Source organism: Arvicola amphibius, chromosome 14 (assembly GCF_903992535.2).
Source record: "Arvicola amphibius chromosome 14, mArvAmp1.2, whole genome shotgun sequence".
Taxonomy (NCBI): domain Eukaryota; kingdom Metazoa; phylum Chordata; class Mammalia; order Rodentia; family Cricetidae; genus Arvicola; species Arvicola amphibius.
The window spans coordinates 27,395,503-27,467,591 of NC_052060.1; the positions used below are offsets into that span (position 1 = coordinate 27,395,503).

The 72,089-nt window shown below is 40.1% G+C and overlaps 1 long non-coding RNA gene across 1 annotated transcript; it reads left to right on the plus strand.

Annotated features, from left to right (window-relative positions):
- The first annotated feature begins 13,072 nt into the window (after positions 1 to 13,072).
- On the plus strand, positions 13,073 to 16,323 carry LOC119800973. The gene is made up of 2 exons (XR_005283129.1): positions 13,073 to 15,595; positions 15,916 to 16,323. It is a non-coding gene; the product is annotated as an uncharacterized LOC119800973 (long non-coding RNA).
- The last annotated feature ends 55,766 nt before the right edge of the window (positions 16,324 to 72,089 follow it).

Genomic DNA, 72,089 nt, shown 5'->3' on the forward strand with positions numbered 1-72,089 from the left:
GCTTGTAAAGCTAGTCGCCTTGTGCCATATCTGATAGGCGACAGATCCCCGGTTTCTACGAGACTGCTCTGGTAGCCCTGTGCTTTTCTTAAGGCCACCTCTTTGCTGGAATCCATTTCCCCTTTGTCATTCTTGACAGTGCATTATAAAGAACGAATTTTTAGTTTCTGTATTTGGGAGAAAATATTAGCTGACTGAAAATATTTTCTAAATCCCCTACCTTCTGGCAGGCTCACTCGATAACATCCTAAATTTACAGTGGCCTCCCTGCTCCATCAGGAAGACAAAGGGCCTGTTTGGGGAGTGAGAGCATTTCTCATGCCTGAATGAATAGCGAGCAGGAGATGTGATTCCAGCTAGCATCTAAGCACGTATGCACTAACCAACTGCACCAAAGAGATCAAGTCTGTGAATCAGCACATGGCAGGGAGATGGCATTGCTGTGACACCCACAGGGGCATTTTAACTTACTTAGGAGCTTGACAAACTAGTTCAGTGTTCTTCATACACTTCCTAAACATTCGTGTCTTTTGAAAGACTAAATTTTAGAGGTCTTAAAAATTGTAACAGAATATGAGATGCAAGAGGAATTTTATAAGGATAGCCTATTTTGGGCTTTCATTTGTGACATAGGAGCCTAGGTCTTCAGAAGTTAAACAACACACTTGTTCCATTGCCAAGCAGCAGAATGACTGGCTGGTAGCAGAACAAAGAAGACTGGCAGAATGGATAAAGTAGGGATGTGGAAAATATCTGTGCAAAGGACACAAACATACACTTTTCCCCTCAACCTCTCCAGCATAAGTTGTCATCAGTGTTTTTGATCTTGGCCATTCTTACAGGTGTAAGATGGAATCTGAGAGTTGTTTGGATTTGTAGCCTACAAACCACAATACCAGAGAACTTAGACAACAATGAGGACCCTAAGAGAGACTTACATAGATCTAATCTACATGGGAAGTAGAAAAAGACAAGATCTCCTGAGTAAATTGGGAGCATGGGGACCTTGGTGGAGGGTTGTAGGGGGAAGGGGAAATGCAAGGAGGGGAGCAGAGAAAATGTAGAGCTCAATAAAAATCAATAAAAAAATAAAAAATAAATTTAGTAGATCACCCCACAGTTTGAGGTTGAAAGTAGAGATCCTAAATTTCCAGAAAGCCTTTGAAGATGAGTGTGAGCGTGCTTCATGTGGCGTAGGTCGTTCAGAATGTATCATGGTGGCATGGCAGGCCCACGGCTAGAAGCTCAGTGGCTCAGCTTGTGAAAGCAGAATTCATCGCGCTGTATTATTTGTTCGAAGTGCTTTAATTTCAAGTTACAGAATCTGTCAATTCTGTGTAAATAAACCTCACCCAAGCAGAACCCATCTTTATTACCCACCTCTCACTCTGTCTCTAAAAACTGAAATGGCCACAAAGTTGGAGTTGTGAATTGTTTCTCTTCTTTCTTGTTGTTTTCACTTTAATTTTTTTTCTCATTTTCTTTTATTAAAGATTTCCATCTCCTCCCCCTTTCCTCCCCTCCCTTCCACCCATACCCCCACTCCACCCCTCTCCAAGACAAAGAGCCAGCAGGGTTCCCTTCACTATGTTAAGTCCAAGGTCCTCCCAGCTCCCCCTAAGTCCAGGAAGGTGAGCAACCAAACTGACAAGGCTCACAGTGAGCCCATCCATGCTGTAGAGTTCACGTTCATTGCCGTTGCCCTTGGTTTCTCAGTCCTCCTCCACCGTCAGCCACATTCAGAGTCCGGTTTGGTCCGCTTTCCATCAGTCCCATTCCAACTGGACTTGGTGGTCTCGTGTTAGATCTGTCCCACAGTCTCAATGGGTAAACACACTCCTCACTTTAATTTTTAAAAGTAAAAGTTGGCAGTGATGTTGAAATGTATTGGCCGACTTCAGTACAAAAACAAAATCTACAGATGGACTTGGACCATTTCACTTTTATTCTTATTCTACGGGGCTGGACTGCTGCTTAAGTAGGAGGTGTGGAAATTAATTATTCTCCTTCCAAGTGTTCCATGCTCTCATGGCTCCTGTCATATTTCAGCACTTGGCTCAGTTTCATAAGCAGCATTCTGCCCGAGTGTCTCATTCCGTGGACCTCCCACCTTTTAATAGAAGGACTGGATCATTTTGCCCTGTGACTCACTGATGCGCTTTTCAATATTGAGAACCAGCCGTGTCAGTTTCTCAACAACTCATTTGTATAGTAGAGGAGCTGACAGAAATGTAGGTAAGTAGATTGGTAGTAGGAGCAAGTTAAGACGCCCTGGAGATGATAGGTAGAAAAACAAGGAGGGAAATCAAGAAGAGTAAATTTTGTTTTCCAATGGCAAAAATTAAACAAAATAATGCCCATGCTAAATTAAAAATGGGGGAATGGTGGAGTTCAAAAATGAAAAAAAAAGTAACATACATATTTCAAGACAAAATGACCATAAAAATCATTTTAGCTCAACCTCCAATCTACAAGGAAGGTCATTAGTTTGAGGGTGGTTTGTTTTGAGAAATCATCTCAAATCCTCGATGGTAGTTTGAAGTGATTATGGTGATGAAGCTCACAGCCCATCCTGGATACTGTTGCTACACCAAGTAGAAAAAGAGTTCCATCATCTCTGTAAGGGAGACCCGGTACCCAAGGCCTCACATGTCTGCTCTTCCATCCAGAACTCACACCATGTCACCATGTCATGCTACAATTTAGCATCACGTTATGGCCTCCCAGCAAAAGGTCTGAACTCTAATACACATGCAGGAAATGTCTTTAAATCGGTTTCTCATATTCATTAAGCATGTTCTTGCATCTCTCTGACCCTTGTGAAAGTTACTCGAGACCTCTGCTGAAATTCCCTTTCCTCAGAGGCAGTCAGCTTACACCAACATCCCTTTTCATCAAAACAAGCTTTACGGTGTCTTGTTTCCTAAGTCTCTCCATATTATTTGCGCACTCTTGGTGCTCTCCACATAATCTATACCCATTTTCCATCTTTCATAACTTTCTATTATAATACATATATTTTCTGGAAACTTCCATCAATATAAGCACTTTGATCACGCAGCATGAATAGCATGTTTTTAGTATAGGACTCTGGTAGAATGAAGGTATGTTTATGAGAAACATCGAGGTACACACGTGTGTCTAACTGATCACACTTTCATTAACTCTTCTTTTTATTTCCACTTTTATGCTCATGGCTACCACTCCGAGGATGTTTTCTACATTTCTACCATCACTTCTCTTTTTACCAGATGAGTATGCAATTCCTAACAGTGAAATAATTCCCAGAAACTCTTTAATTGCTTTCATTTTCAACTGTAACTCCCAGGGGCACACAACAAAGACTGGGTCTGTGCATCACAAAATGAAAGGGAGGATTTGCCTGTCTGAGCTTTAATTGGATCAATGTAGATAACCAACCCAAATAATTTAATTCCTGCAAAAGAAGTAAGCGAGTTTGTCTGGCATTGTAATTCATATTTATATTTTTGTGTAAGGAAACATGAAATCTGCTAAACCTGTATGGCTGCTCCAGAAAGAGTTCTCTTTAGGGACTGTTCACATAGATCATACTCTCGAACTCTGCTGAGTTTATACTTAGCATTCTCTGCTATTATCTAGCGATGAGGGGCCTTTCCTCCAGAAACATCATCACCATGAAGGTATAGAATATTTTTCAGATGAAAAGAGTTCTGTTATGATGTGGGGGCAAGAATAAGGAAAACTGAATCCAAACTGGATTTATTATTAGTTATAGCTCAACTTATAAACATGCGAGGAAAGGAACAATAATGCAGAGTTTTCTACTGAGCTTATCAGATGGGAGTATGGTGAGAATTTTCTGTAATGAAGGGTTGTAGAGATTGCTCAGTGGATCAAACACTTAGGCATAAGCATGAGGGATGGTGTTTGGATACACAGACGCTATGTCAGAAGCCTGGCAGGTGCAGTGGCCACCTGTGATCTCAGCACTCAGGACGGGGAGACATGAGATCTCACCTGGCTAGCTAGACTAGACCAGTTGCAGCTAACTACGAAACATTGTCTCAGGAAATAAAGTGAGAAGAGACCAATCATGATACCCAGCTTCCTTTTCAGGCCTCCACACACAAAACACATGTACATACACATGTGAACATGCATACGCAATGCATGTACAGCACGCATGTGGGTACACAAGGAATGACACTCCAGGCTATTTCATAACTTATTAATTTCCCCTCCCTCTCTCCCTCCCTCCCTTCCTCCCTTCCTCCCTTCCTTTCTCTTTGTAAGGCATGCTTCTGGTCAGAGAGAAGAGATTTAAGAGTTTGTACCCATTTGCCAAACTAGAGGGGAAAAAGTATCAAGAAAGTGTGGCAGTGTATAATGCAAAGCTATTTCCTCTATTTTCTAGAAGCTATTAGGATGGATATTTCTCTTGCGGTGACAAGCTGTGACACATCTTGCCAGGTGACAAAACTGCAGAGCTTAGGAGTTTTTTTGATGACAATACCTGTCCATGCTGGAGGCAGGGCAGTCAGCCTGCAAAGGTATGTGGATTGGGGGCTCTGGTCAATTTTTCATGAAAGCACTTATTTCTCCTATAATTAGTCCACAATAAAACACCAGAGGCACACATCCAGGTACTTTATACTCCTCTCTGTGTTCTTTACATAGTAATATAGAAGAAGCTCAGGAAATGGTTCAGTTGGTAAAGAGATTATCTAGCAAGCATTAGGACCAGAGTTCTTCTCCCAGAATCCGTCATTAAAAGATGTAGTGACCTGAGTTTATAACCGCAGTGCTGTGTCATTGGAGACATGGACTCCCTAAGGCTCATGGACTGGCCAGCCTAACTTAATGGGTGGATTCCAAGCCAATGGGATACCCTGTCTCAAATATATTTTGAAAAATATTTCCAAAAATGACACCCAAAGTGGACTCTGACCTACACACACACACACACACACACACACACAAATAAATGGCACTTTAGTCAGAGTCAAAGGCATTTGCTGTCTGTTTCAAATTTCACATGGGCTTTTCTTCAGAATTTTGTGTAATTCGCTCTGTGACCCAGCAGCAGCAATATACCAAGAGACAAACACTCTGGTTGTGAGACTAGATCAGGTCCAGAGTCTGACAGGACTACACTCTAGACCATAGGAGATTCTCTGAGGCTATTCAATACGTTGAAGTATAATAATCTTTTTAGACTGCTAAGGTTACAGCTTACTTACTAAAATTATTAATCATTTGCCCCATCATGCAGTTTTTTGTTTTTTTTGTTTGTTTGTTTGTTTTTTTTTGTTTTGTTTTGTTTTTTTTTTTTGTTTTTCGAGACAGGGTTTCTCTGCAGCTTTTTTTAGAGCCTGTCCTGGAACTAGCTTTTGTAGACCAGGCTGGCCTCGAACTCACAGAGATCCGCCTGCCTCTGCCTCCCGAGTGCTGGGATTAAAGGCGTGTGCAACCACCGCCCGGGTATGCAGTTTTTTCTTAACCCTTTCTTGAATAATTTTCTTATTATACCTTTAACATCCTTGTAGTCTGCCAACAGATGCCCATTGACTCCACATGTTTTACTCACTTTGTTTTTATTTTAGTTTCTCCACGGTGCCTAGAAGATTTCTGTTTGCTCAGTATTTCCTGGCACTTTTCTGAGAAACACTCTGACCCTTGATGTTTATAGTCTTTATTCTTTTATCAGAGGCACACAGTAAATATGGCCTGATTGCTCAATGACAAGATTTCACTCAGCAAATCAATCAATGGGCCAGTTAGGCTTTCCCATGAAAAGGGGGAGTGTTTACTGTAACAACTGCTAGCAATCGGCAGAATCACATCCATGGAGCATTGAAATGTTATAAGAATTTCTACAAAAAGTAGCTTTTGGTTAGGATTATTACTGTGTTAGGTTTCCTTGTTTAAAGACATTACAGTGTAATAAGTGATATGTAATTCCAGGGGAAATCATTGCTTTGTATTCTGGTGACGGGAATAGTCCCAAATATTCTGAATTCTATGTACTTCTTCAGCTTTGGGGGAGATGTCTTCCCATACAGCAAGAACATAAGGCTTTTCCTCCAGAGAAATAGCAGTACCATGTCAAACAAGAAAATGGGCTTCATTGTACCTGTGGTTTGATGTAATGATAGTTAGGCGTGGGTTCACAGAGAGAAATTCCACGTAACTCAGAGATGGTCAACATCTGCCATAAGCCATGACCCTATTCTACTGCTGCATACATAACTACAGGGAACATGTGATTGAAGGATGTCGGAGTCCAACAACCATCGCAGCTGTCACTGGGGTTTATGCTATCTGCTGGCTGATGTGCTTATCATAAAACCACAAACCTTATATCGACTCATGTTCAGGTCTTGACTGTTCCCATTATACAAGAGAGAGTCAGAAAATAAACACTTGTACCAGTTTCAGCTTAATGCTTTTTAGAATTGTGTTGGCGAGACAGCAAATCAAATATTCCTCTCCCTTTCTACTTTTCCATTAAAACAAACACACAAAAATCAAATAGAACATCAAATCATAGATCTTTGTGGTCATGCTGCTAATGCTTGGAACTTGGAAATTGGACCCAAGGAACAGATAAAATTTTCAGCTAGTAGAGATATGTAAACCAAGCATAGCTCATGGGCTAGGACAAAAAAAGAAGTAAAATAAAATAGGTAGAAATATATTCTTTTGTGCATTTTTTGATGCAAAAATTTAACCATGTTGATTCCAAGCATTAATTACTAAACTGTTGTGATTATTTTGTAATTATCAGACAGATCATCACAGATATTTTGGGTAAGGAAATTGAGAAGAGATACATACGTGATTTTCAGTCTGTTTATAGGGCTAATTATCTGTAAAGTTTTCCAACCACATGTGGTATCTCCATATCTAAAACATTCCCGATTAAGTCTCAGGCAGTGCTGTGATTCCTATTGCCATGAAGGGGTGCTATATATTTTTATGGAAATCACCCGATTTTTGTTTAACGAGAAGAGTTATATCTAGAACCACATAGTTCCTTTTTATACACTGAAGCAAACACATGTAGCCCAAGGCTCTCTTCTCATATCTTCATATTTTTCCTTTTATATTTTTTTTGAGTAATGAAGTTCAGACTTAGCCTTCTGCCTACTAGATAGGCAATGCCCTCCAACAATGGAACATCCATAGTATCTCAGATTCTCTTTTCTATGCCAGTGACTTGATTCTCATTGTTGTTTTGTTTAGGTTAAGCTAGAAAACATTTTTGATTTCTGTGGAATATCTTAAAAACAATGATCAGACATCAATTTTTCCAATACTGCTTCTTCTTACTGTGGAATCCATGCTAATGATCACTAATAAATTATCAATCACTCTACTGACTTATTTCTCTGAACTATCCTTGAGATACTAGTTTTCACATATATGCTGTCACAAAACATTTTATTTCTAAAATTTTATCATATTTAAAATTACAATGGTTTTAAAAACATTAGTTGACTTCCCTTACAGTATGAAGATTCTCCAACTTGCCTATCTTTCCCATGAGTTGTATGTTATCCATCCTGAGCCCACAATATCCAAAACAAAAAAAAAAATATCATGACAGTAAAGGATTCTATATCAAAAGGTTTTCTTCTGAGGGATAGTTAGATCTAGAATGATAGCATTATGTTAATGGGACTATTACCAAAAATTTCTTTTGCCCAATTCTGATTTGAAATATACTTTTTAAAAAGTTTGTTATGCCTGAGTTGGACATGACCTGAAAACTTCATCCCTAGGACAAACTTTCATAGTACAAAAGATACCACAGAAATTTCCAAAGAGAAAGCCAATGGACATTGAACACATTCCAGTAACCATAAGGGTACAATAGTGGCACCTATACCTTGTTGGTAAACAACAGCTCTTCAATTGAACTTACGGTTTGTTCAGCAATAAGGAAATCATGCCTCATACTAGAAATCTGCCTACTACCCCAAACTAGTTAAGTCATAGGTCTTCAAAAAGAACTTCTAACTGCCACTTAATGAAACTAGAATAGACATTCTAAATATTTATCCCTATACCCACAGATAAGTGCAGTTCCCAATCCTCATCAAGGAAGCTTCTCTTTGCAACAGACAAGACCATTAAAGAAAACCACCCTGTTCAAAATGCAGAGTTGTGGAGCCTAGTTCTAACTGATACATCTATAACACAACTCTTTCATGTAAGGCTAGGCAAGACAGGAGAGAAAAAAATGTAAGAGCCAGAGGAGCTCAATGTTCGTTATGAGCTGGGATAGTCTAAAAGTGCCAGAGAAGTTAGACCAATCACAAGTCACCTCAACATGGCTGTGTAAACACAAAGTGAACAAGGAGGACTCCAATAGACATGCTAATAGAGAAGGAGGGAAAGTCATGAAATTTCAAATCTAGACAAAGAACTACAGGTGACTAAAGAAATCTTAGAACAGAAGAAATATTCTACCTCAGTGAAAATCACAAGTAGTCACTCAAAGCCAATGGTCAGCCCTGTATATATAACAACAATTAAGAAAAAGAAACCTTGAATTTAAAAGAGAGCAAGAGGGCAAAACTTCACGGGAGGGTTTGGGTAAGGAAAGGGAAAGAGAGATGAAAGAATTATATTATAATCTAAGAAATTAAAAAAAAGTAGCAATAAAATGTTCTTACGGTTTTTGTGTATCTAGAGATGTCAAGGATTCTAGACTGCCCAGACTCATCCTCCATAGACTCTTGCTGATATGTTGCTGACAAAAGTGGTCCTCATGTTAGCTTTGCTTGCTCAAAGTTCCTGATTTCTAGGCCTTGCAGAGTGACAAAATTATCCAGATAACAACAATAAAACACCAGTTCTCTTCACTTAGCCTATATGCTATATCCTATTGTATTTCTTCTGGATTTGAGTCTCAGTGGCTGTGATAGAGGGGGCAGTTCTCAGGTCAGAAAATCATCAGTGTTTATATTTGAAGAATCCTACAGCATTAGTAGGTGAGAGAAGATGAAACCCAGATAATAGAACATGAATCATAAAAGAGGGAATAGAGATAATTGTTTTCTAGTTTGAACTCTGTCACTGAATTAATTCTTTGTTATAAAAGTAAAACTGATGGAGAAGTTCCACAGCTTCACCCTGGCTAACTGTGAAGACATCCATTGAGATATCCACACTTTGTGTCTGACTTATCAATGTACTTTTAGTTTTTTTTCTGATTCTTCACAGTCATTTTTTCAATTATATAAGAAGAGGCATAACTGATTCTATACATTTTTTCCAGGATGCTAAATTTTACATCTTCTAAAAATATCCCCATTATCCTTTTGTATGAACATTTATTCTCTTATTCTGCAGTAATTTAAGGGTCACTTAAACATCTTCCCCTAAATTTTCCCACTTAGTATCTAGGATTAAACTTCTTTTCCTATCATCTGGTTGAGCATTTGTCAACCACAGGAACCTGGATCCATAGCTCATCAGTGACATCTGCCTGGATCTTCTCTCCCTGGGCAGTGGCTCTTCCTTGCCTTCACATGGTTTCTGTACCGTATTAATGGCTTCTGGTGCAATATTCCCTTCACAGTAGTGATTTTCTTTCAGCAAGTGCTTTGTGGACTCTACAGTCGTACAGTTGATAGGCTCTTACTGCCCAATGCCTCCCTAGTTCCCAGCAAATCCATGGAAAAACAACCACAGAGGAACCAAATATTTTCTTCAAAAAGTAGTTGGATATAGAAGAGATGGCTCTGGGGTTAAGAGCAAATGCTGTTCTTGCTGATGACTCAAACCTGATTCTCAGAACCAGTGCCGGGTGATCCAACAGCCTCTTCTGGACTCTGCCAGTCCTTACACACCCATGTGCAGGTATGTCCTCATACAAATATAGTTACATTAAAATTTAAAAAAGTCTTTGAAAGATATTTGTTGAATGAACCAATGAAAACAATGTGGTTCTCTAGAAATATTACTGAAAACTCCTGTCTCCTAAACCCAGTATAACCTGTGTGTTATTGTTAGCGAATCATTTATCAAAGACCAGAAACTCTATGACCTATTAAGATTCTATTGTAGTCCTTCTGTATGGTGAATTAGAAGACACGACAGCTAGAGGCTGTGCTGGCTGGGAGACTAAATATTTACAAAACAATCCCACTAAAACTCTATCTTGGTTTTTTGATCCATGAAATGGGGCTAATACCAGCTTCATGATCGCTGCCATGGTTGGCAAGTGCAGTCTTTGTGGAAATGTTCTAAAAATCACCAAGAATGATAGAAACAAAGTTATTATCTTATTTCACAAATGCCAGTTGCTGAATTGATTATGCGTTGGTTTGTTTTTTTTCCCACACTTTACTTGGGTAAATATGTGGACAAATAAAAACAAATAGGGGAACAGTGTACTTAAACAGTATCCAGACCAAATATTTTTAGTATTCTTTATTATGCTTCTAAATATTTAATAGATTATTAGTAGATGCAAACATAGAAGACACTATTTCACATTTGCATGTTAATGAAAAAACATGAATTATACATTATTTGCAATGTAGCGTAGTGGAAACAGTATTCATTTTTCATGGCCATAAAAACTTAGATTGTCTCCTGAAACACACATCAAATCCTCGTCTGTAAGGGTGCCAGAAAGATGTGCAAGCTTTTCCAAACCATCCCCAGTGAATTAGACAGATTTGTGTGTGTTGTTTTGTAACACACTGATGTGCAAGTTCATTTTAAGCAGAAGAGCTTTAATAATGTCATTACTAATATATATTTGGTCATCACTAAAAAACGGTAGTTTAATATGAATGTTTTACTTTAATAAACTGCACAGGAAACAACCTTGCCCTGAGTCAGCAGGAAGTGGTTATACACCAGAGAACAGCCTGATTGTGTTAGATTCATCCAGAACACTGAACAGCCCAGAGACGGTCCAAGAAAAAAAACCAACAACTGGTTTTATTCAAATGATTAGGCTCAGTGCAGCTCAATAGTGAGATTCACACATTCTCCTATTATTTCTTGACCTTGTGCCAGAAACCTCCCACTTACAGTAATAATTAGAAATAGTGTTTCCAATGCATGCTTCCATCTCCCTAACAAACAGGGAAGAAAAAAAAACAGTGTCACTTAAAAACTAAGCAATTAATGAACATTTTCTTTACCTCATTTGATTAATCCAGCTTACTTCCCCTAACTCTTCACCATAATGCCCAAGCAGATTCAGCCCTTCCTCAGTTTCCAGATCACAGTGTCACCTCTGGTGCCACAGATCCTACACTTTAGAAGAGAAACTGCTTTCCATCTTTCATTAAATTCTGAGGAACTCCTTCAAGTTGCCTGGTCTGCCCTTGATTGCTGTCATTCTGAATATTGTACATTTCGGGTACAGAGATGTAGGGAACTGTACATAACTTTAATATAAAGTCATAAATGTTCAGTGTATCACTGTACCCAAATATCATTGCGACCTCCCTTTTAATGAAACCCAAGGTTGTGAGAAGTTTTGAAGTGGCTCATGAAATCTTCCCAAATGTCTCGGGCATGCGTCTGTCTCCATCACCTGTCTGAACCCCTCAACAGACTCCTGACTCCATTTTCTCTGTATAACCAGGAGGGAAAGTATGAGGGGGTTCATGTTATATTTATGTGCTGAGTGACTCCCATATCTCCGTGGTTAACTGCACTCACAGAAGCATAATGTGTGCATCCATAGAGTTTATCCTTAGTTTTGGTATCTAATGGGAAATCAAGTCGAAATAACAAGTGTGAAAAACAAATATTAGAGAAAAATTATTATAAGTGTGATGAGAATTTGCTCTTATAGAAGGAGGTCAGAGATAGAATTCCCAAGCCTATCACTTTCCACTGGCAGACTTAACTATGCCAACATGAGAATCCAGTTGGAGAACTTGAGTGCTGTCGGGAGAACAAAACCCTTACTTCAAGCATCTCTCAGATTTCCTGTTGAGAAGAAATAAACAGGGCTACACATGAACGACTCCTCTGAGCTCCTGGCCAGAGACTAACAGACCCCCATAAACCTGCTTGAAGCCATGACATGGGTTATGAACACTCTGTACCTTGGGCTTCATGAAACTTCTTGCATGACCTAGAAATTTTTTTCTAAACCCTGTTGCTCTTTCCACTTTGTTTAATGTAAGCAAACATAGATCACAAGCTTTTTATTTTAATATTTGTGTAGAAACTTTATTGTTTTATTTTTTGAGATCATAGTATAACTACATAACTCTACCTTCCATTTAATCCCTCCATCTCCTCTTATTTAGTTTCTTTTTTCAAATTTATGGATATATATCCTAAATACACTAATACAACCACTTTTTATTTGGATGTCTTTTCTATACAGTATCTTTTAATAGCCATGTTCTTTTTGAAAATTTTTATAAGGACTGCTTCTCTTGTCTCTTGCTGATTTTTACCTCTAAATTGGGTTCTACTGGGACTCCTGATAAAATAACATGCCTCTCAAGCTAATTTGCTTTCTTTTTGCAATCTTTGTTTATAAGTTCATGTATATTGATTGCTTCTGCCTATGCCAGTGTTTCTCAGCCTTCCTAATGCTGTGTCCTTTTAATACTGTTCCTCATATTGTGGTGACCACCAACCATAAAATTATTTTTATTTCTACTTCATAACTATAATTTTGCTACTCTTATAAATCATAATATAAATATCTGTGTTTTCCGTTGGTCTTAGTTGACCCCATGAAAGGGTCACTCAACCCCAAAGGGATCGTGATGCACAGGTTTAAAACCCCTGATCTATGCTGAATGATAGTTCCCAACTTTCCAGGGCTGTTACCAACTCCATTCACTATTTAATAGTTTGCACCTAGAATAAAAGGTGTCTAGCCCATGGCAGAGACCCAGGGATCCTCATCAACTGAATATGTATCCCAGTTAGCAAACTCTGATGGAAAGAGATGGTAAGGAAGACTGAAGGCGTAAGGCACAAACAATCCCACACCAGTTTGGAATTATGATTAATAGAATGGCTATTTATTTAACAGGGGGAAAACTTACAGATCACCGTCCCACACAACAGTCCTCTGCTGGAAGCGGAGCCAGAAGCCAGAGAGAGAGTGGAGGGCAGTGGCAGCTTTTTTAAAGAAAGAGAGACCACGCCCCTAATGGGCTGGTATCTCAGCAGCTATTGGCTGAAGGAGCAGAAGGAGCTCCCACAACAGAAGACACTGGTGGAGTTTAACGGCTCAGATAACTGTCTTTTTAGTAAGCCATTCCCCATGAGTCCTGTGGTTCCTGACTTCTCCCAATTAAACCTGACCACATGTCTCCATGCTAACTTTTTTCCAAGATAATATATAACAACAATAATAAACAATAACACTAATAAGTAGCAAACATATATTTTAAATACATACATTAGTTAAACCTTTACATGTTACTTTGGAGTGAGGTTTAGACAGGTTAGATGATTTTTCTACAGTATCAGTCATAAAAGAGAGCTCACGCTCAGGTTCATGTTAGGTAATTATCATGATCTCTTTGACTCTACACTGGGCTCTGCATGACAACACCTTAAAGAGAGCAATTAATGCTTCATTCACTTTCTGCTTTAGTGTCTCTTAAACTAAATACAGATGTTCTGATTGAATTTTCAGTGAAGAGCATTGGTTAAATTATTCTCACCCTTTCTCCACGAAGGAACAGATCCATCAGGACTCATCTAAGTACAAGATGACTTGGAGACTCCCTACATTTTGACAACAGCAATGGAATTACACATTTATGAATCACACCTGAAGTTGGTGTATGTGAAATGTCACATCTCTGCGATATATAGATTATTTTCATCAATTTTTTTAAGAAAGGAAGAGGCTGGGAACTAAGGGTTTAGTATCACTCCTTACCGTAACCCAGGTAGCACGTGGAAGATACGAGAACCATACTCATTAGACAATGTTCTTTAAACCAATGTACTTGGAACAAAGGAGAAGGGAAGTTTCATTACCATGAATATTAAACTCATCCGAGGATGATGTTTCATTTCCTGGTGGAACATCTGGTCTAATACAGCCTCTCAGATAAATCATTCTCCATTTTGGATGATGCTAGTTCAGCCTTTGGTCTTGCAATTATTTTTTCATATTACAATGATTTTAAAATGCATAGTCTTTAATTAATAAGCAACACATTTTTACTTGCTACAGACAAGCCACCAATCAAACAATACTTGAATGACCTTAATACATCTATCGTCATCACTTTTCTAGTGTTGTTTCTTTCTCTCTCAGTAAGAAAACCGCGAACTAAAACAATTTGGTCATAGGAAATCATGCGACTATATTCTAGTTCTCTTTTAGGCTTCCTGTTGCTGTTGAGACCTTATCACTTAGTTTTATATGGCCACATAGTTTTCTTAAGATGCAATAGGTTAAAGGAAGAATAACTTTTACAAATGAGTAAAAATAGCTATAGAAAAACTTCTCCAACGTCAAAAAATGTTTTAAAGAGACTTTAAAATAATAGTTTAAAATGGGAAATTTTAAAGAAAATCAACAAGTGGAAATAAGATAGAAATTTTTGGTTCATACATTTTAGAAATTAGCCAATGAATATAAGGTATAAATCAAGTTATATCTTCAAGAAATGACCTTTGGAGGGAAAGGAGAAAAAGTACCCCTATTTATGGATTTTGAGTTGACAGCACAACCTTCTTTCCCACTGTTTCCTTCTCCTGCTGGGTCAAGGAGTTTTAAGCATCCTTTTGTAAATCATCATCTCATATCTATTTCTTATCTTCCAGCTCAGTGCACAATACTATCTGTTACACATGGATACTAGCAATAATACACAGTTGCTCTGGCATAAGAGACTGGCAGTTTGGTGCTCATCTGTCTTCTGAGCCTTATTCTACAACATGGATGTTCCTGATTACATGGAAGCCACCATTGCCAGGAATTTAAACAGAGGCACATGGTTTCTTGCATTTCTTCTTCTGAACTTCAGTCAGGCAATGCAGCCTCATCCCTCCAGGGCCACATGGATGCAGTGATTGTTTGCCCTCCATACAGCAGCATGAATTTAAAGAGATTAGTTTTATTTTGTTTTTGCTCTGAGAGTGGGTAATTTCATGGGACTGTTGTATTGCAAGAGACTTCACAGAGTACTATTTGAGGGCTTAAATAAAATAAATTCTGAATCCTATGTGAATACTAAAAGAGGCATTAGCTGCTACTAATGGGAAAGAAGTCAGCTCCCTTTGAAAGAAAGACAGAAACTTTAAATGCTGCCACTGTCAACACGAGCTTGGAGAATCCACCCGCATGCTTTAAAAAATACAGACATGTGTATCCCATCTATGGGAGAATCTGATTCAGTTAGGCTGCAGCAGAGATGAGGCATCTGGAAATTTTCTGAGTTCCTCTGATAACTGTAGTTAGCAAGCAGATGTGGGGACAACTGATATCTGCAAAAATCTCAGAGCTCAGTTGCTCTGATACCAGCAGGTTCTGGAAGACTTGGGAAACGTCTGATCATCTCATAATGCTTTACCCTCTTCATGCTTCCTCTGACATGAAGGATTTTCAGAATAATATATAAACCTGGAATGTGGCATGGCCTTGGTAAGTATCCGGTGGTACAAAATAGAAATGAAAAAAGAAATCTCAGACAGCAGAGGCTTTGGGGGTCTATTGTTGGTTCTAACATGATTTTTTCGATGGAGGAGGCTTGTCTGACATCAAATGTATATGTTTGTGTCATCTTTACTCTGAAGTTAGCTGGCAGAAGAGGGAGGTAAACATCCCTAGTTTATGGAACTTTAAGAATTAAGGCAATGCTGTTTTTTTGGTTTTTTTTTTGTTTTTGTTTTTGTTTTTTTTTTTTTAACAAAATTTAATCTACTTTCTTTTTTCTCCCATCTCCCACAATCTCTCCGGGGAAGGAATAAATTTCTGTATAGAAAAGCACACTGAAACCATGCTCCTGTCATTGTTCCTGTGTGGGAAGTCACTGTAACCATGTTCCTGTGTGGGAAGTCACTGTAACCATGTTCCTGTGTGGGAAGTCACTGTAACCATGTTCCTGTGTGGGAAGTCCCTGTAACCAAGTTCCTGTGTGGGAAGTCACTGTAACCATGTTCCTGTGTGGAAAGTCACTGTAACCACGTTCCTGTCACTGTAACCATCTTCCTGCCACTGTGCTCTGCTACTGTATCAGAACTGCACTGTAACCATTATGCCCCAGTTTATTCTACTTCCGCTAAATCATTCTATCTTCACAAGTGCTAAGGTCTGTGATTCTACAAACAGACAAACAAACAAACCAGTAAAAACAAACTAGTTGGATAATCTTCGCAATTGTCTGTTTCTGCCCAGCAATTGTGTAGGTGTGTATGTGTGTGTGTGTGGTGTGTACATGGGTATATGTGCGTAATGGTGTGTGTGTGTGAGTGTTTATGTGTGTGTGATGGAGGACTCTCATTGGTTAATAAAGAAACTGCCTTGGCTTTTTGATAGGGCAGGATTTAGGTGGGTGGAGTAGACAGAACAGGAAGAAGGAAGTGAGGCAGATGGCTCAGGCAGATGCCTCGGGCAATTGCCCTGCCTCTCATCTCTGGGACAGTCACCATGCCTCTCCTCAGTGAGACAGATGTGATGAAGCTCCGGCCCAAAATGGACGTATGCTAGAATCTTAGAATCTTCCTGGTAAGGCACCACTTCATGGTGCTACATAGATTATTAGATATGGGTTAATCAAGATGTAAGAGGCTGGAACTAATGGGCCAGGTAGTGTTTAAATGAATACAGTTTGTGTGTTGTTATTTTGGGGCATAAGCTAGCCAGACAGCCGGGAGCCGGGCGGGATGAAAAGCAGGCCTGTGCAGCTCCTTACTACATGTGTGTGGCATGCGTGTACCTGTGGTTGTGTGAACATGTATGTACTTGTGTGTATGTATGTGTACATGTGTGTGGTATATTGTATGTGAGTATGTATATGTGTGTACATGGTATCTGTGTGTGCCTGTGCTTGTGCATACATGTGTGTACCTGTATGTATGCTGTGTGGTGTATTGTATGTGAGTGTGTATATGTGTTTGTGATTGTGTGTGTGGTGTGTGATCTGAGTGTATGGTGCATGGTGTATTGTATTTGGGTGTGTATATGTGTGTGTACATGGTGTGTGTGCATGTGTGTGTGTGGTGATTGTGTATGTGAGTATGTATATATGTTTATACCTGTGTGGCTGAGTATTTGTGCATGTGCGTGCATGCTCGTGTGTGTGTGTGTGTGTGTGTGCGTGTGCATGTGCGTGTGTGTGTGTGTGTACATGAGTATGTGTATGTTTTAGAGATCAGTACCAAAAGGGAAGGTCATAGTTGCCACAGTCTGACATAACTCCCACTTCCCCATCTCGTTTCCACTGGAGCTCCAGCAGGCCATAGCTGAAGAGGTCTCAGAAAGATTCCATCAATTCTAGAAGTGCAGCATCATCTTGGCCTTATGAACTCTGTTCCCAATGATGAAATCTGATTTGGTTTAAGGGCTGAAGGTCAAAGGCATGAGCTGGGTGACTATGCTTCTCCCTAAAATAGCCCATAGAAGACAATTTGCTTTGCTGTCCTGTCTAGTGTGACTCACAGAGAAACCAAACTGCCAGCTCTAGACAGACTTTGTGGCCAGATTTCTAATGGTGGATTTGGGGAGGAAAACACATTAATTCATATGGGGCAGCATAGAAAAATGCTTCGCTCTGTCAGAGGTTGTCTATTTGTGTATGTTTCCCGGTCTATTGTATGAATCTTTAACTCATCTTTTTTGCATGCTCATTTCCTTCAGGATATAAATACATGCAGGTTTCTCAAACCTGAAAGGAAAAACAAAAATTAAAAATTCTCAGTTCAAGCCAGAATTAAATCCTGGCTGCAGCTGCTGACCTTGGTTTCACAGTCCCCACAATGAGTGTTTGCTACCTGCATTTTATCTATTTGGTTTTATTCTGACCCCTGTAACTTCTTTTTGCTTTTGTTTTTGTTTTTTTTTTTGTTGTTGTTTGTTTGTTTTTTGTCTTTGGCTTAGTTTGGCAATGGCCTCCCTGATGATACTAAAATGCCAACTCCTCCTGTAATGGCTATTCTTGGTTGTCACCTTGATTACATCTGGAATTAATTAAACTCCAAAGGCTGGACACACATGTGTAAGAGATACTTTCTTAAATAAATTATTTGAAATGGGAAGGCAGATTTCAAATCCAGATCTTTTAGGTGGGAAGATAAATCTTTAATCACTATCTTTTGAGGTAGGAACATGTACCTTTAATCTGGGCCACACCTTCTGCTGGCAGCCTGTATGAAACACGTGGAAGAGGAACTTGCTTTCTCTTTGCAAGCTTGTTCTTACTGCTGCTAGCAAGTCCATTCTTTTACTGGCATGAGAGCCTGCTTCTTTGGGATTCTGGAATATACTGAAGACCAGGTGAGACATCCTGCCTTGTGAACTGAACAACTCCTGGATTCTTGGATTTTCCGTGGGTAGGGAGCCATTGCTGGACTAGCCTGTAATTCAATTTAATAAATAGTCCTATGTATATATACGTATATATGTATATGTACACACAGATGATAGACAGACAGACAGACAGAGAGACAGACAGACAGAGAAAGAGAGAGATAGACATTCATTCTATAAGTTCTATTCCTCAAGGAGTTCTCAACCTTTGGGTGTGACCTCAGCAGCAGCTGCATATTAGATATCTTGCCTGTCAGATATTTACATTATGATTCATAACAGTAGCAAAGTTACAGGTATGAGGCAGCAACAAAATAACCTTATGGTTAGGGGGTCACCACAACACAAAGAACTGTATTAAAGGGTAACTGCATTAGGAAGGCTGTGGATCCCACTGCCCTAAAGAACCCTGACTCATTCCCTTCCCTTGCTTGACTTCACTGACCGCTACTGCTCCTCGTTGTCCCATCCACTGCTCCTTGGTCTCATATTTCCTTCCCCTTTGGTTGCAGACACTGGGCACTCTCAGATTTCCTTCTCCCTTTCTGGCCTGTGATTTGTCTTTCTTATGTTACTTGGTTCTTATATGCTTGTTTGCAGAACCACCCCTGCTCCTCCTGATTGCTCTATAAACACTACTAGATAGGTTTACCCACCTGAGTGGGAGCAGCCCTAATTGCCTCTAGTTCCTCAAAAGCAGCTCGAGTGAGACAAATGTTTACACCTTGCCTCCTTCAGATGTAAAATTTCAGAGAAGCATGAGTAGAAGCAGATGAAGGGATCCACAGCCAAGCACCAGGCTGAACTTCGGGAGTCCTGTTCAAGAAAGGGAGAAGGGGTCAAAATCATAAAGGGGAAACCCACAGAGACAGCTTCCCTGAGCTAGTGGGAACTCACAGACTCTAGACTGAAATGACAATTGGGGAGTCTGCAAGGTACTGAACTAGGCCCTCTGTATGTGGGTGACAGTTGTATGGCTTGGCCTGTCTGTGGGGTACCTGACAGTGGAAGCAGGATCTATCCCTGGTGCATGAGCTGTTTTTTGGAGCCCATTCCCTATTGTGGGATGCCTTGCTCAGCCTTGATACAGGATGGCCGGGCTCTATTCTGCCTCAACTTGATGTACCAGGCTTTGTTGAATGCACATGGGAGGTCTTACCCTTCCTGAGGAGTGGACAGGGATAGAAGGATTGGGGGAGGGAAGTGGAAATTGTGGTTGGTTTTTAAAATGAGCAAAAAAATTAAAATAAAAAAACCCACAAGAACAAATATCAAGTAGGGCTGTTGGCAGCCTTGTATTATTATATATCTATGTATTATTATATATCTATAATAGTAAAATGCCATATATAATAATATAATATCACCATAATAATTATCATTATTATTATAAGGCTAAAAGTTATTTCTGTTTAAGGTTAATTTATTTTAACTAAGAGTCAGTTCCTTTGACTGTCATAAGTGGCTCATAGTCACTCTCCTACCATACATAGACAGGAAGAAGGAAAAGGAGCAGAAGAAAGGAGAAGGAGGAGGAGATGGTGGTAGTGGTGGAAGAAGGCAGCTAAGAAGCATTTCTGTTTTTAGGTAAATTTATTTTGGCTAGAGCAGTAACATGTGGCTAAAGATATGTAAACTTTATGGGCTCCATGTTTGTTGCCTGGGTATGACTTATACATTTTCAAAGCAAGAAAAAAAAAGGTTCTAAGATTTCAGAAGAGGCTTTGATGTCACCCAGAAAGCACAGAAGAAAGTAAATGGTGGCCCAACTGCCAATGAGATGTTGGTTTTGAATGGACTCAGTGTGATGAGCCACAGCAATGAAGTATGTTCAAGTTAGCAAGGGACAAATGTGCTGAGACCAGCATCTCACTATTTATTCTGTCTCTGCTGCTGGGCTCCAAGATGGGAAGTACTAGGAAAAGGGAGGCAAGGAGAGCCTCTTAGAGTAGAGTATATCAATTTGATTGGAAAGGCACATGGTGCCAGATTTTCTAGGTTAGGGAAGAATTAAGAAAACATGATTTTTTTTCTTTCTGTATAGTGTGTGTGTGTGTGTGTGTGTGTGTGTGTGTGTGTGTGTGTGCGTGTGTGTATGTTTGTGTCTGAAGTACAAGTGTGAGCACATGTTCTTGTGTATTTGAACGTCTATGTGCTAGAGCTCAAGCTTGTGTGTGTGCATGTACGTATGGAGACTATAGGTCACCTTCAAATATATTCCTCTGTAAGCTCACTGCCTTATTTTGAAGACAAAGACTTGAGCTAGTTGATTGGCTAGCCTGGTTAGCCAAAGATCTCTGGACATCTACCTATTTAGATACACCTGAGATTATTTTGTAATAAATTACCATTTAGTTGGTAGACTGTACAACAAAGTTTTGCATTGATAAGCCTGGGTGTGTATGATCCAGTCATTACAGGGACCGATTAAAATAAAAATTGGGGGACATAAAGTGAATTATTTTATTATTTCTTGTTCTTAGATGGTTGTACTGTCTATGGTTGAATTATATCTCCTGCCTTTCTGGTTTTTTTTTCTTTTCAGTGGCAAATAGTTGAATTTCTCATCCTCTGTAATCTCATATGACAATTCATATAAGAACGCTGGTGCAGATGTATCTTCTATTGACTATGTTTTTCTAAAGAACCATGACAGTATGAGAATTTTCTATATGTGCACACTGCTTAGAAAACCTGGCCAAATATGAGACACCTGGCAGAACTGATTAGGTGGTATCCATTAAAAAAGGAGATTGCTAGCAACAACAGTGGATGAACAATATTGGTGAAGAGGATGCTAAGTATTTAGCAGCTTATACATATTTATTTATGAAAGTGTTTAAATTATTATATATTAATTATTAACATCTTTATTATTCTTAGGTACTTCTTTGTAGACTTGAGACAGTTCTTGGATAAATTTATGTCTCTGTGACCAGTGTTTCCCTTCCAGCATTTTCTACTTTTGTTCCCAGATTCCTCCTCTTCCTAATACTTTCAATTATTTGATCTTTATTTTGTTGGCCAGATAATGAGCTAAGCTTATTCATATTTACAATAACCTAATGTGATAAGGGCTATTTGATGCCTGCAATGCAGATGAAGAAAACACAGTCAGACAGATGCAGCAACTTTGCAGAGATGACTGCAAGTTTTGGACCTGGGATTTCATTACAGATCCAGACCAAGAGCCTGTACATCACTCATTCCCTGCAGTCAGATTATCCCTTCCTTCCTTCATTCCTTCCTTCCTTCCTTCCTTTCTTTCTTTCTTTCTTTTTTTCTTCTTTCTTCTTTCTTTCTTCCTTTCTTTCTTTTTCTTCCTTTTTCTTCTTTCTTCTTTCTTTCTTTTTCTTTTCTTTTCTTTTCTTAAAGATTGAGGTTCTTTGTTATTTATTTATTCAGTTTTTTTTGAGACAGGGTTTCTCTGTGTAACCTTTTCTTTCCTGGAACTAGCTCTTGTAGACCAGAATGGCCTTGAATTCACAGATCTGCCTGCCTCTGCTCTGCTCCTCAGTGCTGGAATTAAAGGCACGCACCAACATCGCCTGAGATGATCCCTTTCCTAAAAGCACAATGGTGTATTATCACTGAGAAGCCTTTTTCTGATCCATGCTTATGAAAATCAGGCCGGAAAAGCTTTGTCAGTCTCTGACGTCAGCTTCTCCTTCTGTGGAAAGGATGGAATGGAATTCCTGTATTCACTGTGGTCTTTTCTGACTCATAGTGTGGTGTCAATTTGAGCTTTACAAGCTCAGTGTGAAACGGATCAGTGTGTATTTTTGACAGCTAGAAATCCATTTGCAAAAGATAGAACAAAATAAAACAGCAACATAACACACACACACACAAAAAATGGCATCGCCAAGGAAATGACGGAGGAGGTGCAGAGCTACACCACCTGAGGACAAAAGAAATGACTCTGGGCCACTCTATTAGAAATCAGTAAGGCAATCCACTGGCTCCTTTAAAGCTAGCTCATATGGAAACCGTTGAAAATTTATTTCTTTGTTCATCCATCTTAGACTTTTGTTCTTTATTCCTCTGGGCAGTGAGATGCCTTCCAGAGCTAAGCAAGCATGTATCTCAGTTGTCTGTAAGGCAGAGGGAAAGTGTTTTGTAGCTCACTTCTCTGAAGGTGAAGAGCCTTCAATTCAGGAAGACCACCAAATACATCAGGTGGATCTAAGAATCTATTCTGGAGAAACGGAATTGCAAAAAGTGTGGAGTCTTGTCACACTGTAGACTCTTTGTTGGTCATTTAGTTATGTGTGCATGGTTACAGATGTTATCCAAGTAACCAATGAAAAACAATCATGTATATATATATAATGAAGAAATAAGTCTCTTTGTAAAAGAGTTGCTTTCCAACAGAATTCACTGATTGAAGAACTACAGAAAAATTAGGTGTCTGGGCTCTAAGTGCTGACTTTTAGTACAGGTTAAACTAACTACTCGGCCTCTGCTCTCTCTCGCTCTCTCTCTCTCTCTCTCTCCTAAGTTGCTCTTTGATTATTTATAATAAGTAGGTGAAGAAAGATGCCTTGTTACGTTCTTCGGTTCTTCAACCTTTTGTTTGTTGATTCCAGAATTTGAATTTATCCTCTTCTGCCAGATATTTCACCTCTTGTTCAGGCAATTTTGTGAGCTCAAAAGTTCATGTTCAATGAAAGACATGGAAAGAAGGAAAGAAGAAAGTCACCTGCAGGTGGTTGTGTCAGGTAAGCTGCAGGGCCCTCCATTAAAATTCTCTCTTGTGTTGAAGCCAGACCAGCTTTGCAAGGAAGACGGTGTCGTCAGATATTTTATCTGATTTATTTTTTCTTTAGTGAAGAAAATGCAAATAACACTCAGGAAGTATATTCATTGTTTCAGAAGCCCACAAACTGCTGCAGCTGAAAAGGTTGTTTGGGCTCTGAATCAGCTTTATTTCTTGTCATTTTGCTCTTTTGAAAAAAAAAAAACTCATTCCTGGCTCATAAAGTAACGTTAGTTTTTATACATTTTACATTCAAAGTAGACTGGTAGTTCTCACAAATTAAATTAGAGATCCCACATTTAATTTACTGATGACGAACTGTAGGATTTAGCAGTTGGCTCTGATAACCTTAAAATGTGTTTATTTCACTGGTGATTTACATACAGAGGTATTTCCCACCGTGCTCTCCTCAATTGCCCAAGCAGAACCACCCTACGGTTTCTCAATTTGCCAGCCAATCAACACAATGTATCCCTCCCTTTCTTCCTTGTACATTTTCTCCTAAATGTGAGACTTCAATATTGAAGAAATTATACAAAGAAATCTCACACGACTTTTCTATTTCTGTGAACATTAAAAGGGAAAGCACAGAAAGTTGTCCCTTGGAACTAGGGAACTACTTCAAGATGATGGTATTCAGGCAATTTCTTTTCAAATCATGATACTGGATCTTATAAAAAATAATACCCCCATACACCCAAAGTTCCTGGTATCTATATGTCAACAACTCCACAGAATATACCAAAGACAAGGATTGGTGTCCTGGGAAGCAGGTTCTAAGGGGAGTCTAATGAGGCACACTGAAAAAGAGCTGTGCTCCAGACCCGGAATGAGCCAATGGGGGCTCAAGCACAGTTCTGGATCCTCTCTGCCCTTTTCACCCTGTGACTGGGCCCCAGAGTTTAGAGAAACTCAGGCTTTGGTGGTCAGGCACTATTTGGTTTTCTGATTTGAGGAGATGCTTCAGTGGATAGGCTGTGTGCCACAAGCTCATAGACCTGAGTCTGAATATTTGAACCTTCATAAAAACAACTAGATGCAGTATCTTGTGTCTAAAATCCTAGCCAAACTGTCATGAGTTGGGAGACAGAGACAGGGGACTACCTAGAAGTTCTGAGGCCAGATAGCCAGGCTTAAGTATTGGTGGTGAACAAGATATTATGTGGAGGCCAAGGAGGAAGGCAAGGGATGACATCTCATATTGTCCTCTTAACACACATGGGTCACAGTGCATATGAGTGCACACACACATACACACACACACACACACACACACACACACACCAGACACACATATGCTTGCATTTTCCTATTTATCATTTTTATTTTGAATATTGTAATTGCATTTATCCTTCCCTTTCTACCCTCCAAATCTTCCCCTACCTCCTCATTCATGGCCTCCATTTTCCCTAATTTTACATGAATATATGTATACATGTCTTAGTTATTTTTCTATTATTGCAAAGAGACACCATGACCAGGGAAATTTATAAAGAAAATCATTTAATAGGGGACTTACGTAAAACAGTCTAGCAAGTGAGGACTACATAGTCAGATAGATGATCCTATTGGGGCTGTTCTCTTCAAACTTCCACTAGGTATATACAGATACATGACTATAATGCATAATGTTCAGCCTGTATAATGTTACTTGTGTGTGTGTTTTCAGTGCTGACCAATTTATACTCCCTGAAATCTTGCCAGCTTGCTGCCCAATGAGCTGAACAAGGATGACAGGAATAGACACACTAAAGTGGACAGGGAAAAGCCCATGAGACCACAACCCTCTGCAAAGAATTACAGTCAACTGACAAAAGCTGGGAACTATAGAAAAGGTCTTCTCCAGGGAAGAGTGCACCAACTGGTTACCCAGTCCCAAGCACTTGCTTGAAAAAAAGATTAAAATCAGATTTCTAGGTTTTTAAGCCCACACTAACTCCATAGACAACACAAATGCATGCTTTACTGAAGCTGTGGGGAGGGGAATCTTCCTTCAAACTTTATGGCATTTTCAGGACAGTCTTGGCTGAAGGCAGAGAAGAGTGGGTGGTGACAAGACTTTGTAGGGAAGTGCCCACTGCAGGTGCCCCGTGCTCCCTGGTGAGAATACAGCGAAACCTGAACCAAGAAGGGTGATCTAGGGACAAGATTTTTGGAAGAAATGAAAGTGCCCTTGATGTCTTAAAGTGAACAACAATGAAGGCTGCCACGCAAATGGGAAGGAGTCTGAGCATTTGAGTAGAAAATCCTCTTCCGAATACGCCTTTGGAATGTGGCACAGGAAATCCTGCGGAGCAACTCCTCCTAAGGGCTGCTCTGGGGACACATGTTTGGGAAAAAGAATGGAAAGAGACAGACAATGACAGTGGCATTAGCCACGAGGAGGCACCTACAGGAATGAAAAAATACTCATAAGAAAAGCCATTGGTTTGAGACCAACATATTTCTTTTTTTTTTTTATTTTTTTTATATTTAAAAATTTCCATCTCCTTCCCTCCTCCTCCCCCCTCCCTCCCCTCCTTCTCCCCCTTCTCTCCCCTCCTTCTCCCCCTTCCCTCCCCTCCCCTCCACCCATACCTCCCCTCCCTCCCTCTCAAGGCCAAGGAGCCATCAGGGTTCCCCACTCTATGCTAAGACCAAGGTCCTCCCAACTCCCCCCAGGTCCAGGAAGGTGATCGACCAAGCTGAGAAGGCTCCCACAGAGCCCGTCCATGAAGAACAATCAGATCCCAGAGCCATTGTCCTTTGCTTCTCAGTCAGCCCCCGCTGTTGGCCACACTCAGAGAGACAGGTTTGGCCGCATGATCCATCAGTCCCATTCCAACTGGAGTTGGTGATCTCCCATTAGTTCTGTCCCACCGTTTCCATGAGTGAACGCACCCCTCTCGTTCCTGACTTTCTCCCTCATGTTCTCGCTCCTTCTGCTCCTCATCGGGACCTTGGGAGCTCAGTCCAGTGCTCCAATGTGGGGCTCAGTCATCTTCCCCATCTGTCGCCAGCTGGAGGTTCCCTCACGGTCCTGACTTTCTTTCTCATGTTCTCTCTCCTTCTGCTCCTCATCAGGACCTTGGGAGCTCAGTCCGGTGCTCCAAGGTGGGGCTCTGTCATTTTCTTCATCTATCGTCAGGTGGAGATTCTATGGTGATATGCAAGAAATTCATCAGTATGGCTATAGGAACTGGCCTTTTCAGGCTCCCTCTCCTCAGCTGCCCAAGGAACTAACTGGGGGCGTCTCCCTGGGAACCTGGGAACCCCTCTAGGGTCAAGTCTCTTGACAACCCTCAGGTAGCTCCTTAAATTAAGATATATGCTTCCCTGCTCTCATATCCACCCTTCCTATATCCCAAGCACCCCATTCCTCCGAGCTCCCCCCGTTCTCCCCTTCACACTTTTCTCTCCCCATCTTCCCTTGGCCCAGTCTTGCCCAACCCTCAAGTTCCCAATTTTGCCTGGCGATCGTGTCTACTTCCAATATCCAGGAGGATTACTATATCTTTTTTGGGAGTTCACCTTCTTATTATCTTCTCAAGGATCCCAAACTTATAGGCTCGATGTCCTTTAATCATGGCTAGAAACCGAATATGAGTGAGTACATCCCATGTTCATCTTTATGGGTCTGGGTTACCTCACTCAGAATAGTGTTTTCTATTTCCATCCATTTGCCTGCAAAATTCAAGATGTCATTGTTTTTTACCGCTGAGTAGTATTCTAGCATGTATATATTCCACAGTTTCTTCATCCATTCTTCCACTGAAGGGCATCTAGGCTGTCTCCAGGATCTGGCTATTACAAATAATGCTGCTATGAACATAGATGAGCATATGCTTTTGTTGTATGATTGGGCATCTCTTGGGTAGATTCCCAATAGTGAGACCAACATATTTCTATTACATTGCATTTTTCTCTATCTACATGTTGTCATATTTGAATATTGATGCAGTGAATTTGTATTGTAAACAATACAGTGCGCTACAAATTTTATTTGTTGCAAAGTAAGACATATCATAATGGAAACTTTAATTTTTACCTGTATACAGCATTGCCATTAATTATTTTTCATGTGTATGCTTGTTCTCAGATCAGGTCTCTTTGGTAAGTTTGAACTTTCTTTGTATTGTGGTCTTATATTCAACCCCTCTAAGGTTTCCTTACTGTGTTATTTTATAAAGAGAGGCATGGCTTTCATATTTGTCAACACAATATGTTATTTGAGCCAAGCTTGCCATATTAGTTGCTTGTTTGTACGTTCATGCATGTGACAGGAGAGGGTGTCAGATGCCCTGGAGCTGGAATACTTGTGAGACATGGGTGTTGGGAACCAGACATGGTCCTCTGATAGAGAGGAAAGTGCTCTTAACAGCTGGATCACTTCTCTACCCTCCCATGCTTTCATTTTGATAGCTAGTGTCTTCAGGACTGTGTGTCCTGAATGAATGTTAGAAATAATGATTTCTTCATTTTCCAAATAAATGCCAGGTCAGTCTCTAAACTTCTTGCTGCTTTTCCTGGCATTGTGTGCTCAAGGTTCCATTACTACTGAACAGAGAAGAAGATGGAGTGGATTAAAAATTTGACTTATCTGGTCTCTACATTCATCAAAGCAGAGACTTTCCTCCCACTTTGCTGGTATCCTTACCCTCAGTTTTAGAGCATTGCAAGGTGCAGAGTAAGCAGTCAAAACTACATTAGGAGGTCAATAGAATGCTTGGCTAATAGGCACTACACCCAGGAGCTGATCTGCATTAGAGCATGAACTTAGAGTTTTGGCACAGTTTTGACCTAAGCACTGGGACATAAAGGCAGGAGGATCAGAAGTTCAAGGTCATCCATAGCTACTATCCTGAGTTTTATGTTAGCCTAAACTTTTCTGGACCCAAATACCTCTGTGGGGTTTCACTAAGCACAGCTGAACTCAGTGTAAAGAAAACAATCCCCAGAAGGCAAGCTAGAGATCAAAGTCATTGCAAACTGTTGTTTTTCCTAGAGTGTGGATTAGCTCCTAGATTTTATCTCTTTCCTCTCTGTTCCAGTGTGTCCATGCTAACTGCAATGTCTTATTACTTTTAACAGTGTGGCAGAGTAAAGAGCCAGATCCTAAGATTCCATGGATAAAGTGGGCTCTGCAGAACAAAATGATGTCTTAGTGTGGGATCAGATAAATGACTTCTAAAGCGTACCTGGCAAATAGAAATCAAAAAGCACAGTGTACTATTTGTGAAAATAAATAAAAATGACTTTCTTACACTATATAAACACATGTTTATACATATAGGCATGCTCAGAATTTTACATTGCATGAACTAATGGATTTTTTAGACTATTAAGTAAAATCTATTTCCATGTGTTAAGATCTTCCACTCGGAATTCAAGATCTCTTGTATTACCCTGACCTTGTTTTCTAAAGAATAGTTCCCAGGAAGAGATAGATAGATAGACATGTGATACTCCACAGGATTTTCATTTTGCCTAAGTAGGGCCACTAAGGTAGCACTTATTGAAAATCTTCTACATCATACACTATTATTCTTTGAATTTTGATGTTGTTATTTATGAATATTCATGATAACATTTTGTCTATTATGTAGGATTCACATAGTATTATTAAATATGTAAAAATGCTAGTAGTTATGTCCTCAGAATAAAATTTTGATCTCTTTTATGTAGGTTGATAGCCTAATGTAAGTATCAACAATTATATTTTGTGGGGGAGAAAAAGAGCGATGGACAGCAAATAAAGTATCTATTACCTTGTTCTGACTGTGGATCACAAAACAAGACCTGAATGGATGATCTTGGCTATAGGTCAATAATACTTTATTTATAAATATAAGCAGTGTAAGCCAGAATGATGGCTCGGGGCAAAAGATAGTTGATGCGAAGCTAGTTACACAAGTTGATTTCCAGGGCCCATATGGTAGAAAGAAGCAGTTTGTGGAAGCTGTCCTCTGACCTCCATATGTTACATGAACAAGCACACGCGCGCGCGCGCACACACACACACACACACACTAAAATGCAATAAGAACATAATCAGCAGTTATGCTAAACTTTGATGTGGGAACTACTTCTGTATATATGTTGCTTTTATTGGTTAATGAATAAAGCTATATTGGTCAGTGGATTAGCAGAATAGATAGAGCTAGGCAGAAAAACTAAACTGAATGCTCTGTGAAAGAAGGCAGTGTCAGAGAGAAGTCAGGTAGCCGCCACTGGGGACAGACACTGAAACTTTGTCAGTAGGCCATGACCTCATGGTAATGCACAGCTTAATGCAGATGGGTTAGTTTAGGCTATAAGAGCAAGCTAAAAGTATTCTTAAGCTACTGGCCAAGCAATATTGCAAATAATATGGTTTCTGTGTGATTATTTCAGGGCTGAGCAGCTGGAAATGAACTAACAGCCTCCCACCAACAAACTGACACCCAACGTGGCTGACTAAATTCTTGTGAAACCTGAAAAAGCTTGGAAAGGAATTCTAGACACAAAAGAACAGAGTTAACCATGGCCTCTTGGCAGCTGACATTCCCATCGACCCCTAATGGTGAGCAGAGGCACTGAAGCTCCTTTAAGAGAGGTGCAGTAAAAACTGCAAGGCTTCTTTGAAAACAGTAGCTTCCTGGCTTGCCAGTAGGAATGGCTCTGACTCTTTTGGGAGGCCTGAACACAGAGCATTTCAATGGGGTTTTTGACTGGAGTGCTACAACTTGCTTAATGGCAACATAGACCCACTGTGTGCATTGTGCATGGCTGAGATAAATGTGCATGGCTCTCAGAGGCAGCCAACATGCCTCCACCATGTTGGACTGGGTGGAGCCAAGAGGCAGGATCACAGAGTTTGTCCTAGCCACACTCACTTAGCACTTTTTTGTTATATCTATATCTCTGCTCTTGATTAAGTAATTGTGTTTGTGCAGCACATTTAAAAATGTAATGTATAATTAAGAAATAAGGGTCAATAGATAATCATCTATAATAGTCAAGCTTGTAGTCATGTTAGGTTTTATATATATATATATATATATATATATGTATATATATATATATATAGCAATATATTTCAATTAGATAGGTCTTCTTCAAATCTTTCAGAGACCTCAGAATATAGCATTTAAAATGTTTTAAGAACTTAGGACTTTTCATGACAATGAGACACATCTGCTCCTGGTAGTACCAATCTATTTCAAGAGAATGATGGGACTTGAAGAGGATCCTAATAAAGTTGATTAGCCATTTGGGAAATAAACTGCTCTTGCCTGGACTGCTTTATGTTCTGCTGTATGAACTGGATATACAGGAGCCACAGAAAAATGACTGCTGAAGTTGCCTAAAAGAGGTGAAACCTTCTGGGTTCCTGCTTCATGAAAGAGACTGCCAGACATTCTGCAGGACACAGAAGAAAGTTACTGACAAACTACCAATATAGGTAACTTGTCTTTGAAATTTCTGCTTCATGGAAAAGTCTACTGATACTATGGGCCAGTAGGCTAAATATGAGTGCCTGCAATGTTACCAAAGAACTTTGTGTGACTGTCCAAGTAGTGAGATGTTTCTGTCAACTCTAGAGTTTTGGAAGTTGCTTACCATGCACCTCCTGTTTACTTAGGTAATATTATAGCCTTCTGGAGTCTTTGATGGAGATGAAGAATAGATAGATATAGTTATAGTTTTCCTTAGTTGTGATAAAAGATAAAGTAGAGATAAATATTGTAACTGTAATTCTTGCTTGATAGCTGTTTTATTATATGTAATTTTACTGTGTTAAAGTTAAAACCTTCCTTTTATTTAGACAGAATAAGTGAGATGATGTGGGAAGTCCTGTATATGTGTTGTCTTTATTGGTTAATGAATAAAGCTGTTTCAGCCAATGGTTTGGCAGAAAAGATAGAGCTAGGCAGGAAAACTAAACTGAATGTTGGGAGAAAGAACGTAGGGTCAGAGAGAAGCCATGTAGCTGTGGACAGATGCCTGTGCTGTAGCCATCTGAAACTTTGTTAGTAGGCCACAATCTTGTGGTGATGCACAGATTAATGGAGATGGTTAGTTTAGGATGTAATAGCAGGCTAGAAATATGCTTAAGCTATAGTCCAAACACTATTGCAGATAATGTGGTTTTTGTATGATTGTCTCAGGGCTGAGCAGCCGGGAACAAACTAACAGCCTCCCTCCAACATTACTGGGCCTGCAAATTATAGTCTGTCCGTCAGTCTTATTAAGTAACTCTTTCACAATGGTCCTCTTCCTTTTTACCCATGATGCATTTCCTCAATGGTACCATGAGTTCTTGTCCTCCGTCTCTTCTCTACGTCCATCTGATAAATTACCTCTTCAATTGCAAGACTCAGCTTTGCCAGAACCTTCTTCATGAAACATATTTTGACTTCTTTAGGAACCATTTATCTTGTGGTTCCCTTTGTGGCTAAAGCCCTAACTTTCAATTTTGTAAACATCTGTCTCTAATTGTAAACTAATAGTGTCTGGTAGCAAGATCGGCTTAAACGTCTCCATTATATATCACATGCTTGACACATCGTAGTTCCTTTGTTGAATGTACGTAAATATGTATTTGTGCATAGACATATATTTCAAATTGCCAAGAATCATTAATTATTATCTGAGATAAAAGCATGTAGAAAATCAGATTCTATATTTTTAAATAGGAATCATACTTTTTCTTTTACATTTACTACATTAAAAATAATCAGCAAATGATTCATAATGTAAGCAATTATATCATGAAGCAGCTAATATTTCAGCCGGCTCCATTATGGTAGAAATCACATCCTCTCATTGAAAAAAATATGCAACTGGAATAAAAAGGAATTCCAAGTCTGAGGGATAGCAATTAGCAAAATCAGTGTCTGGGGCACTGCCTGCATGTAATTGGACTCATGGACTATTGCCTGTAACGACTCTAATAACCATAGCTAGCACTTGCCTCGTTCAAGCCGCTTTGTACAAAATAATCCATTAGAGCAGGCTTATGGTTCCAAAGCAACATACCACACCCCTAAGTCAACTCTCAGCGCTTCTCCATGCTGAATTTTATTGCTCTTGATGGCCTGTGCATTGCAATATCCTACTTTCAACATCTGTGGCCCTCTCGCTAAGAACAGAAAGGCTGGGCAGAGCTTTCTTTCTCATCAGGCCCATATAGCTCAGGACCTTTGAGTCTGTAAAACAGGGTTGAGCGTCCTGTGAGCTTTCCTTAAGTCCGGATGAGAAAGGAGAATGCCGTTCTGGCCAGACTTTCATTATGAAAAGGAAAGAATTTTGAAAGCTCTACTGAGTACTAGCGGTTTAGTGCTGCTGTGCCAAAATCTGGAAGGCTCTTGCCGGTCTATTAAGCTAATATTCACATCCGAAGTTCTCAACAATGGAGTCTATTCCTTTTTTCCACTACTACATGCATTTGAGTGACTTTTAGCCTATGCTTCCTGTGGTAGAAACTGTCTCAATACCAGACTTTGAATTTAGAGAATTCAGTATGGAATCTGAGGTGCTTTGGTTGTGAAAGCTGTCTGCTATGTGTCTGTGTCCTTGAATTATTGACCTCCAGCTGGTGGTGCTGCTTTGGGAGGGTATTGTGGCACCTCCAGGATGTGGAGCCTAGATGGAGGAAGTGGGTCTCTGGGCTCCAGCCTAAAGGCTTGCAAGCCAGTTCCCACTTCAGGTTCACTTTTCACTCCTTGAGTGCAGATGCATTGGGACTTAGGAGGGGCATTCATATTGCTCCTTTGCCTTGCCTGTGGTGAGGCAATGAGTTCTTTCAACTGTAAACCAGCTTAACTCTTTCCTGCCTTAAATTGCTTCTGGTCAGGTGTTTAATCAGAGAAAGGAGAAAAGGAAGCCAGTCAAAATCTGATTTAATTTCCTCGGCCCAAAGCTAAGCTCCATGTATAAGATGGTCCTGGAGAAAGGCCTGTTCTGTTGACAACCCAGGTCAGTTACCCAGCGGACAGAATACAACATGTACCCTGAACCTGTTTAAATCAGCCCACTGCTACTTAAGACAAGATTACATCCAGAGCCAACAGTGGAGCCAGAGACATGGGATTAGGATTCCAAGGTCTCCAGTCAGATTTTAAATTTGCATAAATATAGCCAGTTATTAATATAAGTGTGTTCAGAAAGATTTGCACAGGGCACACACGTAATAAGGAATCACTCACTGGATATCTGAGACTTTTTAAATGGACATGGATTTCCTATACTCTTTTTTGTTAAATTTGGCAATTTGAGATTCTGCTACTAATTATGTAAACTTGGGGAGCTTCTACTCAATAGCACTTCTGTTGATTGGGTAGAATACCAGTGTCTTTATGAGGAAATTACCCATGTGACATGCTGGGCTCCATGGTGAGTGCTTAATAAATGGTAACTAATTTTATTATGCTGATTTTCTAAAGTAAAGATCAGCAAACAGTTTTTCTCCCCAAGAGGCAAGATAGTAAATAGACATTGTGGACCCTGTAGCCTTTCTGAAAACATTTTTCTTGGACTGCAGGTCCTATTAGAGACATGTTTGTACCCCACTGAAAACCCATTTACAAAATTAGGGAGTAGATTAGATTTTATAAGGGACTATATTTTTCCCCAATCTATAAACTAAACTAAAGCTATGCTCTGTACAAGCAATCACTCCAGGTAACATTCTCCCCTTTATTAAAATGTTCATTATTAGCATCATTCTCTTTTGTTGTAATATTGTGTATTCAAAGGATACCTTCGATGAATCACTATTATTCACTATTTAATAATTCTCCTATGAGTTAATAGTTATAGAATATGTCTCAGTTTGAAGTCCTTCCAATAAATTTATGAAGATATATTCTAATGACTCTAATAATACATGTATGTATGTATATATGTTTTGTATAATCATACTTCTATAAATCTTCTAAACATTATCATGAGGTAAATCAGCATAAATCTCTCCCTGGTATTTCTTGATTCTACTCTTTTATAGAGAGGCGTTTTCCCTGGGATCTTCACAGCCTCCTGTAGATCTATCTACTCTGCTTTCTGTATTTCTAGTATCTGAGTGTTTTTCCAGTATTATGACATGTTCACTTCCATCTCTCTGTGTCAACAGAATGGGTGATTATGGAATTAATAGGCATTTGTAAAGATCATCTTTCATAAGACAGAGATAAAGGGAAATCCCTAAATCCTAGAAGTCGCCTATACTTTCCTATGTTATAAGTGTGTGTGTCTGTGAATGCTTCTATATGTGGATTTGTGTGTTCCCTTTCTCTTTATCTCCTATTTTAGCCGGTGTTTAGGAAATAAGATTTCAGTATACCCACCATCTAATTTAGCATCACGTTTCTCAGTACTGGTCTGATCGTTGTTGTTATTGAGTGGTTGTGGCTCAGCACACTAATGGCTTTGTGACAAAGCCAGCTTGAAACCAAACAAGACGTCGGTTCTTTAAAGAAAAACATTTGCAACAGTCGAGAAATTAGAGGCTCTTCCTTATTATTGTATTGCTCCCCTTTCATCTTCAGCTTTCTGATGTTTTCTTTTCATTTCCCTCCTTGATGCCCTCAGACATCTTAATGAGATGTAGCTAGGTCTAGGCCTGGCTTGTAATTAACTCCTTCTCTTCTATCAGATAGTGACCATGCTCATAGTATATCCAGCCCCTGGGAGTTTAAGTGTGGGGCTTAGAAAGAGTATTAGCTGCGTGGTTTCTAGGATAAGCTGCTTCTAAATCAGCAGTGAAGAATTCCACTTAAGGAGTCAACTTTCGATAGATTCCGGGATGGGGAAACAGAATGAGCAGGTTGATAGAAGCTCGAATACAAAGACAACTTTTGACTGGCATGGAAGTACAGTTTGACTTTAAGAGAAGATGAAGCTTAGGGGAAAGATTGCCACAACAATCACTACCAAGAGCGAAGGCCCACAGCCCCTGAGTCTGAAGTGAAAGGCTTAGAAACGTTAGCCTGTCAGCTTCCTCATCAGAAAGCAAATTTCACAAAGTGGAGTGTCAAGCTGCCAGTGCAGAATTCCTAGTTTCCCCAGAGAAATAAAGGTAAAAAATTGGACAAGTTTTGCCAAATATGCATGAATGGTCTGCTTCTCTGTGTCTCTCAAAAATCAGCTACTACTTGGCATTCTGAAATGGTTGAATTAGTTAGCTCAAAATTGCCACAATGAGAATTGCAGAAATACTTGGGTGTGTGTGTGTGTGGGGGGGGTGTCTCTATTTGGCTCTGAGTTCTGCCAGTCATACTTCCTTCCCTTCCAATGAAACACATTGCTCTCTCTCACAAATGTACCATAATGACATGTTCAGAGCATTTTGCCATAATCTCTGATTTTTAATGCTGAAGTCTCAGAACATGGTCATAGAAAGATCCTATTAAGCAACTTCCCCCATATCCTTCTTCTCCTCAGTGTGGACTGCACAGTGTGGACCTCAGTGACTGTTTTTTTGGAGTCCTTCTTTCCTTCCTGGATGTGTTTCCACTTTTCCAAGAGCATCTTTCTATTGAATAGCTCCCACTCTTGACTGAAATTCTGTGTTCCATCCAGTCAAGCTGTACCCTAGAGCCAGCAGTTTTACCCAGGCAAGCCAATTGGTCTGTGAAGCTGGATTGTCCGGCACTCAGAGAACAGTGATAGCTAGGTCCATTTTCCATCTCCTGTGCCAGCAACAAGTGTTGATCTGACTGTTTGCACTGAGGCCATTCCCATCATTTTCAGCTTCACCACTCCTCAGAGCAGCTCAGTGGCCATTTTCAAACCTGCCTATAGATTCTGTGAGATTTCTGTATTCCCCAGGAGTGTTCTCTTTACCTTGAGTTAGCCAGATCCCGGATCTTCTACTGGAACTAAGGAGTAAAGGCAAGAAATTAATAAGAGGTGCTTACTGATCTTGCAGGGAGATGTGTGTTTCTCTGTCCACACATGTGTGTATTGTCTGTGTACAGACATATCTGAAGCTATGTCTGATAGAGACCTTTTTACCTGAAATTTATACAATCTAGCCGACAGAAGGGTACTTTCCTTTTCATGTTATGAGCAACACAAGAGCATAGCCACCTGTATACATTACTATATTTGCAGAAAAAAAAATTAGAGGCTAAATTGTATGAGAGGTGTTCTCTGTTCTGTAGTTATATCCTTCCTCCATTAGTAGCACCAGAAACTATTATCAGACTATTTTCATACTTATCACAGCATATGGTTCCGTAGCCCTTTCACCCACAGACCATATGGTCCAAACACCACAAAAGTTTGAAATATGGGGTAGTGCTAAGTCGTATGTATACTATGAGTTTCTAACAATAATTATGTATGAAAAAATTAATTTGTCTACTTGGAACAGGTAGCGAGAGACAGCAATAATGACAAAACCAGACAAGTGCAACAGTGTACGGCAGACCGTTGTCTAGCTTTTCTCTTCCTGTGCTAAGACGCCACCCACCACCCAGGCAACAGACAGAGGAAAGTGATAATTAGAGGCGTATAGTTCCAGAGGGTGAGTCCGTGGCCATCATGACTGGAAGCATGGCAGCAGGCAGGAAAACATGATGCCTTACTGAGAGCTTACTTCTTGATCCGCAAGCAGAAGACAGAGGAGAATAGAGAGAGCTTCCTGGGAATAGCATGATCTTCTGAAACCTCAAGCCTGCCCCCAGAGACACACTTCCTTAAACAAGGCCACACTTCTCAATTCTTCCCAAACAGTTTCACCAACTGGAGACCAAGTATTCAAACATGTGAGTCTATGGAGGCCATTCTCAATTAAATCACCATGTGTACTGTTTATAGGTTCTATTATAAAATATGTATTAGGGAGAGATCGTGTTTGAGAATTTGAACAGAAACAAACTCTCTACCATGGATTTTCTACAGTATAAGAATAGTCTAGAAAGCTTCCCTTGGCTATTAGAAAAGGAACAGTGGCTTAGTAAGGACCAAAGCAGCCATTGTTTCCACTGACCCAGAGGTTTCAAGGCTTTCCCCACAACGAAGGACAATGAGGGATTGGTATGGCTTAGCATCGTCAACCAGGACCCTTTACCAATAAGCTGCCACTCTGTGAAACCATCAGAACCCGACCTGAGTCAAACAGTGACAAATCAACACTACCCTCCTTTACACGCTGATTGGAACCAGAAACTTCAAGAACAGTAGCTCCCACATAAAACTGTGCTAGTCTTTCCCCAGGGCATAGTCCACTGCTCTCTGCAGACGGCTTGCACTTGGCCTTTCTCTTCTAGCCTGACTTGGGTGATTGTTTCATCATCCACCAGTCTCTCAGCAGGATTATATTGTTTATAGTGTAAACCATTGTGTTAAAAGTCAATGTGGATGGTCTGCATTGTGTTTTCTTGCAAAACGTCTTAGGATACAGCCAGCTGCAGGTAGCCAATGTGAGAATGGGAATGATTAGGCAAAGAGGGAGTTTGCTAATGCTGTAGTCACTTCAAGGGAGGCAGAAGTTTGCTGCCTGCTTCTAAGGGTCAGGAAGGGGCATGTATTCCGGGGTTGCCATTCTATCCATACATGTCTTATTTCAATACCCTTCTTTTTGTATGTCTGTCTTCTCTAGTGCTGGAGTGCCGGGCCCCACCGTGTCATATGCCTTTCATAAGCTTTAGCACTCACAGGTCATGCTGAGTCTTCCAAAATCCTAGTGAGTTCAGAAGAAATGGAAACAGCTTTGTTAAGAAAGCTTTCTATTTTAAATGGTATTTTTTTTTTCAGAAAAAAAGCTTAATAATACTATTTAGAATTCTAGACTTCTAACCATGCCACTAATTGGTGTGAAGTTCTGAGTGACTCAAGAATCCTGGAATATGGAACTAAAATATTAAAAATATATTGAAAGCTCCTGAATGTAGCATTATATTGCAACACAAAGACTTGGGAAAAAAATCTCACATGTCTTAGATTTACAGTAAAAGTGAGTGTTGAGAATGAGATAACCATGGGAGTTTGCATGAAAAATTTAACAGAATCTTTCTTAAAATGTAAATAAAACCTTATAAAATCACCTTGTTACAGTTTTTAGATGAATAAAATAAAGATACCATTTCTCAAGAAATTAATTAGAAAATACTGGCTGTTTTCACTGAGCTCCGTTTTAAAAACTGTACACATTTCAAGGAAGCAAATAACAGGTTACCCCTGCAATAAGTACATCTTAATTACATCCTCATGTTAGCAGTTGACATGAACACTCTTAACACAATGACAAACCTTCAATATGGAGCAATCAGTGCACACATTGGTAAAGAGAACACAATAACTCCGAGATGATCATGTGAAGTCTACTAGAACCAACACAGCGTTCCCCTTCAAATGAAAATTTGAGATGTTTTTTTCCTTACCATTTACTGTTTCATTGATATGCAAACTCCAGGGGAGCACTCCTCTGTAGCCTTCATGGTAAAGGGTATAAGGAATGGCAAAGGAAAGGTTTACCAACCAAGCCTGGACAAAGGAACAACTGTGGTTTAGCTTAGGAATTCGGCCTCTGTGTTCATGAGTTAGTGGGGGCCGAAGCACCCAGACCTGACCAGAGTTTCTGCTCTCTCAGTCATCACAGCTTCTGAAGGAACCGTAAAGAAGTGTCATGGGAAACTATTTCTGTGAGGGTCGCATATTTGTGATCGGTGTGCACTTTGGACATTGATTACTCTCTGAACCACTTGCCATTCGAAAGTTACTAAAATGGCTCTTACTCCATGTTCATAGTGGACACTGTGAAGGAATCACAATTTGTTCTTGTTTGGGAGAATTTAATTTTTTTTCCAGTCTGTGTCTTGTGTTTTTATGTTTTTTTTCTTTCTTTCTTTATTTATTTATTAAAAAATTCTACCTCCTCTCCTTCCATTCCCCTCCATTCCCCCCACTTCCTCTTCCTCTCCCTCTCCAATCCTAAGAGAAGTCAGGGTGGCCTGCCCTGTGGGAAGTCCAAGGCCCTTCCCCCTCCATCCATGTCTAGGAAGGTGAGCATCCAAACAGACTAGGCTCCCCAAAAGCCAGTTCATGCAGTAGAATCAAAACCCAGTGCCATGATTCTACTCCATGTACTGGCTTTGTGGGAACCTAGTCTGTTTGGATGATCACCTTCCTAGACCTGGATGGAGGGGGGAGGACCTTGGACTTCCCACAGGGCAGGGAACCCTGACTGCTCTTTGGACTGGAGAGGGAGGGGAAGGGGGGAGGAGGGAAGGGGAAGGAAATGAAAGGAGGGGAGGAGGTGAAATTTGTAGTAATAATAATAACAATAATAATAAAAGAAAAAAACAAAACCCAGTGCCATTATTATTGGCTTCTCAGTCAGCCCTCATTGTCAGCCACAGTCAGAGAGTCGGTTAAATCACATACTTATTCAGTCCCAGTCCAGCTGGCCTTGGTGAGCTTCCATTAGATCAGTCCCACCATCTTCGTGAGTGGATGCACCCCTCGTGGTTCTGACTTCCTTGCTCATGTTCTTCCTTCTTCTGCTCTTCATCTGTACCTTGGGAGCTCAGTCCAGTGCTCCAATGTGGGTCTATGTCTCTGTCTCCATCCACCGCTGGATGAAGGTTCTATGGTAATGTGCAAGATATTCATCAGTGTGGCTACGGGATAAGGCCAATTCAGGTACCCTCTCCTCTGCTGCCCAAGGACCTAGCTGGGGACATCTCCTTGGACACATGTGAACCCCTCTAGAGCCAAGTCTCTTGCCAACCCTAAAATGGCTCCCTTAATTAAGATATCTTCTTCCCTGCTCCCATATCCACCCTTCTTCCATCTCAACCATCCAACTCCCCAAGCTCTTCCCAGTCCTCCCCTTCTCCCTTCTCTCTCCCCATCTTCTCTTCCCTCCACCCCATCCCCTCCCCCGTACTCCCAACAGACAATTCTCAATAGACGTTCAAAAGACACTTTTGAAGAAGTGGCCAAAGACACTTAAGGTCATGTTCAACCTCCTTAGCAATCAGGGAAATGCAAATCAAAACAACTTTGAGATACTATCTTACACCTGTCAGAATGGCTAAGATCAAAAACACCAATGATAGCCTATGCTGGAGAGGATGTGGAGTAAGGGGAACACTAATACATTCTTGGTGGGAATGCAAACTTGTGCAACCACTTTGGAAATCAGTGTGGCGGTTTCTCAGGAAACTGGGAGTCAACCTATCTCAGGATCCAGGAATTCCTGAGATATTCTTGGGAATATCCCCAAGAGATGCCTAATCATACTACAAAAATGTTTGTTCAACTATGTTCATGGCAGCACTATTTGTAATAGCCAGAACCTGGAAACAACCTGGGTGCCCCTCAATAGAAGAATGGATAAAGATGCACATATACACTTTAGAGTTTTACTCAGCAGTAAAAAAAAAAAAAAATGACATCTTAAATTTTGCATGCAAATGGATGGAAATAGAAAACACTTTACTGAGTGAGATAATCCAGACCCAAAAAGGTGAATATGGTATGTACTCACTCATAAGTGGATTCTAGCCATAAACAAAGGACATTGAGCCTATAATTCGGGATCCTAGAAAAGCTAAATAAGAAGATGAACCCAACGACAACATATATTTATCCTCCTGGATATTGGAAGTAGACAACATCGCTGGGAATTTAATTTTTATGAACTCAGGCACCCATGTTCTTCACATTGTAGCAAGGTTCTAATAAGCAATGGCTGTATTTCTCTTGCCCCCATCCTGTTCTCCCTCCACTCCCTGTTTCCCCTTCCTTTGTCCTGTCTTACTTTATGATTCTCTTTGCACATCTAAATGCCATATAGTTAACAAATAAGTGCATGAGTCAGGGCATGGTAAAGGAGAAAAATCAACTGATAGAAGAAATGAGTGGATTTCTTGGAGGAAAAAAAAGTATCTCCCTCATGCTGCCTACATATACACTGCTTTTAAGGACTTTTTCCTGGTTAGTATTGATTGCAGAGGAAAACTGTGAGTGCCTTGTGGTGGAAAACCAATAAGCACTGTATAGCTTCTACTTACTTTTAGAAACATCTAGAAAAATGATACCCATAGCATGTGCTAAATAGATCATCAATGGTTGATTGTCTAGTCAATGGACTTAGAGAAAAAATAATGGACAAACCAATTGGGAAAGAAATTGAATCATGGAAGTTCAGACTTCAGAAACGTTGGACTCTAACTGTACTTAGTTTTCACAGTATATAGACTTCCTGAACTTGCTAATTATTTAGTCACAGAATGTTTCAATGGTACTGAAACACTGTCCCAGTACCCCACAGGGCATGTCCGCTGGGCCACAGAGAGTCAGCTCATTCTCTCTGTGTACCAGGTAAAACTGACTTAGGAATATTCCCAGAGCCGCACCTTTGAAGAGGGTTTGATGAGACGGCACTATAGGCAGTGGCTGATGCCCAGCATGAGGACCTGAATCTGGGTCTTCAGCACCTATATAATAGCGGGGTGTAGTCACATGTGTTTGTAATCTGGCTTTTGTGAGGCAGAGACAGCCAGGGGTCACTGAGAAGCCACTGGAGCCCAACTGTCATCGTCACGTTCACAGACAGACCTGTCTCTGCACAACAAGGTGAGGGAGGGGTAATAGAGGACAATACCTGCTGCTTACCTCCACACACAGAGACACAGGTGCACACAGGTACGCTTCATGCACACATTTGAATTTTTTCACAAACAGAAAAAATTTAAACAGGTTTCTTCAATTGTTTTCTCTGAAAGCCTTGATCAACCCTCTTTAGTTGTGTGTGTCTATTGAGGCCCATGGATTATTTTTTAAACTTTGTATTGTTTCTTTGTAAATTTTGCATCATGTACCCCAATCCCACACATCTCCAACCCCTCCCTATCTGTCCTCCCCCCCCCAACATTGCAATCTCCCTCCCAAAAGAAAACAAACAAAAATCTCACAGTGAAAGCCTTGGTATGTCATGGTGTGTCACTGAGTAAAACCTCCACCCAAACCTTTACCCCAACATTTACTCTCAAATGTTCATTGCAATGAGTGATTGGACTGGTTTGAGGCCTCTGGCCTCTGCTACACTATCAGTACTGGATCCTCTCTGGAACTCCTCTGGGATATCCTCTTGCCCTGATATCCTCTATGCCCTGATCCTGCAGTTTTGGATCTGTGGGGCTAGCCCCTTCACTTGCTCCAGCAGATCATGGATGTGGTAGATTTGAGAGGTGAGCCCACTCAAAGCCATAGATCTGTGCCTGTGTGATAGCTGAATTGGCAAGCCTGCCTGCTCTCCTGTATCCATGCCAATAGGGTCAGCTTTTAGCCAAAGGATGGGTCCATCTCTCCTGCTTGTGGCAGCTGACAAGGGGTAGGACACTGTAGAGGCTAGCTCTCCAGCACTATGCGAGTGAGGGGCAGGGCCAGCTTTCCCATGCTCACGCCCTTAGGTCCTGCTCTATGCTACCCAGGGATTGAACAGGACCAACTTTCTTATGGCAGCCTGTGAGGGGTAAGCACTTGGGTATCTTCTTCATGAAGGCCTTTCTAGACAGTTGTTTTCCAAAACAAGAAAAAAATTAAAAAAGGAAAGAGAAATGAAGGGAGGTGTGATAGCTAGTCCATCTGGTGTGACGCTCTGAATAACAATGCACCTCTAGCCTCATATATTTGAACGCTAAGTCACCTGGGAGTAGACCTCTTCGCAGAGGACCAGGAGGTCCAGTGTGTTGGAGGAGGTGAATCACTGGGTGAGATTGAACATTTTAAAAGCCTGGGCCAGGTCTTCCTCTCTGTCTGCTGCCTCTGACTCAAAATGTAAAGGTCTCAGTTACTGCTCCATCAACATACCTGTCTGCTTCCCAGCATGATGATCATCACAGCTAAGCCTTTCTGATTTTAAGCAAGTCCCAAGTTCAATGTTTTTGTCTTATCAGAGTTGTCTTTGTCCTGGTGTCTTCTTCACAACAATAGAACAATGACTAAAACATAAGACAGCAAGGAAAGACATTTTCCAATGAATACGATGACCTAAGTTTTATCCTTTGGATTCACATGGTCGGGGGAGAGAATTGGATACTGTGAATGGCATGCTGACCTATGCCTACACACACACACACACGCGCACACGCACACGCACACGCACATATGCACACACGCACACACACACACACACACACACACACAAGCGCACCCACAACTTATGTATTTCTTTGATCTGCAGATAGGAGCAGCTGTGAGCCACCCAACATGGATAATGGGAAGCAAAATGGAGCCCTTTGCAAGAGCAGTGTGCTTTTAACCAAGGAGTCATTTCTGCAGCCCCAGTAAGAACAGCTGTTTTGATTTTAAAGGAAAGTGGGGAAAGGAGAAAATATGAAGGCTGACAGGGAGTGGGGAGAGGAGTAGGAGAGGGAAGGAGGACAGAAAAATACGACTCGTCTCTAAATTCAAATGGCTTTAGGAAATAATTTAAAAATAATTATAATATACACTCTAGGACTGGCCACAGGTAGCCTGTTCCAATGTGACCAACATGATGATGATTTAAATTAAATGAAGGTTTATTTCTGCTATTTAGCAGTCTTTCTTGCATAGTCCCACTGTGACTGGTCGTTATTTTGTTGGTTCCTTCTCTGCCACCCTTCACTCCCAGCTTTGCCTTCTGGTAGAAGTGGGCTGACTTAATGAAGCCATTGTGTTAAAATCCCAACTAACAGGGATCGAGTCAAGAAAGGGGGAATGCACCCTTTAAAAGTAAAGGAATCTGCAGTTATAAATACCATTCCTGCTCTTGTTCTGTTTGCCAGAGCCTAATTTAAATAGCCATAGAGAATTTAAACAGCATCTGAGACATGTGCTCCACTAAACTCTTATTAATATAGAGGAAGAGGAGAGTGGATAACGGGGAACAGCAGGCAGTGTCTCACATGCAGATGAAATGCTTTCAAATGGGTTCATAGAATTTCATTTTAAATATCATACATACTTCAAAAATATTTCCTTCAGAAAGGAAGCCCGAGGACAGGATGAAAAGGCTGCCATTTGATTTAGGCAGCGCTGACAGAGGTGTTGAAGGCGAAAAAATAGCATGGCGAGATGGGGGGCTCCATACCCACAGGGTTACTGCCTCACAGTGGCTCATGCCTATCAAGTTCATCGAAGTCGTACGGTAGCTCTAAACACGTGTTACCCCTTGGCCACACGGGGATTTTTGATGAAAATGGTCAGGGAAAGAAAGTTTTTAGAGGGACTCAAGAAGATGCACACTGCACCTGACATGCACGTAGGCAAGGATCTCATAATTTCCTCTCTGATATGAATCTCTCCTTTTCTCCCTCTCCTCCCCTCCTCGTGTGTGTGTGTGTGTGTGTGTGTGTGTGTGTGTGTGTGTGTGTGTGATTATGGTGTTTATTTGGCTGCAAAAAAATTTGTGTACATATAAGTGGAAGTTAACACTGGGTGGCTCTGTTGATGGCCAGTCTAAATTTAAATTTTCTTCCTTCCTTCCTTCCTTCCTTCCTTCCTTCCTTCCTTCCTTCCTTCCTTCCTGCCTGCCTGCCTGCCTGCCTGCCTGCCTGCCTGCCTGCCTCCCTCCCTCCCTCCCTCCCTCCCTCCCTCCCTCCCTCCCTCCCTCCCTCCCTCCCTCCCTCTCTCCCTCCCTCCCTCTCTCTCTCCCTCCCTCCTTCCCTCCCTCCATCCCTCCCTCCCTCCCTCCCTCCCTCCCTCCCTCCCTCTCTCTCTCCCTCCCTCCTTCCCTCCCTCCATCCCTCCCTCCCTCCCTCCCTCCCTCCCTTCCTCCCTCCCTCCCTCCCTCCCTCTTTTTCTTTCTTTTCTTTTGAACATAGTCTCAGGAAGCCCTGGTTTGCATAGAACTTACTATGTACACCAGACTGGACTTGCACCCACAGAGATCTAAGTTTCTCAGTCTCCTAAGTATTGGCATCAAAGGTGTGTGCAGGCATCTTGGTCTCCATCTCCTTTATTTGAGGCAGATTCTTTTTTTTTGAACCTGGAGCTTATACCTTCAGTTTGGCTGGCTGGCCAGGAAAGCCCTGGAGCCCTACTGTCTCTACTTCCCTAGCATTGCTGAGCTTGGCTTTGATGTAGGTGCCCAGGATCAGACAAAGATCTTCATGTCTGCACAGCAAGTACGATGCCAATTGGGACATCTCTCCGGTTTCTTGATGTCTCTTTTGATGTGGGTGGATTTTCATTTGACTTGCAGTTTTGGCCTCTTCATTGACCATCGCTTTTACTCCTATTCGGAAAGAGTGATTCACCTGACTAGTGAGAAAGAATGAAGGATGGGATGGAATTAGTTGTATACTCAGACCTCAGCCTCTTTCACGTCTGCTTTTTGGTGACTTTCCTTTGGATGGAAAATGTGCTCTCTAATCTACTGTATTCTTAGTGCCTCCAAAGAAACACAATATGGAACTCTGTAGATGCAGAAAGCCTTGGGTCCTGTAACACCAACTGTGGCTGGCTGGAAAGTCAGCCTCTCTCTGGAGTGTGCTATTGGGAGATCTGTTTGGGATTTGAACTTAAGCGCCATTCTTCGGTTTCTGTTTTGTCTGCCACTACTCTCATCTGCCTTACTGTCTAGCTACCTTAGAACTCTGCTGGTTGCAAAGGAATTAATGATGACCTCATTGAAATTCAAACAAAAGAAAAAGCAACAATCACATATTCTGTAGACTGATTCTCTGATGCTATTTAAAGGAGAAGAAAATTGTGGTCATGTTATCTTTACGTTTATGATGGCTATAGTTTATAGAGAGCACATGCAGTTCCTAGCACTTTACTAAGAATTTATGAATCATATCCCACCCATTTCCAGAGCAAATATGAAAGATTTTCAGATAAGGAGACTGAGGGCCATTTATAAGGAACTACTCATTTGACTAATGAGTAGTTATTAAATGCCTACTACTAAAAGATCTAAAAAAAAAAAACAAGCAGACAGAATCTATCCACTTGTATAGAATTTAGCTGATATAGATATAGATAATAGATATAAATAGATATCAATTGTTCATGTAAAGAAGTATAGGTTCCAATATTGATTAGTGGCAGACACATATAAAATGGCAAACTATGCAATATGACCCTAGAAAAAACAATTCTCATGGGGACTTTGGGGAAGGGTTTAGGGAGAGGAAAAAGGCAGGGAGGGGAACAGAGTAAAATGTAACACTCAATACAAATCAGTAAAAAAAAAAAATCCATAAAAAAGAAAAACATAATAAAGAAGAAAAAAAGAACAATTCTCAAGAATCAGCTAGCTACAGGAAGATTACATATATACTTTGGTCAATTAGGGTTTTGAGTATGACCAGAAAGACTCAGACTCCAAAAGAGATGACAGAACGTACCAAAGCCCTGTGGTATAAGAAAAAAAAAAAAACCCTATTTTAAAATAGTTGATGTGGCTGGGTGATGCTAGTAAGAGAGATCCCGAGTACGGTATAATCAGTGATAGATCACGGATTTAGGTTCAAGAAAGCAGTTTAGCTTTATTTTAAGAGGACACCAAGGCTGTTTGTGAAATGTTAATTGAGCTGTGGACCAGTGGCACTTGAGTAGAAAGGGGTGTGCAGTTTTATTTTTGGTATATATGGGATAGAATGAGTGAAAGGACTGAGCTACAAGGAAAATTCTGGTGTCAAAGATGGTACTTGTATACCAGGATAAGATGGCTGTCTCTGAGTGCTTTCTCTTTGAAAAAAAAACTATGCATGTATTTGGTTCTAATAATCTGCTTGATATGGTTGTAATGGGCACTGCCTATGGCTCCTGTTCATGATAAATGTCTACCTTTTAATATCCCAACCAGAGTACTCTCTTCATGAATCACCAAAATGTGTGTTATTGGGAGAGAAATCAAGATAAAATTGTCCTAAGATCAGTTAAACACCTCAGCCAAATATAATTTCTGCTGAATATTTTCCTAGGGTTATCTAAAAAGTCCTATGATGTGTGGATGTAGAGGACAGAACTTCTGACCATGACTGTGATTGTGAAGGGTTTGGTGGGGTGTGTCATGTGGAGTAAAGTTCTAGTACCTAATTTAAACAATCAAAAGGGAATGAAAGGCATAGTTCTCCAGTGGCTGTTTTTTTTTTTTTTTTCTTTGATGGATCCTGTTTTTGCATCTTCTTTTCTCATGCTGCAAATCCATTGGACAGATACAGCTTTTCCACAGTACCCTTTGTGCTCCCAGCTGTGGGATGTATCCGCCTCTGGTTATAGATTCACGAATACCACATCTTAGGTTAGCTAGCAGCGTTTTTACTTCTAAATGAAACAGAATAGTTAATCGAAAGCCCGATAATCCAATTAAACTTAAAGAATCAAAGTAAAAGGAATTGGTTTCTCTTCTTTTTTTTCTGAAGTGGAACAAAGACAGAGTGCTGAAAGGTGAAATAATGTCAAGGCATAAGAAAAACCTAAATGTCTATTTAGGACTAGGTTCAAATGTTTAAAAGATCCCAAATAACAGTGTGACAATATAAGACTCACCCATTTCTTCATTCTCTATCAGTAGGTTAATGCAGCTCATGTATTTCTGTGTGTACATTACTTAACCTTATAATTGCGGATGTTCAAAACCCATCAAGCCCCATCTCAGTTCTGCACTAATGTAGAGCGCATGGCCACACAAAGCCTGCTTATTTGACCACCCTTAATCTTGCTAATGTTTTATCTGACTCTGCTGATTAAAAAGCAGTCTTTCCTGAAAATGATTTTTCCGTTTGAGACACTGAGGTCTACTGTCGGTGACTTAGTAGTGTCACCTGTACTGGGCTTAGTTTTTCTACCTAGTTAATTGCTCCTGGTCTTCATTGACCAAAGCAGGGGTATGTTGAGGAATGATGTTTTATCAGAAATACCAGGCTTGACAAGAAGGCATAGATTCCACAATTCTGCATGTACACTGTTAGTTCAGGGTAGCCAGGTAGCCACTAAATGACTAGTTAGCCTTTGTTTGACATTGCTGTGCCTGTATGTAGCTTCTAGGACCTGCTCCTACATATGGAAGCCCTAAGTCATTTCTCTTCTCATTCTCAGCCAGGACTCATTACCCAGCTTCAAACTAATTCCAAGAGATCCTGGGACAATCAAGGAGCACATGGAATATTCAGCAAGCCCTACTGTATCTGTTACACTAAATTTGTCAGCTTTCTACAATATAAAATTGACCAGATGGCATAGTTTGATTGAAATTCTTCTAACAGGTCTTTGTGCATGATTTCAGGAATGAAGTGTTAGGAGTATTCACAATGGAAAAAAACTGATTATTTCTGGACTGGAGAGGGGGGCGCAATGAGCATCGTTACTGTATAAAATTGATGTAAGCAAGTCAAAGAAAGCTAAATATACTAATTAATCAAAATGACCTTGAAAGAGAAAATGAAAGCTAAATACAATATCTGTAGAGCTTCAGTGCCCTTTTGAGCAGTCTTGACAGTCCATGTTGATTTACCAGCTAATTTTAGATGAAAGGATAATGTTATCTTCAGGGAACCCAGGGAAATTCCTTCTGTAAAATTCAGGTGAAATCAAGGATATACAGTCATCTGCAAGTTATGGATAAGACTCGAGATCAAGACAGTGCATACTAAAGCAGACAGAATATGATTTGGTGACACAATTAGTATGTCTGTGTGCAGTACCAAACCCTGCATGAAGCATGATCTCTGATGGATTTTACACCTGTGTTATTATAGACTTGGGAGTTCAGAGAGGAAAAAAGACAATGATGAATCCATACACAGAAAAGAAGAAAAAGTATGAGAAAGAGAATTCTAGCCTTCTCTTTCTTAAGTCTGACAATGTATTTTTATATGAATGGGCAAAGCGTATTTTTTATTTTACTGCTTACTACATTAGTAGTGACAGTGGTGATGATTTAATGGAATTTCAAAGCTCTGTAACAAGTGCTTAGCACACACTATGCAATTTTATATTCATACCATATTGTGCCACCACTCGTTATGACAAATTATGACTAACTGAGGACAGACAACTTCCTAAGATCCATTTGCCAATACACTGGACTTGAGCCGTAAGAAGCTACATTAGCAATGAAAGTCTGTTCTGCATGTCTCTACTGTTTGAATTTTATCTCTTACTTCTTTTTCATCTCCAAATTTCTCCTGTGGATATATGTTCTCCTTTACATCTCCAAAATCTCTCTTCTTTCTCTCCAAATAATATATACTGTAAAAATGAAATGTGAGGGAGATAACCAGACTGTCTTGACTATAAAAATGACCAGGTGATACGAGCTCCTAATTCACACTTTGAAGCTTTGTGTAAAACTAACTGGGATTTATTGAAACAAAGGAATAATGTCTGAATAAAACACACAAAAACTTCTATTTTTAATTTAGATATAAAACTGTTGCTCTGCAACGTGTTGGAAAAAAACAATACTCTATTAATGATGAGTAAATGGCACAAGCAATTACTACATATTATTAATTATGAGAAATTAAAAAGTAGATGATTTTGTATTGCAACAGTAAAAAAATTCATGTTTAAAACATTTAAAACTATACCTTATTTGAATTTATACACATAAAATTCCCACATTAAATGCTAGCAGTACCTTAAATACTTTAAAAAGTATTTAAATTCCTTAAAAAGCATTGTATATTTTGTATATGTATGTGTATGTAGTGTGTATCTGTGTGTGCATGTGTGTACAAGGGTGCTCCCACATGTGTGTGTGTGCCTGCATGGAAGACAAAATTTGATGACAGGAGACTTCCTAAATTATGTCCACCTTCGTTTTTAAGACTGTCCCTAGAGTTCATCAATTGACTAGACTGGTAGGTTACTGAGCTCTGGGATGACCCTCCTGTCTCTCTTTCTGGTATTAGCATTATGAAGCTGACCACCCTGACAATTTCCACAACTTCTGAGTATCCGAATTCTGGTCCTCACAATTTCAAGGCAAGCCTGATACCAACTGAGCCATCTTCCTAGCCCAAGAAGGAGTTCTTGTTCTGATTTTCCAGGCTCATCCATGTTTTCATTTCTTTCAGACATTTGCTTTGTATTTTAAGTTTTCATTTAATAAATTAAGCTCTATAGAGCAATGTCTCATTCCAATTTTGTTTATTGTTATAACACATGCTGTCATCTAGAGTATTTCACTATCTAATAAACCACTGATTGCATTTGCCTGCATATTACTTTAAAATTGCCTACCGACTTACAGACTTATTTAAAACAGTTCGCCTTGCTCCCCAAACACCAACTGTTGATTTTCCCTCTTATTTCTTGAACTTCAAAATTGATAATAACCCTGACAAATATTATCAGCTATACAGGAGGTAGAAAATTTGATGAGGATGGAAGAAGCATCATCCTCAGCACACTTCGCAGGGCCTGCGGGAACGGCAAGAGCTGGGAGCATGAAAGGGGAGCAGTGGTTTTACAAGCAGGTTACAGTTTTTATTGACCTCTAGCCTGAGTCCAATATCTTTGTTCTAAAGAGTGGGACTAGCAGTTATAAAAAGCAAATCTCTTCATGTTAGGAATCCCAGCTGCCTTGTTTTTTTCCCAACTAAGTTATGTGTAAAACATAAAGAGAATTCTTAGATCTGTTGGGATATGGGGTTGCTAGGGTGACTGTTAAAGGAAGTGAGGCCGGCACTATGAGAGATCAATAAGAACAGGGAGGCGCTGGGGGCTAAAGTTAGAAATATTAAATCTTTGGACAAGACCTTTTCTTCTAAAGCTTAGCGATCTAATTGGTTTTCTTGGTTTTATCTTTCAGCTCAGTTCCCTAACACATGGACGCCTCGGTTCAGAGCCTACATTTGTTGCAACTCTCTTTGTACTTCCTCAAGACATGAGATAAGTTCAGACCTGGGAAAGTGGTGCAGCCATAGGCATTCATTGTTCATACCCCATAGCATTTCACTATTGGTCCTGCATTCTGTTCTTTACTTATATCCATTTTATTACCCCTTCAAGGAGACAACTGCCCCAAGGATGCCTAATAAAACCCCCTGATACTATACAGAGCCATCTCTTCCCACACAAGCAATAGTGGGCTACACTGAATACTTTGTACACCATGGTCAAGTGCATTTTCCCACTGTGTTCACTGATCACCTGTAAAGAGGAGAGGAACGAGCATAAAGAAAGGGCACGACTACCTTTTACAGTCTGACTGGTGATCCCTGGAGGAGCCACTGGTTATTTATCACACACAGAAACACAAGGAGGGCTGAGGATGATAATGGTGGTCTCAACAGTCAGCATTCACCAATGGCTACAGACTCTATAAGGCAGAATGTATGTCACAAGCAAGCTACTAACTGCCTATGTAGACAGCACTTAAATGTTGACATCAGGGCCAGCAACATGGCTTAGTGGGAAAAGGGCTGAAAGACCCTGTCATCTAGCCTCTCCCACCACCTTCCCAAGCTTATCTCCTAATGCTTTCCTTCCTATTGACTCTCACCCCTCCGTTACTGCTTCTTGTACATGTCAGCTGCATTAAACCCTCAGCTGAAAAGTGTCTCTTTTTTCAGTAACTTTTTTTCATAAAAATTTTTTATTGATTTTTATTGATCTCTACATTTTTCTCTGCTCCCCTCTCTGCCTCTCCCCTCCCCCCTTCAAACCTCCCCCAAGATATCTTAAAAGACTTAGTTACCAAGTCTGATGACCACTCAGCTTGCTTCCAGGACATACAAGTTATAAAGAAAAAACCAAATTTCTACAAGTTGTCTTTTGACCTCTTCACACAGGCTGGGGCACTTACCTGCACTCCACCCTCATCCCCAAAATATAAACTTACAATTAACCATTTTAAATATTATCATTAACAAAAAACATTTGACATGAATGAAATCTTTTATTTACCTTTTATTTGGCTGATTTTATTCTCTCTGTTGGTTAAATCACTATACTCTCATTGATTATATGTTTATATGATGCATGGAGGCACTATTCTAGGTGTTAGAGATGTAGCCAATAAAATAGATAGAAATGACATTCTTTATGTGGCTTATGCCTTAGAAAGAGTAGGTTGGAACCTAGGCATAATCTATAGCACATGATGCACTTTCGAGAGGGGAAATTCATGGGAAGATGGGAATAATGTCACAGGGTTTCCCCAGGATGGTCCTGAAGACTACTGAGAAGGTGGTACATGAAGAGATCTAAAGGCCCCATCCATTATGTTCTGATCACTCCCACATCAATTACTAATTAAGAAGATCCTCCACAGGGTTGCCTCGAGCCCAGTCTTATTAAGGCATTTTCTGAACTGAGGCTTCCTACTCTCCGATGACTCTAGTTTGTGTCAAGTTGATATAAATCTATCCAGAACACAATCTTTACTTCACAGGTGAAGAAACTCAGAGACAGAGAGTTTAATGACCATCCAAATAGTCACAGAGAGGGATTGAAGAGGACATTAGTAGAGGACTTCGATTCAGTTCTCAGCACAACCATCTCTAAAGGAGTCCAGGGAATCCTTTATCCTCAACTGAACTCTGTGGATACCTGTCCTCACACCTCCACATACCCACACATACAAATACACATAATGCACACAATTAAGAAAAAAAACCAAATCTGTCAGTATTGATATCCTCAACGTCCTGCTTTTATTCAGCATTGCTATCATTTAATTGCTTTCCTTACATTTTCCTGTCTCATTTATTACTCAATTTCTATACTACTCTTTAACTTATTTATTTCTATGTGTTGTTTAAACCAAAGTTTTCCTTGGAGGAAGGCTCTCAGCTTTCTCATTTATTTTCATAAATAGTCTCACTTAACAATGAATTGCAATGTTCATTTTTGCAATTAAAAACCCACCAAATATCCAACTTATCTCAAAATTTAAATCAGGTGTTAGATTTGGTCAATAGAGCCAAACATGTTAGACATGCAAATTTAATTAGAATTTAGTCTGAAAAAGAGCACGGGTCTATCAAAGATGCTATGCAAGGAAAGAATAGAGGAACTAAGCAATTCCAGCCTCAAGCTTGGAGGAAGAGGGGGAAGTCACGAATCTGCTGATGGAGCAGTGGGAATGCTATACAGGCAGATGCAATGATGTGAGAATGAATAAATCTACTGAACTGGAGAAGCCCCAAGTAGTACAACTACAATATATAGTTCCAACGACTAAGTACCTACTTGGTTCCAGCACTGTCCAACGCTGCGACTGTCCACTTAGTGGTATTTCCATTAAAAGGGGACACCAGACAGAGCTTAATTGGCAGGGCATATGTCAGCAGCTGTGGAACTCTGATCCTATCTTAGTGTCGAGACAGGCTGTGGAGTACTTAAATCAGAGGTTGACGGCAAGTGGGAAAGTCCAGTGCTTTGTGTGTTTTAATAGGGCACTTCCTCAGCCACAATGTCTCTTTTAAAATACTTTAAAGCCTGCAGAATGGAGGTTAGAATCATAAGACAGTAAACCTCAAATAGCAATTTACTTTGAAGCAGAAACTTAGTTACAGATGATGAGGGGGTGATAAAGTAGGCACATAAGTTACCCCTCACATAAGAACCGAAAAAATTTAAGAGTAGAATTTCAGGTGTTGAAAAGAACTAGTGAGTTTACTGGTAAATGTTTGCTTTTGTTCATTGGAGAAAAGCTTGTCAGTCATTCTTGATAGTCTCGGCAAAACCTTAGCCATATCTAAACTAGCACTCTCATATAATAGTTACATGATAAGACCCACTGTGCTTCACAGTAAATCAGGATATTCTGCGTCTATGTTCCACAATAAGCCTAGGCTATATTAAACAGTAAATCACAGAATTCCTCGATAAACACACTAAAACTCCCTCAGCTTACTTGCTTTTATTTCTCTTTTTGGTATTATCTCCCAGTGGTGGAGGAAGGTCAGACATGTGTCTTATACCTAACTGTGCCACTTTATCCCTTCTGTGTACATCACCAGTGATGGCATCACATCCCTTCTCCCACAGCTAGAGCGGTGAGCATTAGACGTGATAGAAGCCTCCAAAGATCACAGCTCTGGAGACACGGTGAGTGGACTGGGGGTGACGACAGGAAGAAGTGGGGCAGAAAGGGCTGTGAGGTGAGAAACTGCACCACTCAGAAACCTTAATGAGCAATTTGTCATAAAGAATCAGCAGCACATAGCAGGACACCAATGAGTTGTCTAATGGAAATTTGATTATTATAAAGTATTGCCTTATCAGGATGAAGGTATACTTTCCCGAATCCATTTGCATGTTACTCATTCTGCATCTGAAGATACTCAGGAATTTTCCAACAATGGAAGCGTCCTGCTGGAACTTTTCCTTGAGCAGTGAGCTCAGTCTGTCCTCACCTGCCACCTCCTCCTCAAGATACAGAGTGATAAACAGAAACGATGAACTACCGTAGCAGATCAAGTGAAGAAACTCATGATTCTAGGGACTAATAAGGCCTTTATAGCACAGTCTGTGAACAGATCAAGGCAGATTTTTATTATGCTCACTTGTAAATATTCAAAACTCTCTTGAGCACTTGGTGACATCATAAGAAAAATAAATATGCTGAGCTGTGACGTCAAGCTTTTCTCAGAAATGGCTTACAGCCAGGGAGTAATTTGTTGACTATTCCATTCCTTAAATTTCATTACCACAGAAAGTAGCCTATAAGGATATTATTATCATAAATAATTAAACTCAAGCAACACTGGTCAAAATAAATACGCCAAGAATGTTTTGTTCTTTAATGATCGTGGGTTTTTTTGTTTTGTTTTTTGTTTGTTTTTTTTGTTTGTTTGTTTGTTTTTTGTTTTGTTTTTCGAGACAGGGTTTCTCTGTAGCTTTTTTAGAGCCTGTCCTGGAACTAGCTCTTGTAGACCAGGCTGGCCTCGAACTCACAGAGATCCGCCTGGCTCTGCCTCCCGAGTGCTGGGATTAAAGGCGTGCGCCACCACCGCCCGGCTTAATGATCGTGTTTTGATTGTGGCTGTTTGCAGATCCTTTTGTTGTCGTCTAGTGTTGGGGGACAGGTTTGGTTGTTTGGTTCTTATTTACTTAAGTACTAATTCCCTCAAATGGCAACTCATATTTTTCCCTCCTAGTTGTCAATTAAATTTAATAAGAACATACTGTGAGGGCAAATGATGTTATGTAAAATACAGTTTGTGAAGAAGGACAAGAAAGAATTAGAAATCCAAAAAGCTCTGTCTTAAGCACAATTAACCCAATATAAAGGCATAGACACTTATTTCTTCCAGTTTTATGCTAGCGTGCACTGAAAACTCAGTCAATTTAGGTAAAAAACTTATTTGAAAACTCCAAAAGGATTGTGTTATTATTTCCCCCCCAAATCTGGTTAAAACCAATGGCTCATATATGGATGTAATGTGAACAAAAGAGACACACTGGCACCATAAAATGTAAGCAAGGGACTGGGGTGATTGCTGGGTGGTTAAAGCACCTGCCCAGGAAATATGAGGACCTGAATTCAGATCTGCACACTCATATAAACGCTGGGCAGGGATGGTAGCTGTTCTATAATTCCACTCGCAGAAGACAGAAGCAGGAGACCCTCAGAGGGAGCTGGCTAGCAAGACTAGCCTTACAAATCATCTCTGGGCTTGACCGAGACCCCGCCTCAATGAATACAGTGAAGGAGCATCAGGACTGATGCTCAAGGATGATTCCTATAACCAATTTCAGGCCTCCACTTGTACAGGCACTTAACGTTGAAGTTCCTTTTGAACGCAAAAGGATGAATACACTCATGCAAATCCCACAGATACACACACATAGAACAGGATTTTTAAAAAGAGTCATACAAATGCAGAAAATCATATCTGTTTTCCTAATTTGGAGAGGACAAGGCTTTAATACAGTAGGAAAGTGTTTATAGAAGCAAATATACTCAGGTTTGAATTGTTTCCCCAACCTTGAAACAGTGATGGGAATTGGGCTAGAAAGGAAGAAACTGGTTGTTATTTTAGAAATTCATATTTTGATAGGCTCGGTTGTTTACTCGTCCACGTTCAAAGGAGATTTGTCCTTGCATGCACCGCTAGCTCAAAAATATCTTCCATTAGGACAGGTCTGGGACTGGGCTTGCCAGCAAGGGGGTATTTTTTCAAGGCTCTTCTCCAGCTTTGGAACTTAGAAAAAGCAGCTAGTAGATGTCTCTTTATTTCAAATCTAATTATTTTCCTCATTGAAACCACATGAGCTGAGCCAGAGTCTCGAAGCTCTCATGATATCAGGTTACTAGGGAGGCATTATAGACTTGCACATTCTGGCAGTGCATGGAGAATTTCTTCCTGCAAGAGAGGTGACATGAGGTGAAGGGAGGATGTGACCCTCCTCTTTCTGGACGTCAGGAATTAGTTCCTAGGAACTAATTTTTCCTAGGAAAAATTTTTAATTTTTCTTTGCTTCCTTTTAATGGTTTGTGCTCCAAAATGAGCAGTACCTCAGTGGATCTACTAATTAAGTAAACTGAAGAATTTTCTCTCATAATGGTGAGTCCATGTGCTATTTATTGAAGAAATTGGATTTGATTCTGGGAAGGAAGCACTTAATGAACATACCTGGGCTGTGTCTCTTTCTTTTTCTTTTTCCTCTAATTCTACTCAATTCTGCAGCCCTATTCCTAACATCTAGAGAAATGATTTTCATTCTGTAGATGCCTGACAATGCTTTGAAAATTTAGCCTGAAATGAAATGAATGCTAGCAATAGTTTAACTGAACTGTATTTACTAATGATAAAACTATTTTCACAAAATTTCTATATTTTTCAAACAGCTCTGAAGAGATGATAATATCACCTTAGTTTTACAAATAAGGAAAAGTGTTATTGAGAAAACCTAGTGGAGAGGATCTTACCCACACAGTCTATTTGATTAGCCCTTGGCAGAGGAGACTGTCTTGTTCCCCTCTGTTTTTCCACACATACACACATTTCCTCACAGATAGTATGTTGCAATTGGTATGCAATGACCAATTTTTAAAGCAAACTAATGAATTTATGTTGCAATGGTGTTTTCCTTTAAACTCCAAATTCTCTACTTGAATCAGGAGACTTATTTATTTGGTAAGTTTTGAATTATTTTTTCATGTGGAAGTAGCTGAAAGCTCATTGGTTGCCCCCTGAAATTTGAAAGAACTGTTAACTCAGAACAGCAGGGAAGTGCTAAAAGAATTTCCTGTCCCATCAGGGGTGTAAAACAAATGCATGCAGTTTCATAATGATGTTGGTCACTGCTTTCCAAGATATATCCCAAGGAGACCCTCTCAGAGCATGTTATTAGATATTCTCTTCTGTCCCCTCCCCTCTTCTCCTTTGTGTGTTTGGTGTGTGTGTGTGTGTGTGTGTGTGTGTGTGTGTGTGTGTGTGTGGTTGAAGTGCTCTGTGATCAAACATGTTTGGATAATGCCGATTTAAAGGAAGGCTTTAACATAGATTCTGCCTCTCCAGGGACATGTTAATGCAAGGTATTTCCTTGCGGCATTCAGCCTTCACTCTTCTGCTTCTGCAAGTCCTCAAAACGTGGCTTGAGAAACATTCTTTTTGCTTGTTTGTTTGTTTTAAAATTTAAGATGTTATAGAAGAATGTCTTTGATTTTATCGAGCTCTACCTTTTTCTCTGCTCCTCTCTCTTCCTCTCCCCTCCCTTTATACATCTCCCATAGGTTCCATATTCCCAATTTACTCAGGAGATCCTGTCTTTTTCTACTTCCCATGTAGATTAGATCCATGTATATCTTAATAGAATTGACTTGTGTTTGAGAAAATTCTTTTCACTGTATCTTTAAAGGACTCCTGTGTGTGTGTGTGTGTGTGTGTGTGTGTTGATTTATTAAGTTAAGGATACCATCAAGACTGGAAGAATGGATCCTTCATTTTGTTTAAGAAGGCAGATTGGGTTGCATGCCTACAGGTATAATGTATATATGGTATTGGCATTCCTATGCCTTAGAATTTAGAATTTTGCCCTTCTCATCAAATTTTCTTCAATTCTTCTGAAAGTGGAAGTTTATGACAACCCAAATGCTTGTTTTTAGCAAGTATCCTACATCTGGCAACAGCCCTCTATTGACAAGAGTTCCATAACTCTTCGTTGTATGGTTTTAATGTGCTTTCCAAATACAGAGAAGAGAAACAGAGAAAGTTATATAAGGTCTGGCAAGTCATAGTTAACATCTCTTTTGCCAGTGATGAGTCCAGAAGAGAGAGGGTAAGCCATGTCAGTTGTAGTCCTTTTCAGAGCTTGTTTCACTTGGACCCGAGGGAAAAAGGATTTTCCATTCTATGTCTTAGATGTTGAAAGTATGTATCTGTGAAACAACTGTGGGTTGAGCAGTACTCTATGAGAGAACCTAAAGCTCTGAACTGGATGGGACTGGGAGGAAATGAGGGAAGAAGTGGTTGCATGAGAGCAGAAAGATCGTGGGGGGTCTTCTGAATCATTGTCAAGAAATTAAATATTGATCGTCAATGTCACAGGATCTAAATTATATAGCAGTCAAACCTCTGAGCATGTATGTGAGGTAGTTTTTAGATTGACTTACTTGATTTGGAAAAACCCAGTCAAAATGTAGGTGGAACAATCCTAGACTCCTAGACCAAAGGAAAAGGAGAAAGGGAGCAGAGCTCTAGCCGTCCTCACTTGGGTATCCTAACTGCAGATGCGGTGCAGCCAGCTGCCTCAGCTTCCCACCCCAGGTCTTCATTGTCACTATGTACCCACGCACAGTTGAGCCACAATTAACTCTTCTTATCTGGAATTGTTTTAGCCTGGTATTGTTTTAGCCACAGCAAGGAAAAGGTAATTATACCTGATTTTGGTAATATCTGAAGTTTGTCATTTTGGTATTCTCAGTTATATAAGCCAATATATCATTATCTTTTTTACTAAACTAGTTTGAGTTTCTAGAGCTAGCAATAAAAAAAAAAAACCTAATTACTCCAATGTCATGGTGATTTCAGCTATTGTCCTGGGGAAAATACATCCTTTTACTGTTTTTCAGGAATCTGGGGAATAAGGGACAAAGCTAATTACAGGAGATTACATGCTTTTACATTTGTAAAATACTGTTGTTAACACAAACCTTAGAGGAAAAAATATAATTTGTTGCCCTTATTTTGCCGTTGAAGAAACTGGGGCTCAGAAAGCTGAACCAATTCACCTATAAATAAATAAACCACAGTTGGGACTAATCAAGTCCATATTCTTTTTCATATAATAATGTCCACCAGTTTCTTTCCTGTTTTCCAGGAAGGACGACTATGGTAGGATTTGACAATGTTTATTGGAAGACATGCCAGCAAAGAAATCTACACCAGCAAAGACTTGGTATAGAAACATAGGTTCGCATCCCAGCTCTGCCACTTCCTAAGTGAGTTACTGTCCTGGTTAGAGTTTTAATGCTGTGAAGATATACTATGACCATGGCAACTCTTTTCTTTTAAATTTTTAAGATTTATTTATTTTATGTATATGGTGCTTTATTTGCATGTACACTTGCATGCCTGAAGAGGGAATCAGATTCCATTATAAATGGTTATGAGCCACCATATGGTTGCTGGGAATTGAACTCAAGACCTCTGGAAGAACTGCCAGTGCTCTTAATAGTTGGGCCATCTCCCCAGGCCCCATGACAACTCTTATAAATGAAAACATTTCATTGGAGCTGGCTTACTGCTCAGAGGTTTATTCCATTAACATCATGGCAGGAAGCATGGGAGAATGCAAGCAGACATGGCACTGGAGATATAGCTGAGAGTTCTACATCTTGGTCCATAGGCAGCATAAAGAGACTGTATCCTGCGCCAGGCATAGCTTGAATACCTGAGACCTCAAAGACTACCCTCAGTGATACCCTTCCTCCAGAAAAGCCATACCTATTCCTGCAAGGCCACACTTCCTGGTAGTGCCACTCTCTGTAAGCCTATATGGATCACCACAGTTACTTCACAACTCTAGCCATGACAATAGCATGGCATTACTAAAAGGTTATCGGTATATGTGTGCTTTCCCACACATTTTGTGACCATCAACACATTTTATTACCATTTTTTGTTAATGTATATTTTATAAATATTTGGGGCACCATGTTTTATAGTAACTGTTTCATCTTATTCTCAAAGAAAGAAGTACTAGCTAGCTGTCCAATACTCACAGGGCACTGGTTCTGCTTCATATTGCAAAATTCTATAAAAATATATTTATATTCATAATACCAGCCTGATTTTTCTAATTCATATTTCCACAACCTGGATCAGTTAATACAATTCTATTTTCTCAGCAACCCTAGCACACTGATTGGCCCTTCATATTTTTGTGCAAATTATTTTATTGTAAACCTTCTCCATGAAGTCAGTTTTGTTATCTTTATGATATTTTTAAAAGGAGGATGGGTGTATGCTGTCTCCCTAAAAACTCTCCAAGTATTGTGATTGTGCTCCTTCATCTCAAATTATAATACTATAAAACCATTTCAGGATTAGTGGACAAAGAAAGGAAGTCAATATTTCTCTTTTCCATATCAATATCATTTTCTAAGGCGAATTACTTCTCCCTAAACTACAGCAACACAATTAACTACTCCTTCCCAAACCGCAGCAACAAAATTAACCTCATGGTTTGCTCTCAACTGTGGAATGAGAACTGAAATTGGCATGTGCTACTTTGCAGTAGAAGCTTCCGGATTGCAGGATTCTGCGTCTTTCCTTTCCCCCTCTGTTATGATATAACCAATACCCCAGACTTCTTGAGTGGGTGACGAAGTATTCAGAAGACATGTGCTCACAATGATATCACCTTGTCAGTACATAAAGAAACCGAGATATAATAATGAAACTCATCCAAGAGGAAAACAAAAGACAAACAAACAGTCATGAAATTCATTTTTTTGGTTAATAGTTTGTGATTCTCATTTTCCAATTGATTTTTATATTAAAGATTTTTTAAAAAATGTTTTTTTGTGGCTTGATCTATTGGGGGCAGGTGGCAGTAGGACCAGAACTTTCCCTGGGTGTATAAAATCCTTTTTTTTGGAGCATATCCCTTATGGTAGAATAACTTGCTCAGCCTTGATAAGAGGAAGGAGCTTGGGCCTGCCTGAACTTGGTATGCCAGACTTTGTTGACCCTCCAAGGGAGGATGTAACCACTCTGAGGAGTGGATGGGGGGTGGAATGGGGCAAGGTAGGGGGTGGTGGGAGAAGGGGTGGGAGAGGGAAGCAGAGTTGGTATGTAAAATAAAAATGAAAAAAATTAAATAAAAAAGGTTTTCTACTTCCCATGTAGATTAGCTCTCTGTAAGTCTCTCTTATTGTCCTCATTATTGTCTAAATTCTCTGGGATTGTGGTTTGTAGGATGGCTTTCTTTGCTTTATATTAAAAAACACCATTGAGTGAGTACATGTGATAATTGTCTTTCTGTGTCTAGGTTACGTCATTCAAAATAATGTTTTCTAGCTCCATCCATTTTCCTGAAATATTCAAAATGTCTTTATTTTTTCTGCTGTGTAGTACTCCATTGTGTAAATGTACCACATTTTCTTTATCCACTCTTTGGTTGAGGGGCATTTAGGTTTTTTTCCAGTTTCTGGCTATGACAAACAATGCTGTTATGAACATAGTTGAGCACATGTCCTTGTGGCATGATTGAGCATCCTTTTGGTTATATATCAAAAAGTGGTATTACTGGGTCTTGAGGAAGGTTGTTTTCTAATTTTCTCAGAAATCATCACACTACATCCAAAGGGACTATACCAGCTTGCATTCCCACCAGCAATGCAGAAGTGCTCTCTTTTCCCCACAACCTCTCCAGCATAAGTTGTCATCAGTGTTTTTGATCTTGGTCATTCTTACAGGTGTAAGATGGAATCTTAGAGTTGTTTTGATTTGCATTTCTCTGATGACTAAGGATGTTGAAGATTTCCTTAAGTGTCTTTAAGCCATTTTAGATTCCTCTGTTGAGAGTTCTCTGTTTAGGTCTGTACTCCATTTTTTATTTGATTATGTGATCTTTTGTGTCCAATTTCTTAAGTTCCTTGTATATTTTGGAGATCAGATGTGGAGTTAGTGAAGATCTTTTCTCATTCTGTAGTCTGCCGTTTTGTCTTGTTGACTGTGTCCTTTGCTTTACAGAAGCTTTTCAGTTTCAGAAAGTCCCATTTATTAATTGTTTCTCTCAGTGTCTGTGCTGCTAAGGTTATATTTAGAAAGTGGTCTCCTGTGCCAATGCATTCAAGTGTACTTCCCACTTTCTCTTCTATAAGGTTCAGTGTGGCCAGCTTTATGTTGAGGTCTTTGATCCATTTGGACTTGAGTTTTGTGCATAGTGATAGATGTAGATCTATTTTCATTCCTCTACATGTTGATATCCAGTTATGCGAGCCTCATTTGTTAAATATGCTTTCTTTTTTCCATTTGATATTTTTTGCTTCTTTATCAAAAATCAAGTGTTCGAAGGAACGTGGATTAATATACAGGTCTTCTAGTCAATTCCATTGGTCCTCCTTTCTGTTCTTATGCCAATACCAGGCTGTTTTCAGTACTGTAGCCCTGTAGTGGAGTTTGAAGTCAGGGGTTGTGATGCCTCCAGAAGTTCTTTTGTTGTATAAGGTTTTTTTTTTTTTTTTTTGGTAATTCTGTTTTTTTTTTTTTTTTTTTTTTTTTTTTTTTTTGCTTTTCCATATGAAGTTGAATACTGTTCTTTAGAGGTCTGTGAAGAATTTTGCTGGGCATTGCATTGAATCTGTAGATTGCTTTTATCAAGATTGCCATTTTTCCTATGTTAATTCTGCCTACCCAAGAACATGGGAGATCTTTCCACTTTCTGGTCTCTTCTTCAAATTCTTTATTCAAAGATTTAAAGTTCTTGTCATACAAGTTTTCCACTTGTTTGGTTAGAGTTACTCGGAGATATTTTATGCTATTTGTGGCTATGTGAAGGGTGTTGATTCTCTGATTTCTTCCCCAGCCCTTTTATCATCTGTGTACAGGAGGGTTACTGATTTTTTGAGTTAATTTTATATCCCACTACATTACTGAAAGTGTTTATGAGTTGTAGAATTTCCTTGGTAGAATTTTGTCAAAAGCTTTTTCGGCATCCAATGAGATGATCATGTGGGTTTTATTTTTCAGTTTGTTTATATAGTGGATTACATTGATAGATTTTTGTATGTTGAACCATTCATGCATCTCTGGGTGAAGCCTACTTGATCATGGTGGATGATGGTTCTGATGTGTTCTTGGATTCTATCCTGAGTAAATTGGGAGCATAGGTTTCTTCGGGGAGGGGAGAGGCTGGGAGGGGAGCAGAGAAAAATGTAGAGCTCAATAAAAATCAATAAAAAAGAAAAAAGAATAAAAGAATTTTAAACATAATTTACATGCAATATTTTTCTTCAGGCCTGTGAATTTTGAAGAAAATATAATCTTTGTTGGTTTATCATTGATAGTAAATAAAATGAAAAAAAATAACTAAACAGTACTTTCAGAAGATCTGTTAGATGTTTTAGAATCATAGAAATAGAAATTTTAAGTCAGATTTTGTCAATAAATGTTTTAATTTATTTTAATAATACTTTGATACTAATCATGTTAGTTTTCTTTGGTAGATAATAGCTTTTATTGTATGTTATGACTTTTAAAAGTTATTCTTTACGCCATTTTCTTATATTTCTAAAATTGTATGTTTTTTCTTTCATGTGTTAGGCATTATTTTTGTTGAAACATGATAGTTTATCATCTGAGTTATTCTTATCCATAAAATGATTATTGAAGAAAAGGGGAATGTTATTTTTATTTAAAAATACTGAGTTTATTGAGTTTGTGTTGTGGGTAGGGGGATTCTCACGAAACAAGGTTTATATGGCAATAAGAGGACAATTTGCTGGAGTTGACCCTTTCTCCCCATCATTCTGTGTCAGGGATTGAACTCAGATCATCCCGGCTGGCAAGTGCCTTGACTCTCTCAGTCATCTTTCCTGCATGAATTTTAAGATCTCAGATGCCACTACTAAGTATTTAAAATTTTGATTATGGAACAAAAGTGCCCAAACCTTGTTAACTTGAGAGTCTTAGACACCTAGTAGAGTGGCAGTAAATCCAGTCTCACAGAGGCAGGTCTAACTATTGTCATACCTGCCAGGCATATGACTGAAGCTGCCTCTAGAGTCCCCACCTTAAACCCCTCCACTGCCCCATCTGCCCATCTTTTGGTGAAGACATTTCTACAGGGTGGCACATGGTCAAGAACCTCTTCCAAAGATTTGTTTGCTGAGCAGCGCTCAGATACTAAGGGACAGTAGATTTAGCATTCAATTTGAATATTTGTCAGTTTCACATGAAAACCAAGCAATGTATATTTGATTGCTTTCTCGTCTGTTGTTGGTCTCTTATTAAAAATCAAAGAATGAGCACAAGGGCTGCCTCCCCCCACAATAAAATTGATTTAAAATATACATTCCAGCTTACTTCAAATCTTTTACAATTTGTGTATCCCTAGAAGTATACTCTCAAATCAAAATAATGAGTGCTATATAAAACAATTTCCAGTGTAGCTTAGCTTATTTTTATCTACCCACGGTCAGAACATCAACCATACCACAATACATGACTGATTGGAATAGCTTTAAGCATATCACATTCTGATTTGTCTATGGGCTATATTAAGGAAAGACCATGGAATCACGAAAGATAAAGAGGCACCGATTCTCTGAGCTCCTTTGTTGTATTTATATCTTAAGAAATTGTGTCTTTAGTTGCGAATTCAAAATGAGTTGTCAGGCTCCCTTAATAATTAATGCTGAAGTGAGCAACTGTTTCAAGTACACACATTCCATTTAATGTTAAACAGCGTTATATTTACTGTAATTCCACCTTTCATCCTAATGCCAACCTCTAAATCTTTAATGCTTTAATCACATATCTTTTTCTGACATCCCCTGTGAGTTCTTCAAGCCAATGCCCACTTTGTGATAAGGTGGGCACTTGATGCTGGGAGGGTTAGTCAGCAGCCATTGTTAATTATTAAGGAAAACAAAACGCAGCTGCTGGAAATCATGTTTGTTCCCAGCAGGGCATGCTACCTTTCATCTGCTCTGACACCAAGGCAAATGCAGTCCTCAAAAGGAGATAATGCATCTCAAGAACACGGTCCCACAGAAAATGAAAGAATTTCCTAGGAAATTAATGAGCGTAATTACCAGATAATATCCCTATTTGTTTTTCAGTAAAACCTCTGCTTTTGTTAGAGAGATCTAGAAGGGGGAGCAGTCATCGGGTGTGGTCCTAAGAAATAGTTTTCCTGCTGGTTGGGACCAGGTGAAACAGGAAGGCAATCTTAGAGTCCATAGCCCACACCCTTCCCCAAATCCCAAGCGTCTACTGCAGTAGCTTTTAAGGAATCTATGGTCTGAATCATTACTCCATTTCTCTGATCCTTAAGATTCTCACTTTAAACCAAAAGTAGCTTTACAACCTGTGCGTTGTGTACTCTTTTTGGTGTCAATTGACCCTTCAGCATTGAAGTCACCACATAGTAAATATCCCGCATATGAGATATTTGCATTATGATTATTATGGTAACAAAGAGATAGTTACGAAAAAGCAACAAAATTAATTTTATGGCTGGCGTTACAACATGAGGTACTGTATTAAAGGGGCGCAACATTAAGAAGGTTGGAAACCAAACACAGAATATTCAAAGACTTATTTTTATTTTATGTGTTGGTCTGAACAAATTTTTGTTCACCACATGTATAACTAGCACCCAGATAGGCCAGATAAGGACATCAGGTTCCCAGGAACTAGAATTGTGAGCAACCTTGTGAGTGTTGGGAACTGAGCCTGGGCTCTTAACTGTCTCTCTGCAAGAGAAGCAAGTGCTTTCCAGCACAAACATGGGATATTTAAAATATTAACAGAGGATGTGTTACTAAGCCTCTCAGTGCAATGACTCATTGAGTTATCACCTAATCCAGCAGACTTCACAAATGGTGATTTTACCTCTGTAAATTTTACCAACCACAGATAGAAAAGAATTGAAAGTTGTCTTTACTGGGTATTTGAATAATTATCTTGTCTTTTCTTCACGAAGAACACAGAATAAAAGCTGCTTTTATGGCAATAACACTACATCAATTATTACAATGATCTAGAGGTACAAAGTATATAGGAGGAATGTATGGGAGATGTACAAATATCATATTACACAAGGAATTTGAGTGTCGACAGATTTGGGTGTCAGTGGGGCCCCTAGCAGTATTCTTTGCTGATATAAAAGGATAACTGTAGTCATTTCATGACCACGACCATCCTAAACATTAGGTATGTTATTTCTATGACCATTGTAGGTTAGTTCATACGGCTGCCGTATGAAGGACTGAGTATGTGAACTTGGAGCTCTCTGATTAGGAGAAGTGTATGGAGTTTATGTGGTAAGTGCAAATGTCAGTTTCACACAGTAGGAAAAATCAAACACAACAATAATTAATAAATGGATAAAGGTTCGTGACCTTTCTTAAATGACTATTTTGCAATCAATACAGTTTTATACTGTATTAATGTGTGACATTGATTATTTTCTGTTTTTTTTTTGGAAATTTTCTACACGTATTGTGATAATGTTATCAATTTGACAGAATCTAGAACCACCTGGAACATGGACTTGCCTATGAGGGATTATCCTTATTCCTTTAAACTGATGTGTGGAAACAGATCTCAACTCTGGATTATTCCCTGAGAATGGGATCCTGGATGGTACAAGTGAAGAAGTCAAATGGAACAGTAGTGGGTGTCCATCTCTCACTTCTTTCTGAGTGCGGATGTGATATGACCAGCTCCCTCAATATCCTGCAGCTCTATTTTCTCTGCCTTGATAAACCAAGAACTGTGTGCTAGAAAAAACCTTCTATCTCAAAAGTTGCTTTAGTCAGAATATTTTATCATATCAACAAAAGTAGCTAAATTATATATTTAATAAATTTTGGCCCTTTTTGCTCTTCTTACCCTCTCTTAAGCCCTGCCCCCTCCCACTTTCCCACTAAAACCATTCATTCCATCAAGTCCCCTAAATACTTTGATATATTGTTCTGAATTTTGTAACCCACTGAGTTAAATAATTAGGTAGTTTGCATGTGTTTGAATCAGCAGGCTTAATAACTAAGACACAGACAACTTGTTCAAATTGGAAATTTTGATTCTAACACAGTATTCACAGAAATTCCAGTGGGGGAAGATTCCAATATGAGGGATACCAAGATGGCAGAGACTCAGTAAATAGACACATAGCAGTTCAATTGGAGCCTCTGTTGCTCTATTTTTTTATGTTTTTTTTATATTTAAAAATTTCCATCTCCTCCTCTCCTCCTCCCCCTTCCCTCCCCTCCCCTCCACCCATACCCTCCCTCCCTCCCTCTCCAGGCCAAGGAGCCATCAGGGTTCCCTACTCTTTGTTAAGACCAAGGTCCTCCCAACTCCCCCCAGGTAGAGGAAGGTGATCGACCAAGCTGAGAAGGCTCCCACAGAGCCCGTCCATGCAGAAGAATCAAAGCCCAGCGCCATTGTCCTTGGCTTCTCAGTCAGCCCCCACCGTCGGCCACATTTAGAGAGTCCGGTTTGGTCACATGTTCCATCAGTCCCATTCCAACTGGAGTTGGTGATCTCCCATTAGTTCTGTCCCACCGTCTCCATGGGTGAACGCACCCCTCACGGTCCTGACTTTCTTTCTCATGTTCTCCCTCCTTCTGCTCCTCATCAGGACCTTGGGAGCTCAGTCCAGTGCTCCAATATATGCTTGCTTTGAACTGCATGAATCCTTTCAGCATCAATGGGTAAAGCACCAGAGCCATTACCCTAAAAATGAATTTATAGCAGTGGGAAGGACAGCTGTGCGAAGCCTAGACGGACTCTGAAAGGCTTTTAAGGTTAAGTGAACTTCAAGTGGTTTCTGAGAAAGAAGGAACCTTATATGATCAGACTTCTGCGGTGGGTAGAGGTTCCAGAACAGTCTTAAGAAAAAAAAGATTCCTAACTATTATTGTTTCATGAACAATGTTCAAAACTCTCTTGGACCCTAAGGATGATATTTTCTGAAGAGAATACATTTCTATATGCAGGTTAGAAATCACATGGGGGATTTTACTTTGGAACAATGATTTTTAAGTACAAAGTTTATGTTAAGTTAGTTGATGCTAAAATCCCAAATCGCTGTAGCATGCCTGTCTGCACTGTTCTCTGTGATGCTTCGCTGATGATGAGCATTGGCTCAAACACCAGCCAGTGCCTGGTGTACAGGATAGCCGTGGAAACCCAGAGCAGAGTGCGTACTCAGAAATGGTGACCTGCACCGATGCTGCCGAGTATGTGACAAAGGCTAAGGGAAAGAACCCCTTAGTAGCCGTGTCCTCTCATACAACCCACGACCAATCACATGGTATATATACAGCTTTTTAATTTTGTTTTCTTTGAGATGGGGTTTCTCTGTGTAACAAACAGTCCTGGTTGTCCTGGAACTTGCCTTGTAGACTGTGGTGGCTTTGAACTCACAGAGATCCACCTGCCTCTGCCTCCCAAGTGCTGGGATTAAAGGCGTGCGCCACCACTGATCTGCTAGATATATCTTATTCTATTTTCTTAAAATTTCTATTACTGTGAAGAGACACCATGACTATGACAACTCTTGAGCAGAAAACATTTAACTGGGGCTGGTTCACAGTTTCAGGGGTTTAGTCCATTGTTATCATGGTGGGAAGTACAGCAACATGCAGGTAGGCATGGTGCTGGAGAGTATCTGAGAGCTGTATATCTGGATGCTTGGGCATCAGGAAGAGACAGAGACACGCTTCCTCTAACATGGCTACACCTCCTAGTGGTGTCACTGCCTATAGGCCTATGGGGACTGCTTTTACTCAAACCACCACATCTATATTATCCATATACAATTAACTAAAAAAATTGTAAAGTATAAATTACTATGATATAATACTTTCTTTAAAAGAAAAAGAAAAGTCAAAATATTAACATTTCCTATTATTTCATATAACCAGTATCAAGCTCAATAATAGTTCTATTTACATTTAAAGAAGTACATGTGATAAATATTTAAGAAGAAGTTCCTCATAGTGTCCTAAAATTGTTAATGTATTTCTTTCTCGGTGGCGCAATGACAAGCCACTTACTCTACTTACACTGACCTACTGCCTGAAAACTTCCCCTGTAAAGATGCATTTGGAGACCTTTGGGGGAGTTTGTTTGTGGTGCTAGAGATCTATCCCCAGAATCCTCCAAATTCAAAATAGTTGCCCTAGTGCTGAACTGCATCAACAGCTAGAGTGATGAAATAAATAGCTGGGGTAAGAATATTTCGTAATGGAGATATCCCTTACTGATTTTAGATCGATAATGTCTTAAAAGTGAAGACTGCGTGAGTCATCTTCACTCTCAGCTGGAGAAGAATGCCTATGACCTCACAATAGGCACAAAGTTTAGTTGCTGGGGCTGGGAGCAGATTCAGACGTTTGTGGGTCTGAATCTCACATCTACCATTTTAAGAATGTGTGACAAGGTAGCTCAGTATTGTATCACCAATAAATGGGAGACATATTTGTTCTAGACTATTTTATAGATTAAAAAAGAGGTGCAGGTTAACTATAGCATAGGTCTGGTTTACATAAGTCAATGAAGAGGACTAACTTAGCATTAGTACAGTCTTTTTTTTATTTTTATTAAAAAATTTCCATCTCCTCCCCTCCTCCCACTTCCCTCCCCTCCCCTCCACCCATACCACCACTCCCTCCCTCTCCAGGCCAAAGAGCCATCAGGGTTCCCTACACTATGTTAAGTCCAAGGTCCTCCCAACTCCCCACAGGTCCAGGAACGTGAGCATCCAAACTGACAAGGCTCCCACAGAGCCCGTCCATGCAGAAGAATCAAAGCCTATTGCCATTGTCCTTGGCTTCTCAGATAGCCTTCACCGTCAGCCACATTCAAAGAGTCCGGTTTGATCATGTGTTCCATCAGTCCCATTCCAACTGGTCTTGGTGATCTCCCATTAGATCTGTCCCACCATCTCAGTGGGTGAACGCACCCCTTACTGTCCTGACTTCCTTGCTCATGTTCTCCCTCCTTCTGCTTCTCATCAGGACCTTGGAAGCTCAGTCCAGTGCTCCAATGTGGGTCTCTGTCTCTAGCTCCATCCATCACCAGATGAAGGTTCTATGGTAATATGCAAGATAATCACCAATGTGGCTATAGGACAAGGCCAGTTCAGGCACCCTTTCTTCTGCTGCCCAATAAACAAGCTGGGGACATCTCCTTGGACACGTGGGAACCCGTCTAGAGTCCAGACTCTTGCCAACCCTAAAATGGTTCCCGTAATTAAGATATATACTTCCCTACTCCCCCAACCACCCCTCCTCCATCCCAACCATCCCATTCCCTCAAGCCTTCCCCATCCTCTCCTTCTCCCATCTCTCCCCGTATCTCCCCTTATCCCCTTGCAGACTAACAATACTGGGACTAGGCCTCACCCTTACAACAACCAGGAAAGTACACAAACAGAACCCTGCAGGGGACGAATCAGAACTGAGACAAACAAGTACTAGATGCTCCAGAACATTAAGAATAGCTTACATAGCTTGTAAATAGGCTGCCAATTTCCTCGTAGGAACTCCAGTACCAATCCCTGTTTGACAAGACTCCTGCTGTCCCACTCCTTCCCAATCAAAAGTTAAAACCCAACCTAAACCTGGAATTCCCCCACCTCCTGTCCTTTACTTCTTAAAAACCCTGCCATAGCTGAAATCAATGCTCTCCCTTATCCAACCACTATGTCAGAGCAGAAGAGCCCAAGTTTGAGCTTGCAAAAAAGGCTCTTTGCTTTTAATTCAGACTCCTGGTGGTCTCTGGGGGCTCATGACAGGGGCATAACACCATTTGTGCCTGTTATAATTTTCTACATCATTTTTCATACATTTATCACACACCTTTAGGAGTCCTTTTGCTAGTAAAGGGAAGTGAAATTCCAGTAGTGTTAACCACTTATGAGAAACATTGTGTTGTTCTTTAAAAAAATGCTATAAAGTCCCAGGCGGCAGCTGTAGGCAGGCAGCAAATGCTGTAGGTCCCAAATGATGGTAGCGGGCCATGTGGCAGCAGACAGTGGGCCCTGGGAGCAGCCAGTCCCAGGCAGAGACAGCTGCCAGTCCCAAAGCTGTGGCTGGTCCCAGGCAGGGAGACACATGGCAGGAGGGCAGGAGACAGAGACATGGATAGATACGACTTGCAGAGCGAGGCTGAATATTTATTCAGGGGATTATGAAGGGGGAAGGGAGAAGGGGGAGAGAAACAGAGACAGAGACAGAGAGGAGAAGAGGAGAGACGAGAGAGAGACAGGGGGAAGCCAAGAAGTGGGGAGAGGCAGAAGCGAAGCTGCCTCTCCGAGAGGAAGATGGAAAAAAGAGCGAGCTCAGGCCAGAAGCTGAAGATCAGCCTGCCTCAGTGGATGGAGGAGGGAGTGGGCGTGGCTTGTCTCTTAAAGGGACCAGGGACCAAAACCATAACACACTGTCTTTCTGAGTTTTGCCCTTTATCCTTTTTTTCTTTTTCTCATTTTTTTATTCAAGATTTCCATCTCCTCTCCTCCTCCTCCCTCTTCCCTCCCCTCCTTCCACCCATACTCCCACTCCACCCCTCTCCAAAGACAAAGAGCCATCAGGGTTCCCTTCACTATGTTAAGTCCAAGGTCCTCCCAGCTCCCCCTAAGTCCAGGAAGGTGAGCAACCAAACTGACAAGGCTCACAATGAGCCCGTCCATGCTGTAGAGTTCACGTTCATTGCCGTTGTCCTTGGTTTCTCAGTCCTCCTCCACCGTCAGCCACATTCAGAGAGTCCGGTTTGGTTCCCTGTTCCATCAGTCCCA